The following is a 72,089-nucleotide window of genomic DNA, read 5'->3' on the forward strand; positions in this document are numbered from 1 at the left end:
GGTACATTGGTTCCCAAATAAGAAATATTCTAAAGCAAAAGAACGACTAAAGGTTCTATTTTCACAAAATTCTAATAAGTGGGGACACTGGAAAATGAGGCAGACTTGTCATAGAAGGCAGGGCTTTTCCCACCTTTAATGCTGGTCTGTCCAGGTGGCTATACCACCAACCGGGTGGCTGACACAGGAGACGTTGATTTCTCACAGTCCTGGAGGCTGGGTGGCCCGAGGACGCAGTACCAGCCGATTCGGTTCCTGAGGAGGGCTCTCCATCTGGCTTGCAGATGGTCACCTTCGGGTGTGTCCTCACATGGCCCTTCCTTGGTGTTTGCACACAGGCACGTGCACTCTGGCGTCCCTTCTTCTAAGAACAGCAATCCCAGCAGCAGGGTCCCAACCTCAGCTTCTCTCCTGCACCTAATTATTTCTCTAAGTCTCCATCTGCAAGCACCATCACCCTGGGCTGAGGACCTCACATATGAGTTTTAGACAAAGGGCACCATTCAGACCACAGCACCTTCCATAGCTCAGAAAATATTTTAACTTTAGATGTAATTTATTTTACAATTGTCATCATATGCCTGAGCTCTGGGAGGTAGTGATACAGCCTCAAGGCGCTGAATCCAAAAGAAAGCATTACCATGACGATGCACCTAGATTTTCAGGGAAAATCTGTGGAATGCTTTGACAGAAGTCACTCGAATCTGATAGAAGCTGCTCCGTCGGCCTCAGAACCCAGGTTCTCCTGATCTGAGTGGCCTCCTTGAGGACTCAGTGTAATTCTCTATTGCAAGTTGAGTTGAGAAGGAAGAGAACCTATTGTTTGCCTCTGTGAGGAGTGTCACTCTAGCCCCTTTCAGCAGTCCCCAAAACAGGGGCTGCTCAAGTCTGACCGTTGCTGGAAGCTGTGGGACCAGATCCTGCAGGAAGCGCTGGGGAGGGTGGAAGGGAAGGAGAATTCCCGGCAGAGTCCATGAGGGGTAACTGGAGTCAAGGGGCCAAGAGCAGGGCACCAAATGCTGACGTCAAGTCTGGAGGATCAGGGCTGACTTGGGTGGGGTGACAGAATCACAAATCTGGGTAAGTGGGGCAACGTGGCAATGAGAACTGGTCCAAGACCCAACAGCGCTTAGACAGCCGCGGCTTGACTTAGCACTGCTGGGCTCCAGACGGAGAGAAACGTGTGCATCTGGACTAAAGGGGCAGAGGCAGAGTGGACTCTACAGCCCCCAGAGGGGTAAGGCAGCACGCGCCCTGGCCGCCGCGACACGGTGGCTCCGGAAGCCTCCGCTGCTGAGGTTCAGCATACGACCCGTGCTGGCTTCATCCTCGCCTCCCGCAGCGTTGTAAGCTCGTCCTCCTCTTCTTGCTCTGGTTCCCCACACAGTACGTGTTGGTGAACGATAAAGATTCGAGGTGTGCTGTGCCTTCTTGCACAGTCACGTACACCTGTGAACCTCACTAAAAGAGAGAGCTTTTTATCTTACTCTCAAGCTCTCATATCAAGGATCTAATGAGCTCTAGGTCCTTTCTGTACAAGAGGTTTTGATTTGATGAGGGAAGTAAGCTAATTTGACTTAGCCCCAGGCTCCTAAGGGAGGGGCACTGAATGGAAAGGGGTGCACAGGTGGTCCCCAAAATTAAAAACAAATGATGCAAAGACAGCAGAAGCTGATGAAAGATCTTTCTGATTGTCCAGGTTTTGACAAGTTTCAAATGACGTTTTATTAGCAACCCAGCCTCCGATTCTTGTTTTGGGAGATTTTGTTTGGTGATGATAATGAGCTTTGCCAAAATTTTGTCATCAACCTACTATCACAAGTACTCCTATCAGAATAATTAGAATAAAGAAGAATTGAGGGCACATGAAATTAACAAGCATTGTGGAGAAAAGGCAATTTCTGAGCAGTGCTGCGGATTCTATGCAGATCTCCAGGGTTGGATGAACCAGGCACCCTGGCCTGACAGTGACCAATATAGGATGTTTCTCTTCCAATAGGTTGGTGGGTACCAGTGTGCTCCCCCTCTGAGACAGCTGCCAAATTGTGACGAGGAAAGGACGGATCAACGCTATTGAGTTTCAGAAACAAGCCTGCTTGGAAGTCCTGGTGGTTAAGAGGGGTCAGTTGATTCCGAGAGTCTGAGATAAGCCATTTCTCTAATTTGTCCACCTTTTAGGAGCCAAAGGTCACCAGCTACCCACCAGCCACATCGGAACCATTGGGTTTCCATCCCAGAGCCACTGAGTAAGTGTCACCAGGATGGACCTGGGGATGTGTATTTACCAGGATAACCAGGAGGGTCTAGTGCACTCCCAGGTTTAGAGAAAACCATTCTAGAACCTTCCTTGAAACTTTCAGAGCTATGATTCTCGAACTTCGCTTCCTATCAGAATTATCTGGGGAGTTTTTAAAGAGCCTGACACCCAGCCTACACTCTGTACCAATTAAATGTGAATCTAAGAGGTTGGGATCAAGGAGTCGCTGTCTTTACCTCCTAGCAGGTGTTTCCAATGCACAGCAAGCGTGAGAACCACCTTTCACTTGGAGTGAAATGCGCAAGGGAAGGGTCCTTCCTGGCTGCACTTCGCGGGGCTGGGGTAAGGAGGGTGACATCACAGCTCTGCCTGGCAGGGACGTCCCTGGGGATGGCTTTGCAACAGCAAGTCTTGTTCATGCCAATCAAACTGGCAAAAGACCACCTTGCACCAAATGGAAATTATTAGTCTGTGAAGAATATTGGCGAAGCAGCAGGGAATGCTTTGAAGTGTGGCAGACTCAGGGTCTCAAGATCTGGGTCTGTTGTTTGTCACCGGAAATAGTCCTCAGCAAGTCATTGGATTACTCTGACCTGCAGGTTTCTCACCTGCGAGGCGGACGTGGCAGTCCTCGCCGTGTGCTTACTTGCATGTCCTATCAAAGGAGCTGACGTCTTCAGATGCGCAGAGAGCTTTGGACTGGAATCAAGAGAGCTGCTTGGAATCCCCTGCTGAAATCTGGAGTCAAGTCTTCACTGATTAACATTTATGATTTTTCTTACTTGTTTCTGTTATTAAACACTTTCACAGCCCTGTGTAAGGCTGGTGCTGCTAAATGTGCTGCTCTTTTGTCTTAGAATGATTTTGCGTCGCGTGTTCATGCCTGGCCCACAGATGCTGCAGTGTGGATGCTTAGCCACTGCTGCCGGGTATGAGGGAAGATGAGGAGGACCTTTGTTGCCTGCGTTTCTGATAAAGTCCAGACCCATCTGGAAGCCATTTGGAGTTCATGGGCAACTCAAATAGGTCATAAAATACTAAGAACTCAAGAGAAGAAGAAGAAAAAAAAAAAAAGACCAAGGTTGAATTAGAAGTGAAGGTCTTGGCTCTTATCTTAATAGCGCCCCCCTGCTTGTCACAGCCGCCACCTGTGAGGTGAGTCTCTGCGGCAAAGGGAGGGGACTGCACGTGGGGGACGGCGGCCGTGAAACTCCGCGGGCGGCGAAGGCATCTGTGTGACTTGTCAAACCTTGGAAACGAACGTCCTTGTGTGATCGCTGGTGTGAATCCGCAGGTGTCCCCGTCCACTCAGGTTCCGTGAGGCACGTTACCCTTCACCGTCTTCTCCTCAGTGCAGAGCTCGGAAGGCTTTGGGGGTCTTGAAAGGTGGGTCCTGGTGTTAGTGAGTATAGAAGTGCTTAATCCTGGGACCTTGCCCATGGAAGACATTCTGTCTGCATTTGTGAAATACGAATCACTTGCATGAATAGCATGTTTGTGTCAAGCTTTGAGCACACACACTGTCAGCAGAAAAACACGGCTTCAAAAACAAGCAAGGATGAAAAGCTCGCTTGATCAATAGAGGATTAGAGCCACTGGAGTCAGATCATTTCCCTCGTATGTGTTCTCAGTCTCTGAGATGCTTATAAATACAAGGGTGACCGTCTGTAGGGGCTGAGACTAAATTTTATTTTTTTTAATTGACAAAGAGTTGAAATTCTAGGACTCGAAGAGACTAGAGACCGATCAAAGGGCTCTTCCCCCGACCATGGGTCCTTGCTTGAAACCACATGGAGCCGCGTTTAGCTTTTCTCGCATGGATTTCAGCTTTCAGATTGTGTGAGTGCAGCCCCACCTTCAGAGAGTAGGATGAATTCTCTGGAAATCTAGACAACCTGCGTGCTCCACGTCCTTCACTGGGGAGGGACGGTGGACCCAGGACTTCTTTCAGCCCTGGACGGTTTTCATGAAGAGGAGGGAGGTACGTTTAACCCATTTTCAGTTGCTCCGAGGGCTGAAATTGTAGGCGGTGATGAAGTCCTGCTGGACTGGGGGAACTCCAGTTTGATGTCCCCGTTTGTCACCTACCACGAGTCGCTCCGTTTCATTACAGTGGACATTCATCCGCAAACTGACCCAGGTAAGGCAGGAGGTTCTCACAGAAGCTTGGCAAGTGGTAGACTGTCTGCTTCCTGCAGTCTGTGACGTCGCCTGCCAGTAAATGTGCCCCTGGTCTCAGTGCCGGTCTCGGTAGTTCAGCAGACGAATCATCACTCGTCATCACCTTGAAAGGCAGGAATTACCCTAAGTGTGTTCGGGGAGGTCAGGGGACGCTGAGCCTACAGAGAACAATGTGGCCATGAGTCTCCCGCAAGGGTCTTAAGAAAATACCAGATTGCACTCAGCTGCTGTTTCCTGGGTTCCGTCACCCGAGTCTTCCTTCCCGAGGTTCAGTCGCCTGAGTACTTCAGCCAGTCTCAGGGCGGGAGGAGACTGGGGGTTTCAGCCCCCCCGGCCAGAGGGCTTGAGGTTAGGTTGTCTTCACAGCCATCCCGGTGTCTCCGTGAGGAGGGTGAGCCCCGGGCGCTGTGTGGACCCTCGGTCTTACTGACTTCGTCCCCAATCTTGGCCTCAGGCTTTCTTTGTTTCTGACCTTCTGCCTGGGGCCACTCAATCTAGCATTTTTTTTTTTTCTTTCTGGATTTCTATGTCTAGATTCTATTTTGCTGCGAATGGATTTATGGACCACGCCTACACGAGCTTGAAGGAGCTCGCCTCCTCCGTGTGCACCCTCCGTCCTAGCCCACCAGCTGGGATGGAGCCGACTGGGCTTGCAGACATGTCGGCCTTCCCCCCACCTGTGGTGCCCGTGGTGACTGTGGTCCCGCAGCCATCCTCGGCTCCCCGCCCCTGTGGGGTCCACCTCAGCTGAGGATGGTCCTTCCCGGGGCGACCTGCAGCTGGTGGTTGAACCCGGTCACGTGTAAGGGCCCAGGCCCGTCAGCATGATGGGAGCTGCTGTGCAGAGCGCCCCGAGGGGCTGCAGAGCGGCGGCCCGCCCCCCACCCAGCCTGGCTGTGACTCCCCCTCCCCGGCCGGGGCCTGCCCCGGCCTCTTCTTTTCACGGCCCTGGTCCCTGATGACTACCATGTCCTCCAGACTGTGGGCTGGCCTCCGAGAGCCCCGCCTGGGATTGTGTTTCTAATTTTTTTTTGAATTGCTCACTTTATTTTTTATAGTGTAGATTTTTCCTATTTGACATTTTTAACACCTTCATTGTGGTCTGGTTCCTGTGCAGTGAACTGCACATAGTTCAGACGTACAACTTGATGAGCGGGGGCAGACGTGGACGCCCATGAAGCCCCCGCCACGGCCAAGGTGGCCAACATCTCCGTCGCGCCCCAGGAGGTGCGATTTTTGAGTTGCCAGTTTATCCCTTCCCACCTCCTTTACTCCTCGACTGTGTCTCTAATATACATTCTTTGTCTGAGTCAGGCCTGCTTGCTCCTAGGAGGGCATTAGAAACAGGACTGCAGCTGCCTCTCAGGGACATATCAGGTCCTGAGCTGCAGTGTCCAAATCTATCTGAGCTGAAGGCGCGAGCCCCCCCCCCCAACGACCTCCCACCCATATGACTCGGACGGCCTCCAGGTAGCCCCAAGGGCCTTGCCCAGGCTTCCTTCGCTCTTACCTTCTGTGATAACATGCACCTGCCTTTTGATGAAACTACCAAAAAGAGAGGTTCACCTTTTATGAACAAAGAAAATTCCACCTTTTCCTTGTTGCTAAAACATTACTTTTTGAATAAACTTTATCAGCGTTTGACTGGAGTCCTGGATCAAACACTTACCACTTGAGTAGCATTTCTGTCTCGGGTCCTTTATCTGTAAAATTAACTAATGCCCCCTGACTTACCTCTCTGCAGGGCTGACGTGATCAACAACATTTAAACGAGAACGAAGAAATAAGGACACAAATATTTTAAAAACGGAGATGTAACTGGGAGGAAGTACGATGACCAGAGTTTTATTTTATAATGATTTGGTAGCTGCAGGTTAGAAATTGTTTGGAACCGCCCTCGGTTTCGTTTCTAGTTCCATTTGTGGCCGGTGTCTGACGTTTACAAGATGCTATGACAGGGTGCAGCTTTCGCTGGGGGACAGAGTTGTGTTCCAGCCCCGGCTTTAGTGGCTCATATGGTGAGTGATCTCCTGACCTTGGACTCATTAACTTCATCCTCTGGCGAAAGGGACACACCAGCTATAAGGCACTCTTTGTTAGCACATTTTCCTCTGTATTTCTGGGGGTCAGAGACACTGGTGCCCAGCCTGAGTGTGTAATCAGAAGTCTAATCTCTTTGCTAGACCGTTTTGGGGATCCACAAAATTCACTGAAATCAAGCGACGGTGTGATGGAAAAATGTAGAAAGCTTTGTAATACTTCTTGGATGATAAGAGCAGGTAATAAAAATAAGAACCATGATACTTTTGAAATCTCAAAGCAGCAGAACCGTGATTCCACATCTAATCCCAGAACAAAATCGGGGGATCACACCAATCCCTGGGGCCCGGCTGACCTCCGTTGCAAATAGTAACCCTCCTGCAAGTCTTCATCAAGGTCAGATTTTACAAACTTTCCTAGTTTCATCTGGCGACAGAACCCTACCTCTGTTTTTTGCTGAGCCATCATGCAGTGTGAGGGAAACAAGGAGGTGACGCTGAGAGAGGTTTTGTGTTGTGTTTTGTTTTTATAAAAACATAAGATTCTTTTTAACAAACAAGCAGGAAGCACCTACCCTGTCGGCACTCCCCAGGGGCACAAACACGAAAATCAAAATCGTTCATGCATTTTCTTCCAGACTGCATCCGGCCTCGCTTTCCCGGGGGGCAGGGTGTGTGCTGGGAGCTGAGAGGGTAACCCGATCTCCCCGCACATCTGGGCACTCGCTTCCCTCCCACAACCCGGGCAGAGAGGGACTTCAGAAAGGCTTCAGTCGGAAGAGCCAGGGAAAGAAAGACTCCTTTGGTTGCGGGTGGATTTTTATTCTGAATGGACTTGTCTGTGTTTGCTCTAGTCTTTTGTTACTTTATTCATTTAGAGTTTCTATTTTCCAATCTGGGTGGACGGATACTGTCTGTAGAATACGATCAAACTAAAACATACTGAGAATTAGGACGGAAATACAGGGCAAAGCACAAGCTCCACCTTCATCCTCACCGTCACTATTGTTAGATTTAAGAGACAAATTCAACTGTCCGTTCTGTTTCCTTACTTTCTTTGTTGAGAAGCCCGCATCCGCAGACGTGGGCCCTGCTCCGGGCAGTGATGCTGCTGGCCTGAACCAGAGGGTAAGATTTCCTCCATTAACCGTTACCCCTTCCACCCGAAACTTTAGTCTGTAAGGAGTTTGCTCAGCAGAGGAGGAGGGGAGGCAGGCGAGGCAGGAAAGGGCAGAGGGACCCTTCAGCTTGAGTGAGGCTCAAATGTCATGTACTTGCCCTGGGAGTGGAGGCTCCAGAGCAAATGCTAAAGGTCTGAGAGAAACGCGAGGGGACACACTGTGAAAGCTCCAAATGTCAGGGTGACGTTCTCTTTCCTCTGAATTTGGAAGCATTGATGAGTTTAAACTTTGTTTTCCTGACTCTGAGTTGATTATGTACTATTATTATTAATGTGGAAAAATCCAGACAAGGGTAAAGGAAAACCCTTGGTAAGAACTCCGTCAAGGGACATAAAATACTTGGAGAATTTCCCTTTAGGTCTTTTATGCCATCAGGTTTTTCAATACTTAATGTCACACATAATACATATTATTTTTCATATAAAGCGGTAAAATGGTCAAATCTCTGTATTATTACTTTGTTTTTACGTTTTTGATAGGTAAATACAGTTGCATTCATCTATGAATCAGAAGGAACCATTACATCTTTTTGGTGACATTTACATGATTTCCAATTTATTTGCCAATACAAATAGCAATGAAGTCGAAGTTTTTTGTGCTCATAGATTTTTATAAAGTTCATGTGTTTACTGGTTATTTGTATCTCTCCTGTTGTTAATTACCTATTCAAGTAGCTGTGTTTTCATTTACCTGATAGAAAACCAGTACTTCCCATGTCGATGTGTGCAAATTCCTTTTCTGCACGCCATTGGTTGGTCATACTATTTTCTATGTTTTCTTTCAATGTTAGTGTCCACATTTAAATTTATTGTTACCTTATGTTGTTCTTTCTCACCTCTAAGCTGGGGTAGCTGCTCTGCATCATGGAAAGAGTATCAATGAGAGAAAGAACGAGGCTCCGAGCCCTGGTCTGACTCCCCTGATTGGCGGGGACAGTTTATCTAACCTCGCTGAGACACGTGACCTCATCCTCTCTCCTCTGGAGTACTGCTTTGGACCAGGACCCTCCTCTCTGGGCTTCCTTTGGCTTTCTTGTTGGTTTGCCAGGCTCAACCCCCGATTTCTACTTCGTGGTCCAAGATGACGGACGGCTCAGCATTCCCCAGCATGTCCATACTGCAGTGGAACGGGCTGGTAAGTGCTAAGACGAAGGCAAGTTCTTGAAGTCATGTGTGATTCTTCAGCACATGCTCTGCTGGTCATACATTAATCATGAAGCCACATTTGGTTGTGAAAGGAATCTGTTATTGAGGACACTAGGAGACAACTGGGAGGGTCCACCACAGTCCACCCCTCCAGCCGCCCAATGCCTAAGCTCAATTTTCTTCCATGTGGGACCTGCTTATAAGACCCTCTCTCCCTTAAAGGACACCCAGCTACTCCATTACTTCATCTAGATTGAATTCCAGGATCTCTGGGTGATGGACAGTTCTGTCCACCAGGTTTGAATGTGGCTTTGAACAATTCGGCCAGCTATGAACTAAACTATAAGTTATCTACCATTTACACCCCAAATTCCATGACATATAAAGGGAGAGCCACAACATAAAATACCATTTATGGGGATTGTCATTCTAAGGGAAATAAGCCAGAAAGAGAAAGAAAAATACCATATGATATCACTCATATGTGGAATCTTAAAAAAAGAAAGAAAGAAAAAAAAAAGGACACTAGTGAACTCATCTACAGAAGAGAGACAGTAAACAATCTTATGGTTACCAGGGGAAAAGGGGTGGGAAGGGATAAATCTGGGAATTTGAGATTTGAAAATGATAACCACTATATATAAAATAGATTATAAAAAACAAATTTCCTTTGTATAGCACAGGGAATGATATTCAGTATCTTGTAAGAACCTCTAATGAAAAAGAATATGAAAATAAATATATGTATGTGTACGCAGGATGGGGACACTGTGCTGTGCACCAGACATTGACACACTGTAACTGACTACATTTCCATAAAAAAAATACCACTTATAAAAGAAAAAAAACGAGAAACCCGCATAGCAGTCACTTTCCATAGTGATAATCAAATGGGGAGTCAGAACATTCTTGTCAATGATTCTCTGACCTGGCAGAGAAGTGGAGGTCTCTGGTAAACCCATCCGACAGAAGCCAGTGCTTCCCTGGAGGAACTAGTGTCTCCATCCTCCTCTGCTGCCCCAGCTTAGCCCTCAGCGAGGTTCTCATTCTTCGTTTCCCAGCTCTCATGGGAGACGGTGCTCTTCCGAGGGGCCGCACGGTCCTCCCGCCGACAGGTGCAGCTGGGCAGCTCAGAGGTTCTTAGCACCAAAGACTCTCTGATTTGTAGAAGCTGGGTTTGTCTTTTTTTGGAGATTTTTTTTTGTATTTAATTTTTTTTTATATTTTACTTATTTATTTATTATTATATTATTTAATTATTGTATTCTAGGGGGGTAATTAGGTTTATTTATTTTAGAGGAGGTACTAGGTGTTGAACCCAGGACCTCACGCATGCTAAGCATGCACTCTGCCACTTGAGCTATACCCTCCCCTGGAGATATTATTTTCTCAAATATTTCTTAGGTATATTAGTTTTCTAGAACTGCCATAATGAAATATCACAAACTGAGTGGCTGAAAAGAACAGAAATTCATTATTTCACGTACCTGGAGGGCAGCAGTCCGAGACCAGGTTGCCTGCAGAAGCACGCTCACTCTGAGGACTCAAGGGAAGGATGCATTTTTCTAGCTTCTAATAGTTTGGTTTGTGGCAACACAGCTCCAGTCTGATACACATCTGTGTCCAAATTTCCCCTTTTTATGAGGATGCAGATCATACTGGATTAAGGGTTCATCTACTTCAGTATGACCTCATATTAACTAATTGTCCCTGCAGTCACCTTATTTCCAAATAAGATTTCACTCGGAGGTTCCGAGGGTCAGGACTTAGATATATGAATATTTTGTAGGGGGACACCCACAACGGGAGGCTTTGGGACTATTTCCTTCTGGTAATTTCCATGTGTCAGTGATCATAGTCAAAACATTGATAGATATGAATGCAGTTTCTGAGCCTGAAGACGATGTGTTTTATTTACTGGTCTCTGAGCTCCACTGATCCGTTGTCTCATAGCTAAACAGTCATTGCCTTGGGGCCATCTGAAGCAGCAGATTTTGTAGGAAAACCTTCCATTTTTTTCTTCAGTGTATTCCATTTCTGGATGCAGATTAGCTAGATTTAACATAAATTTCTCTCTCTCTCTCCTATTCAGTTTTGCTGAAAGTCATCCAGAATTAGCCAATACACAGAACTGTTAGGACACAGGCTTTTTGCTTTTTATTGCTTTGTGTTCCCTGCACATGTTCCACTTTTGGATTCAGCCGTTACCAATAGATCCTCATTCCAGGAGGCATTCGGAAGAAAAAGAAAACGGGGAAACATACTCTTTCCCTTGAAGGAAGTGACTCTAAAGTCAGGCAGGTTGCTTTCATTCTCATTGGATGGGTTACAACTGAGTCATATGATCACACCTGATAGTAAGATGGTGGGGAAATGTGGCCCTTCCCAAGGGGACTAAGAGCCCAAATAAAAATCACTCCACCAGGCGAGAAAGAGAGAATAGATTTTAGGGTATAATTAGCAGCCTGTGTCACAAATATACGTTATAAATTAAGACCTTCAAATCTTTGTTAAAATAAAACAAATTAAAGGAAAAGGGGGCTGATGGAGCAATGGAATGCCTACTCAGTGGATAATCTGGGCTTAAATCTGAACTCTGTCCCCAAGTGCATCACCTTGGATGAGTATTTCCCTTTTTTGATGTTTCCTCATCTGAATTATAAAAATTTGGACTAGAATAGCATTTTCCAAATATGGTTCTATCGTATAGAAAATCTTAGCGAGAGTAATGGCTATACTGTGACAAACAATTTTTATACACGAAGTTAGAAAGGGACTCACAGTGTGTTCAGTGATCCACAATAATAATAATACAATAATAACACTATATCAGTGATTCACAATACGGATTCTGATAATCTTTCTGTAAATAACTTTTAGCCCATTGTGTCTTTATGTGTGAGTGTGTCACAGAATAATTCTATTTTCAGTCGTCTACTAACCTCATGTGAAATTCAGTGTGGGGGACATCACACTAAATGGCTTGTAAAGTTTCTTCCTGCTCTAAGCGTCTGCGATATTGAAGAACAACGCGAAGCTTTTACCACCTTCAACATCTATTCAATTATTTACTTGATCTATTTATAGCGTCTCATACTTGAAACTGAGTTAAGGAAACTCACAACAAAAGACTGATAATCTGTGTATCAACAATAGACACTGAAATAGAAAAGCAAGACTAATTTCTATGTTTAAATATTTTTATTGCCGTATAGTTGACTTACAATGCTGTGTTAGTTTCACGTGCACGGCAAAGTGACTCAGTTATACATACATATATATACATACTTGCATATTGTATATTCTTTTTCATATTATTTTCCATTACTTGTTAGTAGAAGATATTGCATATAGTTCCCTGTGCTACACAGTAGGACCTTGTTGTTTATTTTATATACAGTAGTGTATATACTACACGTGTTAATCTCAAAAGGAGAAAGCTAATCTATATCTTAACATGAATTAAAATGTCAAATTTGTTAGCCGGTTGGCTAGTTAAGTACTTAAGCCCTGGGGAAATTGAGCTATTTGAGTTTGGAGGGAAAGGCTTAAGTCACGTGGGACCTGTCACTAGGGGCGGAGGTGGGGGGAGGGTGGTTAGAGGGAATTGGTGTAGGACCCCCAGGCAGACAGACAGGGAGCATGCAGCCCTGCAGGGCAGGCCAGGCAGGAGGGACAGCCGACTTACAGACTTCCAGCCTCCTCGACAGTTTTGCTTAGGGCTGGCTTTGTGTGTGTGTGTAAATCATTCAGATAATTGCTGTAATTCTGTGCTTAGCTTGGCTGCTACGGCCCTTGGTTCATGAATATTCATAAGATCTACCCACACTCCACTCTTACTTAGATTTTCCTAGACAGCTTTCATGCTGAGGGTGCCAGCATGTTTGTGCTGGGGATGGCGATGGTAGTAAGTTCTTGCCTGGGTGGAAACTTCCCTGTGCCCACCCATCCATGTGATGATTAAAAAAAAAAAAAAACACTCTTGCAGAAGCTGGCTTTGCTTCCTGGTAGGTTTTGGTCTAACAAATTGATTCTTTCATTCCTAGTTCACCAAGCGCTGTACGGGGTGCTGGGGCTCAGGCACAGAAGAAGAGTGAGTACCAGTCCCAAAATGGGTGCGTGATCTGACCACCAGGATACACTCACGAAGAAACCATCACAGAATAATGGCAGCTGCTAAAAGAGACTGAGCTCAAAATGCTGTGACTCTGAGTTGTTTAGAGAAAGTACACAAAGTCAAAATTGGGCATGGGTGAAATCAAGATTAATGAGGCATTGCTTCTCACAGGATTCAAATCCCAGAGTTGAGGCTTAAAATTACATCCCATAACCAATATATGCTCATTGCTGAAAATAAAGGTAATAAAATGGAGAAAAAAGTCACTTGGAAATTTTCACCCAGTTTGTTGTATGTACTTGAAGACTTTCCCTGTGTGTATTTCTCTTTAGCAAGAACAACAAACAGCATGAGCTATGTAGAGGTTTATAACCTAGTTTTTTCAACTCAGCAAGTATTTGAACTAAATTTTGAAGAATGAGTAGCAAGTCCCCAGGTAAATGAGGTTGAGGAAGGCGGTTTAGGCCAAGAAAGTACCAGGAACGGGTGGCACTTTCCACGGAAGGGTGCGCCTTGTAGGTCTTAGGTCTGAACGAAGCCCAGAGCTTTAGATGAGGATGACCCTGGGCAGGAGCTGGGGCCAGACAGTGCAGTGCTGTGCATCTCAAGGTCTGAGGAGCTGAGGCTTCATCCTGAAAGCAGAGGAAGTCACTGCAGAATGGCAAAGAGAGGCACAGCAATTTGGAAAATCCCTCAAAGGATGGACAGAAGCAGCAGAAGCAACAGAAGGCTGTTCACTGACCACAGCCAGGCTGGATGGGAGCCAGTCACATACAGAAACAAAGCATGTGTAATAACGTTACAGTTGAGATACAAGGACATTCTAGGTATGGCTTCTCCTCCATCTTCCCCAATAGATGAGACCCTAAAAGTTTTAGCATCCCATGATCCAGCACAGAGGTTCATTTCATTTGGTGCTTCAATCCCAGGACTGGAGAGCAAATGAGTTAAAATTTGTTCATCCATCCAAGCCACAACTCAACTCATTCTAAAAGGACCGTGTTGACCACAGGACCTCATTTTTGTTGGAACACTCCAGTGCTATTGCTCCTACATTTACTGGGAGAACTGCATTCAATTAAAAAATACATTTAGAACAATCTAGTAAATATGTAGGTACAACTGAACTGGTTGCTGGAGATGGTTTTTATATAAATATATGAGGATATACATTTGGACTACAATGAACTTTTATGAAAAGATACAGCAAACTTGGGATTATCTCTGGGGTCAGAGTGGTTGTAGGGAGGAGCTGAGATCATTTCTGCGTTATTTTATATATTCTCTACTGTTGGATAAAGAATATATATGTAATTTTATAATAGAATAGTAACATCTTCAAGTTTTCTTTTTTACCTGGAAAAGATGCATTTGTAATGAAAGGAATTTAGAAGGAAAAGTGTATAGGACGGAGTACCTGATCGGGCATGTCAGGGAGGAAAGGAAGCAGCACACGGGTGATTCTATGGTTTCTGGCCCCCATTAGGGCACCATTTACAGTGGGGAGCACGAAAACAGGACAAGGAAACAGCGAGAACCCAAGACACACTTGAAGTGTCTTCCGATACTTGAGTTTAAGATGCTAAGAAGCTAGAGAGTCTCTTCAGTTGGATTTCAGAGGAAAAATTACATTGGGAATTCCAATTTCAGAGTCATCTGACCATATATGCTTATTGCTGCCCTGGGGAAGGAAATAATCATTTCAAGAGTAGGGAGCAGGAAGTAGAGAGAACCCAGGATTGCGCCTTGGGAACACTAATATTTACAGGGAAAATAAAGAGCAATCACTGGTCAAAGGGAAAGAAAAAAAAGGGTTGAGACCAAGGAGCCACAAATTCGACAAGGGAGTGCTTCTCAGAGATGAGTGATTGGTTCAGCTGAATCTTGGAATCTGTCTTTCCTTAGGAAGGCACTGTGCACACACTTGTCAGGGAGCTGAGTGGACTTGCAGGTGAGGAGACTTCCTGAGAAAAGCAACTGCTGAGCATGCCAGCTCGAGCACGACTTGCAAAGAGTTAGTCAGAAAACGAGAGACCACCCGAAGTCTCTAAGTAGTTTTTGTCTTGGTTCTAAAATACACTTGTCTGGGTTTGGGTTCCACAGGGAAAGAGAATGAGCACTTTGGATGAAAACACAAGAGGTGCTTCTTTAAAAACTGTTGGTATTGTCTAGACACAATTCAGGGGCTCTCAGAACACCTTTAGAGCAGACTGTAACATAGACACAAAGAGAACCATCTTCTCACTTCACCTCGGACTCTTCCTCCTGAGCCAGACCAGGGTGGCAATGGAGAGCCTCAAGAAAGGGAAACTCACTCTCAGGGAAGTGTAGTTATCAAGCAGGAGTGGGAATTCCCAACAGAATTGAATCCAGGGCCCAGAAGAGTGGGTCACGTCCATGTGCAGCAAAGGAATAAAAAAGAATTTGCAGTGATCAGCACATGGCGCCCGGGGCATGAACCACAGAGCAGAAGGGCCAGGAAGATGCTAATGCTGCTTAGTGGGAGGTTGGACACGTGCATGAGAAATACACCTTCATTCGGAAAAGCCTAAGGCTAGAGGGCTGTGGAAGGGGTCCTGCATGAAAAGTTTGGGGAAACGGTAGTAAAATTGCTAAATTTTCACATACAGAACAATTTTTTGTGTGTATTAAGTTGATTTAAACTAAAGGACTTAAGCTAATTATTTTTGAACAAAATCCACTTACGAAGATGTTCATGTAGCCCGAGGCACTACAGGCTCCAATTTGTAACATCAGTAACACACACCACTCTTTCTAAGAAAAGATGAGACCATAAGGCTCAAAATTTTTGCTAAGCACACAAACGACCACAACAGGCCATGAAAGCTGAAGGCATTAAGGCTATAAATTCAGGGTTATCAAACTGGACCCCACAGGTCAAGTTGGCCCAGTGTCTGCTTTTGTAAATAAAGTTTTATTGCAATGAAGACACCTTTGTTAATTCATGTGTTGTCTACGACTGATTTCCAGCAACAAATGACCAGTTGTAACATGGATCATGTAGCCTCAAAGACTAAAAAATACACTTTCTGGCCCATGACAGACTTCTTTATTGTAAAGATAAGAAGCACCCTTTAAACCGGCTGTTAGGTGTTTATTTACAATTTAGTAGCCGCATTTTGCTAGAAAGACCAGGCTAACCTCCAAAGTCCCAGAAGCTGCTGCCTCCCCAAGCTTTACACGTGCTGAACTCCATACTCACAGCATCTCTATGGCACAGATTTTGCCCGTGTGACGAAGAGTGTATTCTAATTTACAGGGCATCCCCACCCCCATTCCGCATGCTGACAAAGCATGAATATCCAGGCAGTTGTTCCCTTTAGAGCCACTCATTGCCAAGGTGAATGTCGATGACTCTTTGGGAAACCTTTTAGTACAATACAACGGCCCCGGTCTTTAATCGATTTCATGCAGTGAGCTTTTCCGAGGTCTGTTTCCCTCACTGTGAATGGACTTCCCCACTGGGCATCGAATTTCACAGAACTACCATACGAGAGAAGTGTATCAGTGAAAAAAAAAAAAAAAAGAAAAAGAAGTGCTTGTTAAAAATTCATATCTCTGGGACCTACCCCAGATCTGTTAAACTTTTTGGAGGAAGCCAGAAAATCTGACAGAGGGGTCCCCCCAAAACCTTGCGATTCTGGTGTAGATCTGTAATCCATATTTTGAGAAACACTGATCCACAGAATTATTTTCAGCCATAATGCTTCACAGCTCTGTGAACATTTGGCTTGCTTTACTTCCCATTTCTCAAATCATTCTCTGTGTGTCTATTTCTCTGTCTTTCAAAGCTGGAGAGTATTCAAGCCATGTGAGATTCAGTGTTGAAAAGGGTTTGCACCAGTTGAAATTTGTGTTATTATATTTGTTTCATGCATTTAATTCCTGTTGAGACTTTAAGCACGGGCAGCTGGATCCCTATTCCAGGTGCTATGCTTCACAAACTGCTGACATCTTTCCTCTCTGTTAGACACCAGAGCCCAGCTGCACCAGCGCTGACAAACCTGCCACCTACATTAGCCTCCCGTTTGCCTGGGTGACCACCACTGAAGATGTGAAAGCATGAATTTGGAGTGGAATTTGCTGTCCGAGGCTCCTGGCAAGCACTTTGTAGCCTGGCTAGCTGAAGTATACGAGTAGTGGTTTCTTCTAGATTAGACAGATTTAATTATTCGAACTACTTCCTAGGAGAGAGAAGAGGCAACATAAAAGCTTAATGATTCATAAAAATTCCTGTCAGGAAAGCATTGAGGCTTTGTATAAGCATGGATTCTCCACCCCCACATAGCTTTGCTAACAGGGCTCTCACACGATGTCTAATGCCCACCTCAGCAACTGCTGGCCCTAGAAAATGTCCTATAGCATCTGCCCTACTACTGAGGTGCCACAACTTTAAATTCTTTTGCTTTAGTACCTTAACGTTAATATAACCAATATCATTTAACTGTATTTTAGTATATGGGATATCCGAGTCAGCAGACAGGGACTTTGGAAATTAAGACATAATCCTTGTTTTCCAGGAGTTTGGGAGTATAAACAAACACTTAAAGAGGGAAGAACTGATTATACTGTGTCCTGAGGGCAGGGCATACATTATAATCTTCCAACTGGATTGCAAGTCAGAGGTGAGGAAGCACCTGTGTCTTGGTATTTTTGTCTCCACCGTGGCCCTTGTCATCTCCCTCGTCAAGAACACGTACACAGCACACACCCTCTTGAATTGAATTAACTCTGCCCTTTTCCCCTAAGGGATCAGATAAGAGCCATAAAGTTTGTTTCCCCATTAGGAAATTAGCTGTTTTAGGTGAGTCTTGTTTTTTGTTTGTTTGTTTGTTTTTTTAATGATTTTTAGTGTTGAAAGTGTGTTTTGCCACCTTGGAACTCAAGCTCAGCTCCAGGTAAAGGCAGGAAGGCATGCTGGCTGGTTCCCTTCACCACAGCGATATTCTCAGCTATCACGCCACCTGTTAGGAACACCTACATCCCAGAATGTTCTACCCTCATGGATATATTTTTTTTCCTCTCTCTAATTTCCTCTTCTATAATCACTTGTCTTCTGACTAGTTTTTTTCAGAGCTCATTCAGTGAATAATAAGGGAATATTAGAAATTGGTGGTAAAAAAATCGAATGAGAAAAGTATAGTGTTTTCACAATATAGATTTGCATTTTTATAGGAACTTTTGAAAACAAAAGATCTTTAGCAAACAATGTGAAAAAAATTTTAAAAAAGACAAATGTCAGGAAAGTAAGAAAGACATTTTCAGATAGTTATGTTTTTGATGCTGACTTTCATACCAGTCTCCCTGATCTTACTTGAGATTAGAATGCCTTACCACCTAGTTTTGAAGGTAAAAGTCAGAATTTTTAAAATCAGTTTAGTTTTTAAAAAAATGCCCATAGCTTTTTTTATCCTGAGGACCTGGCTTATCCACAGTATAGTATCTTATCCTCTAACAAAAATAAAGTAGTCTTGAAAGAGTTTAAATCTAACTTTTATAAATCAGATCATGTTTTTTTCCTTATTTGTTATTCAATTTCTGAAGTAAGTTTCCTCAGAAATTACTCATGCTCCAAATACCCAATATTTTAAAATGTACTAAACATCACACAGTATGTGATTTCTATAAATAATACATAGTACACTTTTGATATGCAGTAGATCCAATAAAAAGCATCTCATTCTCCTTTTTTCCACATCCTTATCTGGTGCCATTGAATGCTTTCAATTTTAGAACTGGAAGAGCCTCATTGAATTCCAGACGGCATCAAATTTTTATAGGTGAACAGCCCTGCATACTTAGATGTGAACAGGTTTCCAAAGGAATACCTGGGGTAGACTCTAGGTTTCCTGGCTCAGGGTCTAACTTTCTAGCTCGCAGAAGGGCAAGAAAACGATTTGAGTTGCCAGAGTCAGGCCTGAGCAAGGAGACAGTACCGGACAATGTGCAAATTCAGGCGTGGGAAACGGACTTCCCAGACGCCAGGTGTGGGCTGGCGTTTATTAGCTTTATCACCTTAGAAGTGCCTTAGACCCTCTCCTCCTCAGTTTCCTCCTCTGCACAGGAAAGCACTGCCAGGTTTGCAGTTGGGAGCTAACCCTATTACTGCCCTTACTATTCTCTGTATGAATTGGTAGTTGCTGGACCCAGTGGACATTGTTGCAGATCCTCTCCGAGGAGGCAAGGCTCTCGGCAGATGGCGTCCCGCTCATGCACACACATCCTGTTCAGGAGTAATGGTGGCAAGAGATGATCAGTCTCATTCTACAGATGGAGAAACCAGAGCTGTGCCTTTCCTCATGGCCGTGCTGACTCAGCAGATTGTTAATGCCTGGGTCACTGCCTCCTGCCTTAAATCACACAGAGAGAGACAGAAGGAGAGAGCCCCGAACGGATCATGCCATTTCTTTAAAATCATCATGGAATTGCACGTTCCTGGAAGTTCTGCAGACGAGATGCTTAATTCAATATTGGGTGAGAAATTCATATTCCTATATCGTACACCAAATCAAAACTAATTTTTGGAGGAATGATACCCCAGATCCTGGTAAAGACAGAGGAACCTCATTAAACACAAATTCAGTGCACTAGGGAACAGATAATGACATGTTCTTTAAATAGCAAGGCAGTTGGTTCAGAGAGCAAGAGAATCTTATCAAGAGCAAGCTTGTCTTTACCTAGAAGTAGATTCAAACCAAGTGTTGAATTGATCAAGCATATATAATTTTTCATTTAAAAAAGGATGTTTGTTTTTACTGCCTTTTCTATGCTTCCTGTGTGTTTGCATCGATTCTCTCCATGAGCATCATGAGGCAGGTGGGCAGCGAGCGTCCTGCTCACTTGATGGATGAGAGGCTGGAGGAGCAGGGCGATCGGGGCTTGCTGCAAGGTCGTGAGCCTCGTTAGTGTCGGGGCAAGACAACCTGCACGCCCCCCCTCCGTGCTTTCGGTTTTCCCACAGACTGCAGCTCGAACCCTGACCTGCTCCCGAGGGAGGACCCGGCAGGGCTCCTGAGCGTGTCTGACACCTTGTGTCACTTGACAGGACTCTGCAGTGGTGGTCTGGCCCGTAGCATCACGGGCTGTCCGTGTCTGTGTTAGATTTCCCGCTCCACGTGCTCGTCAGGAGATCAGAGCGATGGGGGTGCCATCTCACTTCTTCATACTGCATTTTGAACTCTTGGTCCTCAAGATTTGAATGAGATGCAAGGGGCTTTGGCGGGGCCCTGATGGGATGCTTTCCGCATCATCAATCCCCAGCATATCCTTCAGCAAAACCTCGGTGCTGCTCTCCAGAAGGGATGCCCACGTGAGCCATTCAGGGGACTGAATAGTCACGGGTTCATTAGTGCAAGTGGTCCCTGCCCCCGTCAGGAGCAAGTCTCCTGTTTAGCCTGTAAGGGGGCCACTGGCTTTGTATCGCTTTATAGCGCAGCTGGTCTGAAAGCACCGTAGCTTAATTTCAGAGCTTTCCTCGTTGCCTCCATTTACACAGACCTCAGCTGCCCAGATGGGAGCGTTACCCAAAAGAGAATGTGAACGTGAACATCCTCTGGGTTCTGGCTACAGGACTCTTTCTGTTAGATGTACGCTTTGAGCGCTATCTTCATTTGTTTTTACTTCCTTATTTCCAAGGAATAATCAGTTTGAGACTCGTCAACACAATAAAACTCAAAGAGACAGCCAGAGGCAGATCCAATTCTGGGGAAGTATAGAAAAGACCGATTATCATGAAAACCCTCAATTTGCATTTTGCTCTCCTTGTAAGTCATCATACCAGGAAGCTAATGCAATCCCCTGAAAGAAGCTTTTTATATCTAATGACAAGACTTCGTGCCTCCAGGGTGGAGAGATTCTGTATTTTTCATCACTCATCTGAAATGCTCTCTCTCCTCTTCGCTGCTCTGCAGGCTCACGAGGAGGGGAGAATCATTTCCAGGGGAAGTGACCCGGTCATGCCGTCGGCCCGGCAGAGACATCCACCCGGGCTGTTCCCTGATTTCTCGTGGCCGGAAATACGCTTGGCCACGTGTCCGGGATGTGAGCCCAGGTGATGGAGAGTGCCCTCGAGGATGCCCTCGACCCTGCTCCTGGACCCTGGAACGGCCGCCTCCCCAGGACCCCGGGACGCGGGGCTGCACACCAGCATGTGTGCGCCACGCCTTCCCAGCTGGCTCCTTAATCATCTTGATATTAAAAATGGGTTCTGAGAAGCATCCCTGAAGTACTCGGGGCTGCACACAGCGCTCTCCCTGCTTTGAAGACAGTCGCATTATTTCTGTCTCCAGTCTCCCCACACAGCCCAGCAAACAGGCGGGGACCGCGGCAGCTCCAGACGCGGGCAGACGACTCACAGCTGCGTGGTTAATTATGGCTCTCCCCCTCTTTCTCCTTCTCTCTTTCAGACCTCAGCTTTAGAAATAAAAGATAAGAAATTCTTTAGAGTAATTAGAGCCCTCTGAGCGCTTACGGTCTAACGAAGGGAAACATTCTGACTGATTTACAGCAGGAGGAGGCAGCGGGAGAAGCTTTGCCAGGGGAAAAAATAATAATTAACATCAGCTTTGCCGCTATCTTGACTGAGCTGCCAGTCAGCCTCAGAGAGAAAGGAAATGCTAATGAAATATTAATATGCTGCCTTGGAGTTTACGGAACAGCCTTTGTTCCCAGGTACTGTTCCGGTCAGTCAAAAGGGTCAGGTGTGAGGGATACAGGAGCCCGGGGGCCCCACGAAGGGCTGACGGGCGTCAGGCTGGACAAGATGGAGAGTCCCTCCCGACACCCCTCAGCCCCCCCCGAGAGGAGCAGCGCCGCCCCTTCCCTTCTTAGCCTTTTCCCCCTCGGCTGACAGACGCCGAACGTCAGCAACCGTCACGACACGATCAGAGCTGGCTCTTCAATACCTGTAAGAAGTTTCAAAGGTGGCAGCTGCCAGACAGCTTCAGTCTCAAGGAGATCCTGTCTCGTAGGTCGCCTTCAGACAAGACGGAGCCCCCCCACCCCCATGCTCTCTGGTTCATCTACTCAGAGATGGCACGGGAGCCCCATGTGTGTGTGTGCACACGTGCGAGCTGTGTGGGCGTGTGTGTGTGCACCATGTGTGTTGCGTGTGTGCACGCATGGGTTGTGTGAGCTGTGTGTGTGCTCTACATGAGCTTTGTGTGTGAGGGCATGTTTGTATGCACGTGTGAGCTCTGTGTGTGCACATGTGTGTGGATGTGCTGGTGAATTGTATTTATGCACTGTATGTGTTGTGGTGTGAGTGCACCAGTGTGTGTGGGTGAGTTCTGTGTGTGTGTGCGTGCACTGTGTGAGCTGTGTGAGTGCACACTTATCTGCGTGCACACTGAATTATGTGTGTTCTATATGAGTTGTGTGTGTGAGGGCAAGTGTGTGTGCATGTGTGAGCTGCGTGTGTGCAGTATTTGAGCTGTGTGTGTGCCTGTGTGTGCTGCGTGTGTGAGGCAAGTGCGTGTGTGTGCTCGTGTGAACCATGCATGCCTGTGGTCATTTGGGTAGCCATACCTGAAACCACCAAGTATTGAACGGCCCCCAAGCAGCCCTCACCGCACCATGGACAGAATGCGCGGGGATCCACTTCAGTGCCGAGAGCCCCGGCCTGGTTGTCCCAGTAAACACAGAAGAGACGAAAGAAAGGCATGAATGAAGACATGGCGGACAGATGCCTGCGGGAGCCACTCGCAGAGGACGGACACAAAGCCAGGCAGCATCCTTAAGCGGAGCTCTTTCCACGTGGACTCTTGGAAGTCTGGCGTCTCAGGATGGGCGGGTGGGACAGAACACCAGGTAAGCGAAGCCAGGGTCAGGACTGAGGCAGAGGAGACGGGTGAGAGGCAGGGAGGAGCGGCCTCTGGGGGAAAGGTCCCGGGATCTGGGTTCAGTCCTGACACTGATGTGAACTCGCTGAGTGACTTTGGGTAAGAAATATAAACCCTCTGACCTCATTTCCTGTAACTAAGAAATGAGGAATGGCTGGGGCCCCCAGGTCCCCTTTGGGCCTCTGATTTGAACAGAAGGCCTTAAGGAAGGGACATGGGATAAGAGCTGCAGCCCTTTCTGTCTGGGATATGGTTTCCGGCTTTCCTAAGACACCTGGCTTGTCTTCCAGGACCCAATCACAGCTGGAGCAAAATCATACCTTCCCCCAAAAAGTAAAATAGAGTAGGAGCTATTTCACTTTTCAGAGATCGATGTTAAAAAACTTACACTATATTGGATTATCTTAAAGTTCCTAAGGGCTAGACATTACCATCCCTTAGTGACGCAGAAAGCAAGAAAGATTGAGTTTCCAAATGAGTGGAGAGCAGAGCGCTAGGGTCCCGCCCCAGTCCCTGACTCCGCAGTTAGCGTTTTCTCTCTTCTACAGGGCGGCACTGCTGTTGTGTAGTAAATTACCACATACAACCATCCCTGTTGTTTTTGTTGCTGTTGTTTGTTTGTTTGTTTGTCTGTTTTTAAATCCTGAAATCAACCCGGCGCAGGTCGGGGAGATTTGGAACTCTCTCCGGGAGCCCGCCCAGCAAGTGGGAGAGTCCGGTCCCTCTCCCGCCAAACTCCTCAGTTCTCCGCATGGCAGGCACCTCCCGCCGGGCTCCCTCTGGGTGAGGACAAGACCCGGGAGAACCGGGCCTGTGCAGCCGACACGCAGGGTGGGGAATGAGGCGGAGGAGGCAGAGAGGGGAGGCCCCTGCAGGAGGAGTCCCCGGATCTGGGTTTAGTCCTGACACGGATGCAAACTGGCTGCGTGACTCTGGGCGTGAAAAACAAGCCCTACTCTTCAATTAATCCCTGCTCGCCAATTCTAGAGAGTAGAGGCTGCCTGACCAAGCAAACCCCACTCTCTCCCTGGACCTCGGTGTCTGGGCCTGAAAGGGCAGAGCACGGCATGATCTTGCGTGACCACTGTGAGGGTGACGTGAGACTGACATCACCGTGTGCTCAGCGCAGGGCCTCTCGCATCAGAACGAAACGACAGCTGACGGGTGTCGAGCACCTTGCACTTGCCTTGGGGGGACCCAGCTCTCTCCCCTTGGAGGCGACGCAGGGCTCACAGTGTCGGTGAGCGACCTCGGGACTCAGCTGCCGCTGCGCCTCTTTGAATCCCACCCGCGAGACTGGTGCCAGGCACTTGAATCCGCAGCCTCCGGACTTTTCGGATCACACAGCTCAGACAGTATAAAAAAAGAGCATGCTCCCATTCCTCACGTGTAAACGTGCTCACCCTTCCTTCTCTGCGTGTGCTCTGTCAGGCTGCCCACGAACATCGGCGCAGCTCCATCTGTGTTTCAGTGCATCCAGGAAAGCAAACAGCGCGCAGGCCCTGTTCTTTCCGGCCGCACCACACGTGGACAGCTCGCGCGTGTCATCCTGAAATCCACCCGGCGGCCAGTGAGGAGACCCACCTGACCACCAACGTGTGCACCTCAGCCTCGTGTTGCTTCTGCCCATCTTCACCTTTAAATGTGATATAAAAGGTCATTTTTTCCTGTTAAATGACTATAAGGAAACTAACCAGAGATGCTAATGGGGAGAAAAATCAGAGTAAATGTAAAGAGGTGTGAAAAGTCATAACTCTTAACTCGCCTTCAAAACTGAGTCATTGCTAAGCCCGCACTGACCGAAGGCGCTGAGCTACACGCGGAATGAGTGCTCAGAGCAAGCATCTGTTAGGTGTCTGTGGTATCTGGGTCCTGTGCTCAGCTGTTTTCATACTGTCATTCACTTAATTCTCACGACAACCGTGGGAAGTAGGTGCTCCTACCCTGTGAGGCAGGTGCACTGAGCCCACTTTACAGATGAGAGAACTGAGGCACAGGGAGACATGGTTAAGCAAGGAAGAGGAAGGCATCGTTCTGGATAATAACCTTGACTGAGGCGAGGACGTGGATGAATGACAAATACTCTCCTCAAATTCTGCAAAGAGAATGAACACATTGTAAATAACCTGCAACTATGCTGAGTTATAATTGGCCTCAGAAACGCAGCCACATGGCTTTCTACATGGAGGCCGACAGGAAAGCCGCGTCTGCGGCTGTTGGGTCAACGTGTGGCGCCTCCTGACCCCTCAGGGTCTCAGCCGTGAGAAGCAGAGAGAGTAACCCTTCTTTTTAGTCGGTCTTTCATAGATGCTTGACTTTCAGATCGCATGCCTTAAGGGCAGCGAAAGTCCTCTTCACCTCCCACAGGAAGCCATTTAAAATCCTGAGTGGTGAATAATTATCTACTGAGGCCTGTGCTGTAGCCAGGACGTGGACAAGGACAGAATCCAAGAAAAATATTCAATCTCGAGGATACCTGTTTAAACGCATCATCTCACTGAGGAGAAAAGACTTAAACACATGTAATAATTAGAGAGTGGGCCCTTAACCAAGCTTTAAAATCAGTGCTCAGAGGGAAATCACTGCGGGAATCCCAGCCGCGTGGCCCTTCCTGGTCTTGGCCACCCTGCGCTTTGGTGTTGGGTGCAAGCTGTCCGAACCTCACCTCGGCCCTTACTGTATGTGATGCTGGGAGACTCAGCTCGCCTTGTGCGGCCTCCGTTTCCTGTCTCTGAATTGAGGTAATGAGTGTGCTTCCATCGAAGGGATGTTGTAAGGACTGAGGAAGAGGAAATACCAAAGCACGGTGCTTTGTCCACAAGTGGTTTCCTGCCACTGGCCCGGCCCCCCTTTCTCTGCTCATGTCTAGCTACCCGCTTGCTCCAACACCTGGCGCACAGGCGCAAGGCCACGGGAGCGAGCGAGGCCTTCCGACGCCCAGCTGGCACCAGCTGGAGCAGAGATGCGACCCTTCGCTCAGCCCTGTCCCCATCATCAGTGTGTGAGCAGGACACATGGCCACTATTTAAGCCAGGGTAGTCTATGGAGCTTTCTGCTCTTACCGACCTCTCGGAATTAGACTATTCAGTGAGACGGTGGGAAAGATATTTGCGAAAGGGCGAGCGACACTTAATAGGGCACCAGTATCCGAGCATCTGGAGGGTCAGGTGAAGTGACCCACACGAGCCCTCGCAGCGTGGAGGCTGTGCACAGGGTTAGCGAGCGTGAGCAGAGTTGCTAAGGCTGGTTCCGAGGAGGCAGTGACCGTGGCAGGCCACGCAGCTCCAAACCTCAAAGGACGTTCACCTGCTTCTGGGATCACATGTGACATCTTTCCATGCTGGTGACATAGGAGGTCTGAGAATTAAGGTCAGAGGAAGATCAGCTCTCAGAATGCGTGGCCCGCCCTCCCCAGTTCTCAGAGGGTTTTCTTTTTAACCAGTTTACTGGAAACTCACAAAAAATGTTACAAGAAAAATGGTACATGGTTATAATTTTAAAAATTGGTAACTACAGCAGAGAAACATGAAGGAAAAAACCAAACAGCCAAGAAAAAACAAGGTGGCGCCCGCTGGCAGTGACCTGAGTGGGACTTTTCTCGTGCTGGCGGGCAGGAAAGCATTTTCAAAGCCACGTTTACCACTAACCTTTCCACAGCCTGGGTCTGTCTGAGCCTGGCCTAATTTCTCTGAAAGACCCGGGGCCGAGGGGCCTGTACTAATTTCTATAGCTGCCCTACATTTTGTTTTTCCCCTTTCACATAACCATTATCTCTTTGAATACCAAACCAGACATAAACTTGAAAGAATTAAAATCATTTTATTGATAATTGGGATGCAGTCTTGTGAACATGAATAACTTTCTGTACATCTTCTGTGGGATGAGTCCCTCTTTGCATGGATTAATTGTCCACTATCATTGCTACCACTTTTGATAACCTAGAGAAGTTTAGAATTTAAATAAACTAATTAAATGAGGGGCTTGGGTTCTCTGCAAACCAACGGCAAGCCCAAACCTCTAAAAGCACTTTAAGAATCTCAGGGAGGCTGTGTCAGGAGAAGGCCTGGGAAGGCCCCTGTCAGGCACCCAGCTGGGCGTCACCGGGAGTGTGGGCGCCTCTAGCAGAGGCCACTGGGATGAGCAGGGTGTGTCACACGGGGCAGAGGAGTCCTGTCACCCTTGCGTAGTAGTCACGGAGCCCCTTGGAGTGACAGCGAAGGTCAGGATGATGTTTTGTGGTCTTGTGAACAGGAGAGCCGGGAGCCAGGAGGTTCCAACGAGTGTGACCGAGGACAGGACCCAGATAGCTCTTTGTGTCTCCAGCCCCTGGTGTGCCCAGCAGCTAACCTTCCTACTGCTGGAGCCAGTGATGCTAAGAGCAAGGGTCCCTGGACAAGAGAATGCACTTCTCCAAGGCCACAAACAAGCCACCCCTGGGAGCTTCCTAAAGCTTTCAGGAGGGAGAAGACAATTCTTGGGGACACCTCCCAGCCACAGCAGGGATGATCACAGTAGACAAGCCTCCTCCAGAGTGTTCGCTTGGTTACTAAGTCTGAACTCGGATGGGCCAAATGGTCCAAACAGGCCTCTGGACCAGAAGCTCGTGAAAATGCTTTTGGGGGATGGGTGAAGAAACCCACGCTCTTACAATCATATTATACTGGGTTTGGTGACATCTGGGGGTGATCCTCAAATGGGCTGTGGACATGGAGCTAGATGAAGGTTGGGTCAACAATGGAGCATCTATGAGGCCACCTTCTTGGCCTCCAGCCAGCAGACCATCCCTGGTTTCCAAGGCTGTCCTGCTTCAGGGGCCCTTCAGAGAGCGCCCTGCTCTCTAGCGGGAAGGCTAGAGCCATGGAGCCTCCCCACCTTGAACAAGGGCAGGGGGCACCGACGTGCCTGTCGCTGGTCACCTTCTGCGTCCTTCTCCATCACCATCTGGAATTTAGAGCTGCCAGATCTATTGGGGATGAATGTGAAGTTAAAGTTAATTATAATGAAATATGACTCATTGAAATAAAAAAAAAAAACTGGCATCTCCTGGAGTGTTGACCATGTGCTATTTGCTGAAGAGGAAAAGCACCTGTTATGACCTGTGCCCTTTGATTCTGAGTCCACATAGGGTTTTTGAAGTGTATTTCGGAAGTCCACCAATACATAATATATCTAGAGAAGCTGTGGGGGAGTTTTGTTTTCATTTTTGTTTTCTGTGTAGTCACAGAGTCACAAAGAATCAAACCAAGATGAGTGTGTGGAGCTGTATGTCAGAGGGAAGATGTTCTGGCTCCACGAAGCTGAAGACAAGAGTTGACCCACGTGTTGATCTAAAGATTCTATCAGAAGCTGCATATGATGTGATCTCTGTTCCTGAGATGGGTGCATGAGTGACAGAGGTATTATGTATCCTGTTGTCCTTGGGGCTGGGAGACAAACTCATATTCCTAAAGTAGTCACATAGGGTCGCATGGCCCATAGACTTTTATTTACTTCTCACTGCTGTCCTGTAAAGGAGGCAACTCTCTGCAAGGAAAATGCTTATAAATGAGAAAGCTGAGGTGAAGAAATGTGCACACTACTTAGGTAGAAATCAGTAGAGCTAGGATGTGATTCCAGGTCAAGTGTAGCTGAACAGTGTCCTTCTGTCTCAAACATTTTCTGGACCGACAGGTAAAATTGAGTGTGTTTTTTACCATCGTGCTTGAAATGCAGCTGCTTCTGCTATACCATGGTTTGTCTCACTGAAAAAAGCTCTTGTTTGAACTGTAAAGTAAAAATAACAGGGTTTATATGGCTGGTGGCGTCCCCACACTGCGCGCCCGTGAGACTTCAAAGTACCAAAAACCAACAAACAAACAAACAAATTAAAAAAACTATTCCAGCAAAAACACACACGCAATTATGCCTCCCCTGGGATGATCACTGGGCAGCACGGTCAGTGGGCCCTTTTCAATGCTGAGGGTTGATTGAGCGTTTTTTTGAGACGTCCATCCTTAAGCACATTGGCTCTAACACAGCCCGGCTTCAGCAAAATTAAACCCCAGTTCTCGATGTAGCCTTCTTTCTCCATCAATTTTTTTTAAAACAGTGTGTGAAATGTGTTTGCAGCTTTACTAGAGAGCTTAACAACATGGAAAATGGAGCCGTCAACCCCGTGCCGCTGTCACCAAAGGAAGACAGCTCTAGAGGATTCTGAGTCTGTTTCTCAGTCTTCACGTATTGCTAAGGCTTTTTCTCTAGCTGTCAGTCTGCCCCTCGCCGCTGCACCACCGCAAACATTTATCGTGTGTGAACCACAGGGGGTTTCCATTCATGCCGGTATCATCTGTCTCTTTACCAGTGAATTACGAGCTGACGCACAGCACGGAGACCCGCGACGTCTCCGCACAGGGTGTGTGTTGTCGCACTGATCTGCTTGCGCATTTTTCCTCTCCTACTAGCCCCGCGCTGCGCTGGACGTGGTGCCCACTCCCCATCCGGAGCACTTCGGTGTGGAGGACTCAGGTTGAGACGTGCTATTAAGTGTAAAATACACATCACATTTTAAAGATTCCGTATGAAAAAATAACGTAAAATATCTTTGATAGCTTTCACAGGGAAATCTCATCAGTGTGTGGGACCTATTAGGTTCCATAAAATGCATCGTCAAGGTTCCTGGACTTGCTTTTTAATTTTTATCGGAGGTGCTGGTGGTACACTTAAAACTGCATGTGTAGCTTGCCTCTCAGTTCTGCTGGAGGGTGCGGGGCCCGATCCCAAGTTTATGGGGAGCAGGGACTACGATTTATTGATTTCACAGCGATGCAGCCAGCACACTGCCTGGCACACGGCTGGGCCATAAACATCTGTCTTAGGCAAGAGAACGAGGTGTGTCTAACTCGAAGCTCATGTTCCTTCCACTGCTCCAGCGGCCCCAGAAGGAAAGAGCAGGCTGGGCCTGGGCCAAACAAAGCAAAGCCAGGGGCCGGCCAGAGGGCTGATTTACGCTGCCCATGCGGTCAGCCGCCCGGCGTGAGGGGCAGAGCGGACGTGGACAGGAAGTGTCCGTAAGGCAGAAGACCTCTAGCACGTGAGCCCCACCTTGAACATTTTTGGAGAGGGATTCCTCAGTCTCACACATTCCCTATTTTCAATCATTCAGCCAAAATTCGCTTACCAAGCACCTATGATGAACCCTCCATCATGTTGTCTGAACTCACCCTCGTGCTGAGGTCTCTGACGGTTCAGCAAGAGGCTCACACTAACGGACAGAAAACAACAGAAAATGTCACGGGAGGCAGCCCGTCCGTTCCCGACGGAACTGTGGGCTCAGAATTTTAGTTTCTCTGCGTAGTAGCCACGTGACTTGGGGAACCTGTCCTTTTCTTACGGAGCTGCTGTTTTCCTCTCTGTAAATTATTCTTAAAAAGCAATTTGTGCAATATTTCCCTGGGGTTAAATGAGGTTCCCATTTGCATGTGAAAGTGCCTGGCAGAGAAGAAGATAAAGCCTGACACGGGAGAAGATACTTAATCAATGAAAGTAGCATCGGATTAGAGACAGCTTGACAAAATGGGAAGAGAACAGGTCTTGTAGTCAAAGCCATTTGGCTTCAAATTCTCGCTCTGCCATTCGGCCAGCTGGTTAACCTTTCTAAACTTCAATTTCTTCCCCTGTGGTGTTGCAATCATGCCCCTTACCCTGCTATTTTTAGGAATAAATTAAATAAAGCCTGAAAACCCTTAGCACAGAGCCTGGTGTCTAGGAGAGATTCAACAAGTAGTGACTTGGAAACGTCTTTCTTTCTAATTCTCAGCGAGACATCTGGTTCCTAGTTTTAGATCTGTCACTTAGCTAAGACTCATACTTTCAGTAAGTCGCTTTACTAAAAAGACTTAACATTTCCTGGTAATAATATGGGCCTCACCTGAATTAGAAAGGGATTATAAATAAAAACTTCAGTGACTGCTCACGAAAGTCCTTTGAGAACTTCACAACGGGTAGAGATGCAGTAGCTGCTGGGATGCTGGGTTAACCTAGGTCACAATGATAGAGCATTAAATGCTGAAATTTATTTTTCCCATCATTTATGCTACTGGTTCCTAATTGGGTCATTGAACTCTTAGCACCAATGCAAAAATGTAGCAACACTAAACCTCGGAAAGATAAAAAAAAAAAAAAAAAAAAAAGACACAAACCAAATACTTTACTTAATAATGGTATTTGTTTGGTAGAAAAAACCCATTTCAAAATACAATCTCTGTGGGGTGAAGAAAGGATTCATATTTATGGAACTGCAGGTTTTGCTACTCCTCTTATTTTTAAACAGTTGCTAAAGAGAGAGAAGCTATTTGCTCAATTACACATACACGTGGCTGATACCGAGGTGGGGCAGGAGTCCGGGTCTCCCCTGCCCAGGCCACCGCCCCTCCCTCGTGCCCTGCGGAGTGCCATGCGAGGTTGTCACGGACAACTGTCCCCTTTGACTTCTGCTGCATTTGCTGACAAGACACCTTAAAGTGTCACACACACAGCTGTGATTTTATACACTTGTTACTCTGCTAACTTGACCTTGACTCTCATCAGAGTAAGAAACACCACCAAAGGGAAACTGTATACCAAAGAAGAAAGGGTGTCCTCTGTGTGCCTAGGTCATGAGGAGGCCCAGAGGGGCATTCATGAATGGGGGTGGGGAGAATGTAAGGAAAGTAAACTGAGCAGGAAATACTGGGGGAGAGGAACTGGAGGTGTATTTGTAGTATAAATTGAGCAACGATGACACAGTCCTGGTCAACAGCACAGCCTGAATTCAGTGTCGGCCTAGTGGCAACTCTGACTCTCCTGATCTGCAAACTGCGTTTAATAGTCACAAAATTAAGCACGCCTCCAGGTGAAATGGAAAATGGTATTTTATCTCCTTTGCTAATGCTTTGACTTGTGGAAAAATTTATTGAAGAAGACTGATCTCTTTCTATGTGCACCCATGGTTATTTCAACGACTGTATGGAAACACCCAACCACCATCTGTCCACCATTTTTTGTGTTAATTCAACAGACATCACCAGAACATGGCTTCTATGCAGAACTTTCTGATGAAGTCATTAAGTCATAGGACATGGAATTAGATTATCTTAATCAAACCACAATACTGTCGAGCAATATGAATATGAGCAAGTTACCTAACATTTGAATCTCATGATAATTGTCCCTACATTGGCTGAGGGCTGGGCTGCAAGGAATTTTTTTTTTTTGGCTCTGGCCATATTATGGTCAACATGAGTTATGATGCATCCTTCAAGTATAAAAACAACTAGACCTTGGATCAAACATGCTTTTAAATATATTGTTGGGCTTGAAGGAAAAAAAAGGGAATAATTTCAAAGGTTTCCCTCCACCTGGGGAAAAAAAATGAACCTAAGATAAATGTAGACCCTCTTTAGGAAGAAGCATTGAGCAAAATGGGAACAAGCTGTACTGAATGCAAATGCCAGGATCAGAACTCCGGTTGTTATCAGAACATTGAGCCAGTAGGTAGACATGTTGAACTTGGGATTCTTACATTGAGTCTGGGACCTGAGAAGCAGGTTAAACTGATTCTAGTAAGCAGAACCTAATGGTGCAAAAATTCATTTGTGGAAGAAGGCATTTTCAACTTAAGCCATTCAGATTTCTGAAGATTCCATTCCATCAAATATGAATTTATAATCAGAGATCCCCAAACAAAGAAACTAGAAACAGTAATTGAGAGTCAGCCCATACTAGTTTTAGATCACAGAGATGACAGGTGTTGAAATTATAAGATAAAGAATACAAAATATTTATGTATGAAATGTCTAAAAATAATAAAAGACAGTCATAAATGCAAACAAACAAGAGACTACTCTCAATTATGGAAAAAAAGAGCTTCAATCTCCAGCCACCATGACATAACTGTTACTTCCATGGTAAGCAGCTATAAAACTGGGCAAATATATATTTGAGGCAACTATTTTTGGATTTTGGGCAACAAGCATCACAGGAATGTGATCTTTAAGGGTGAAGAAGCACACGAAGTGAGCCTTAAACTCACACTGGCTTTTTGCCTGGAAGCACTTCCCCGATCGTGGCAGAGGAAGGAGAGCCCCCCCTGGAGCAGAACAGTGTTAATAGCTAACAAGGCAAGTCCGGGGCTAGAAGGCGAAGAGACGGGGACTGGAGAGGAAGGAGCCTTTAGGGTGGGGCGGAAGTCTTTGTGGTGTTTCTCTGTGTAAAGGAGGTGATCAAGATCAATCAAAAAAAAAAAAAAAAAAAAAAAGAGAGAGAGAGAGAGAGAGAAAATACAAATGAAATTACAAGACAGCACCAGAGACTCTACAAAATTTAAAGGACAATACGGGAATATTATAAACAAATATATAACATTAATCCAAAAATGTAGAGAAACAAATTTCCTAAAAACCATGATTTATTAAAAGTGACAAAAGAAGAAACTAAAAATCTGAGTATTCTTGTGTCTGTTACAGAAATATAACACAAAATCCAAAGCATTCAAGGCACTTGAAAACTCAGTAAGTAGATGATTTCTTTAGTAATTCTTTCAAACAGTTAAGAAGAAATAATAAATTCTGATACAAACTCATAAAATAACACAGATAAGCACTTCTTAATATGCTTTAAGATAATATTATAACAACTCAGAACCAAAATCTGTCAAAAGCTTTAAAGGAAATCTAGAGACCAATATTCTTTATGAAATACACCAGAAAACCTTTAAAATAGCAAATCAAATCCAGCATTAAAGTAAAAATATAATACATCTTAGACAAAATTATTTATTATAGGAATCAAGGTTGGTTTAATATTAGCGAACCAATTAAAGCAATTCTCCACAAAGGAGAAAAAATATGAACATATAAACAGACAAAAACATCCGACAAAATTCAACACTCATTCATTATTTAAAAAAAAAAGTCTTAGAAAACAAAGAATAGAGAGGGAATTCCTCAGTGTGATAAAGGACTTTTGCAAAAAACCTATAGCTAACATTATATTTGTATAATTATTGACATGACTTCCTTATATCTGCAACAATCCAAGTATTTTCTCTTCCGTATCTTCCACACACCATCATACAAGAGGTGCTGGCCAGCTCAAAAAGGTAAGAAAAATATATCAATATCAAAAAGTGAGAAAGAGCATAAACTCTATTTATTCACAGACAATGTGATTATTTACATAGAAAAAGCCACGGAAGCTACAAAAATCTACAGAACTAATGATTGACTTTTAAAAGCTCACGTTATACAAGGTCAATATAAAGAAATCAACTGTCTATACCAGCAAAAACCAATAGGAAAGTAAAATTTTAAAATATCATTTATAATAGCATGAAAGGGACAGAAAGTTAATTCAAAGAAATAATGGATGAAAACTTTTCTAACTTAGGGAAAAAAGCAGACATCCAGATCCAGGAAACCTAAAAAAATACCAAAAACAAAGATGAATCTAAAGAGACCTACACTGAGACACATTGTAATTTAATTGTCAGAAGGTAAAGATAAGGAGAGAATCTTAAAAGCAGCATGACAGAATCAACTTGATATGTAGAAAGGAACCTCTGTAAGACTATCAGTGGATTTTTCAGCAAAAAACTCGCAGGCCAGAAAGAAGTGGAATGATATATGAAAAGTACTGAAAGAAAGAAAGAAAAAAACCCTGCCAATCAAAAATAATGTATCCAGCAAAGTTGTCCTTCAGAAATGAAGGAGAGAGAGAGTGTTCCAGACAAAAGCTTAAGTTTATCACCTCTAGACAGATGTTACAAGAAGTGTTAACAGGAGTTCTTCAAGCTGAAAGGAAAGGGTGATAATTAGTAACATGAAAACAGGAGAGTATAAAACTCACTGGCAAAGGTAACCGTGTAGTTATACTCAGAACATTCTAATATTGTAGTGGTGGGGGTTTTTATCTGGTATAAAGCTTAGAAGAGAAAAGTTTTAAGACTATGTTAGTTGGCCTTACTGAGGAGCGATGGAATTAGCCCACCTGAGGGAGTTCAGGGTCTGTCTATGGACTTTTTCAGTTAAGGTTAAGGTTTCCTCTCTGCAGAAAATCCCATGGGGATTAGCGCGAGGAGGGTGCAGCCATTTGTGGTTTCAAAGTTGAATCAAGTTCAGATTCCCTGTCAAACACCCCAAGGATTCCATCGTGTCTACAACTCTGTTTCTTAAGTGTGCTCAATGAAACACTGGTCCCGGGACATGTTGTGCGGAAAGAGAAAGGTGCTGAAGGAGAACAAGTCTGGGTCGCTGCTTTTGCCTCTCCGGGAAGACTCCCGCTGCAGATGGCTAGTGCTTTCCCAGAGTCGGGTTACAAGCCACAAACAGCAGCTCCCCAGAGGTGAGACGCCTCAGAACCACTGGAAGCTAATGTACATGATGAACACTGAAGTAAAAGGTATTTATACATACAAAGTATTTCCCAAATTATTTTTGTTAAAACATAAATCTATGAAGATAAATATATTAATCTTACAGCCAGAGAAGATTTAGGCATTGATACTCAGAGATAACCTTTGAGTTTCAAATTTCTCTAACTGTGAGACACTCACGTAAAATTCTTACTACTGCCAGTGACACAGCATTGTAAACAGCAAGAACTAAAATGCTGTCTCCACACTAGTTGTGAGGTAGAGGAACAGGAAATAATTTACTCCTGAAACTCATGTTTAAAGGAGATAAAAATAGAAAATGCTACCCTAGGAATTATACTTCTATAGCATTTTCATTGAAGTAATTATGTAATTGCTTATCTACAATGAAACCAAATGAGAGAAAAATTTAAACTACTTTAAGAGAAGAAAAATATTGCTTTTTTCTAGATCAATAGAGATATTGCTAAATAGCAATTAGTAAAATGGTACCTTTACATCCTCTGGAGATAAAATAAGATGAAACCATTTTAATAATACATTTTCAAAATGAGCACTTATAAAAACACAAGTCTGTAATCTTATCAAGACTCCATTTGAGATACTGTATAATCATTTAAATAACAGCAATAAAATTAAACAGAAAAAATCAAAATGATTTTACAGGAAATATAAAATAAATTTTTTGCTTTGCCTCCAGATTATCTTGTGGACCTGTTAACAAGAATAAAAATACTATAACTATACTTCCTAAAAAAAGACTAAATAAATGCAAAAATTAACTCAGGAGTCACACTTACACAATCTATAGTTATAAACCACTATCTAATAACTATCATCCTGTCAAGTTTCTAAGGGCCATTGTATAATCACTTAATAGCAATAAAACTGAAAGAAAAAAATCAGATTTATTCAGTAGAGGGAAAAAAAGCTTCACCTTCGTTTTAGATCCTCAGAAGCAGGTTCCTTGGAATGAGGGACCAAACTGAAGACGATTCACCTGTCTCCAGGGTGTGACCAGTGCTTGGTGTAGAGACATTTCATCTGATCAGCGGAAGGTGTGCTGAGCCAAGCAGTTCCTCAGTGGGGGGCATACCTGGAGAGGTAAGCCCTTGCTTTATGGAATGGGGGGGGTGGGTTTGTTTTATTTCATTTCATTTCATTTATTTTACTTTGTTTTATTTTATTTTGCATTTAGAATGGACAGGGCTCTAATGGACATTGAGTAACTTCTTAGCTGAAGATGGTTTTCAAGCTGGCAGTATTCTGCCCCACTGGATACTGAGGGACCGGCCAACAGGGTGAAGAAGGGGCGTAGTGCCCGGACTCGCCAGCCTCCCTGGACAGGGCAGGAATCAGATGCTGTGAATGGTCACTGGGGGCCACTCAGGCTGGGGCAGGGCTGGCAGCACTAGGCTGGGGTCCTCCGCTCAGGAGCCGCTCCCCGGGAACCCTCTGGTACATCTGACAAGGGGATGAGGTGCAGGACCAGAGCCTGGGCCAGCAGCACACTGTTCAGGTGGGAGAGTTAAACTGGAAGACGGGCCCAATCCCACGCCATGGCCAGGTGCCCCAGCACATGCTCTCCTTCGCTCTTGTGGAAGAGTTGGTGCATCAGGATGGGGGTGACATTTTGGAGGCTGTGGATGGGTGGTGACTGGTCCACACTGGGAGCAGGACCCTGGGTGTGGAAAATACCACAGAGAGTGAGGGTCCTCCTTCCCTGGGAATCTGGTCAACCTAAGGATTCCCAGATGGTCTTCAGGGCTTCTGGTAGACACTCCACGTGTAATGTCAAGTGTACAGATATTGCTTAAAACTTTTAAATTCTTCAGTATTATCTTGCTTGATGTATTTCTTTCATTACCGTAATTTAACAGGTACCTCTGAGTCAACAGAGCTTTCAACCTATTACCGTAAGTTTTTCTTTCACGGGAAGTAAGCTGCTTTTGATAATAGGCTTGGATGCTTTCAAGTATTTCTGAGTGAATTTTGGCATGTGTTTTGTGGATATCCAGTCTTTGCATACACTGCTATTCCAACTGCTTTGGAAAACTTCTTCTTTATCTTTACAGCATAAATTCTGTCTAAATTGGATATCCAGTGAAACTTAATTTTTTCTTCTTGATGTATTTCTGTGAAGGTTTAAAGTTTCCAATGGACTGGTTGCTTCTGCTTCCCTGTTTTTTCTAACTGCAGTGACACTTTCTCGGTTTGGAGACTTTGCATGTGAACTTTAAGAGCATTGGTAATTTCATCTTCTTCAGTCAACTTAGTATACATTTGATTTCTTTCTTCTTCAAAAGTTTTAAAGTAAATATTTAATTCCGCCTCATCAGTCAGTTTCTTTGAAATTCCTTTCATTCCTCTTCCAGGAGGTCTCCGTTTGCAGGGCCGTTGGTTTTACCTACTTCCCAGTTCTCACTGAGAACCGCAACCCCAACTCTCACTTTTTCACAAGTTATCCATCCAAAGATTCAGTCTTTCTTTAGAGATTTTTTTTCCAGTCTAATAACTTCATTTGCTCCTCTTTTTCATCCTTCAGCTTCTTGTGAAAGCAGCTTCAGACTTCCCAGAACATTGGCATTTTCCTCCCAAGCATCTCTGAGTGCTGCCTGAAATTGTCCCTCACTGAGCTGATAGATTTTGAGGAATATTTCTATGGCAGCTACTTGAAATTCAGTGTGTTCTGATGCATCTTGTGAAGACTGAAACTGTCTTGTAAAGTCAGTCATCAACTCAACTTGTTTAAAACGTTGAGATCCGTCTTCTTTCAGTCCTTTATGAAAAATGTTTATGTTAAAAATAAGTAAAGAGTCAGAGGTGTCTAGCTGCTTACTGATGTTTAATGTATTTCTAATAATTTGTTCTCCAGTCTGGTTTGCACTGAGGTTGTCTCAAGGTCTCCAAATACATATTTTGTATTTAAATTAATAGACCTTGTTCCTTAGAGGAGCATTAGTTCTGTAGAAAAATTAAGCACAGGGAGCTTCCATGTCCTCCCCCTCCCTTCCACGCCACCATATTTACATGGTTTTTCCCACTATTATCTTGCACTGACATGGAACATTTATTACAATTGATAAACCAATTATTACTAACTAAAGTTCATAGGTCACATTAGGGTACACTCTTTGTGTTGTGCATTCTATTGGTTTTGCCAAATACGTAATGCATGTGCCCACCATTATAGTATCATAAAAAAGTGTTCCACTACTCTAAAAATCCCCTACATTCCACCTCTTCTTTCCCCCCATCTCCTCTCCTCCTAAAGCCCCTGGAAACCACTGATCTTTTTATTGTCTCCATAGTTTTGCCTTTTCTGGTATGTCATATGGTTGGAATCACACACTATATAGTCTTTTCAGACTGGCTTCTCTCCCTTGGCAATAAATTTGAGTTCATCCACATATTTTCTCGACTTGATAACATTATTTTTATGGCTGAGTAATATTCCATTGTCTACATGCACCACTATTTATTTATTCATTCATCTATTGAAGGTTATCTTGATTGCGTCTAAGTTTTGACAATTATAAATAAAACTGCTATAAACATTCATGTCCAGGTTTTTGCATGAACATAAGTTTTCAACTCATTTAGATACCATTTTCAATAAAAAAAAAAAAACCCATATTTTTGTTTATCTAAAAATAGGTTGTCTTTCTTCCGGGAGGCTGGAAAGCCTGTGGCTAGTTTTCTTCTTCTTGAATTAAGTCTGTGATCTTTTCATAATTAAAACTATGACTTGACTATGACCATCAACACCCCCATCTCTTGTAGAAGTCCATGGGGATACAGGCCTGATCTCAGGTCCCCTGGCAATGCTGGCCCCCTGACACAGCAGCCCCTGCAGAGGTACAGCACAGAGCCTCATGGCCACCACCAGATCCTCCCTACCGTCCAGAGACCCTGCTGAGTCACCTGAGGTGGTCAAGGCCCTGCCAGCCACAGTGGACTCTACAGAACACTGGTGAGCATCCTGCCTGAAACCAAATCGTTCCTGGCAACTTGCACTGATCTCAGGGGAGACTGAGGAGGGACAGAGCAGTAAACCCTGCTTTGAAAACATTTCTCATTGGGGGCCTGCAGCAGTTAGGCCTCATGAGAGTTGGGGGCTGTCTTGGAGGCCAGCCTAGCACAGTGCAAAGCCAGTGACAGTCCTGCCTGCAGGGGTGGGACAAGCCAACTAGCGGGCTCTTTCAAGCCAATTGTTCCTTCAGGAACTCCTGAAGAAAATGGGAGAAAGCTGGTAGGCAGCAGTGAACCAAGGCCGCACCCCCGGGCGTCTCCAAGCCAGAACGCCCCCGCGCGGGTCCCCACTGCTCCCCCGCCCCGACCCACAGGCAGGCAGGTGTCTTTAATAACTGAATTTGGTATTTAAACTGACTGTATTACTCGTGAAACTAACTTGTTGTAAAGAATTTGGGGCCTCAGTTTAATATTTCTGAAACAGCGTCCTGATTGTTGAAAGAAAAAGGGGTTGGGGGAGCACACAGAACGGAAGTTCCTTTAGCCAGGTGCCTCCTGGCTGCTGAGCGACTTGTGTTTATAAAACTTCCAAGCAGGTAAACAAAGGATACCAGCTGCTGAAATATCAAAATACATCCAGTCAAAGGGAACAAAGAAGAAAACAAACGAATCATTAAAGTGAAGGAGGATTATTGGCATGATGGAGTAAATGAGAGAGACTAGCAGTGATTTAAATCAACACCTGAAGACAAAGGCTCAAAGCCCTTAAATAACGATACTCATTAATGTGATAAACAGACCCCACCTTAGGGGGGCTAATGTTCTAACTCTCTTGGAAACGACCGCCTCCCACTTTTAAATCACCAAAAGCCTTCCATACCTGATTGCTCAATAAACAGTCTGGGTCTGGGATAAAATTCTGATTAAAAAAGAATTTTCTCTCGGAGGAGAGAGGTGAGCTTGGTTGGCTAGCAAGGCCGACTCTGGGAGTCACAGGTGGGGGAATAAAGGGGACCTAACTTTTAAAAAATGTGCCCATTCAGGCCTTTTACTAGATCGCATTTAATTCTCACAGCCGAGGGGGTAGGGAGCTCCGACCGATTCCGGAAAGAGCAAAACAGAGGTTCAGAGACATTCAACAAGGACAGAGTCAAGGGGGAAGTCGGCCAGCCAGGGGGTTTGGGTGTTTCTGGCCAAGCTCTTCACGCATTTGTTGGGTTTTCTAACATCAGAGCGGAACTGGTTCAGAAGCGGGGCGGCCTGCAGGGCGAGGGCTGTGACGGAGGGGCAGCTGTGGCTTGGAGGGCGCTGGGGAGAGGCTTCTGTGCCCGTTGCAGAACTAGATCCAGAGCTGCTCCTGCCAGATGAATTCCCTATTGTGCTTTGAATTTTCAACACTGAGACTGAAATGCTCACCCTGTAGATGGATCACGAAAAACTAGTACTGATGCCTGTCCAGGATTAGGACCTCCTGGCCGTCTGCTAAGGTCAGAAGGCCATCCCGGCCTCTGGGATGCGGCCCCGGGGGCGCCCAGGCCCACTGCCTTTGTGAGGGCTTCCTCCTCGCCGCCTCCCCACCCCACCCCAGGCCAGGCGTGTCTGGGGCTCTCGCTTCCCGCGCCCCCAGCTCCAGACCAGGGCTGCCTATGAAAATTTCATGCCTCCAGGTGCTGCATGGATTATTCATAAAGGCTGCAGCGCTGTCGCCATGGGAGCCGATTGGCTGCGGCGTTTTTAGCATATTAATTGCCTGCCCTGTGTGCGTGCAGGGCAGGGACCCACCTGGATTGTCAGTCAGCGGCGGGACCAGATTTTCCATTTGCAGAACACGTCGTTTGTTATTGCTTTCCAGACGGCCCCGGGAGTAATATTTACCTAATTGACTAATCCAAGAAAGCAGGAGGCCCCCCTGGAGCCTCAGAGGTCTCTTAGCGTCTCCCCCTCGCCCCGCTGGCCCCCTGGGGGGGTCGGCCTCAGGTCACGGCCTCCTCCCTTCCTCCGTCCCTGGCTGGGCTCCCAGGCCAGCGGGCGCCCTGGGCGGTGAGCCCTGAGTCAGGGAGGCCGAGTAACCCGGCCCAGATCGGCATGTTCGCCCAACCAGTGGAACAGATTGGAAGGTACTGTGTTAGTGCCAAGGGTGGAGGCCCCGGGGGTGGGGAGGGGGCCTTAAAAGGCTCCTGAGGGCACCCCACAAACGGGTCATGGAAAACTAGCCCGATGTACATCCGTGATTAGTAAGAAATGCGCCGGAAATCGCAGGGCCCCATCAAACCTGCTCTCAGCCCAGTGGGGGCGTCGGGGCAACGGCCAGCTAAAGCCCCTGCGGGGTAGCCGGGCGCCCACAGAGCACGGGGCGGGGCGTGGGGGCGCTGGCGGGAAAGGCGGGATTCCCATGCTTACAGAACGAAGACGACCTTAGCCCAGGTAGGAGTGATGCCGAGCGGAGGCAGGCCTTCCGGCGCGGGGAGGGGCCGCGGGGCACACGCGCGGGCCCGGGGAGCGCGCGGGGAGGGCCGCGCCCCTGGCCGGGGCAGACGCGCATCTGCCCAGGGCCCCCAGGGACGGGCGCAGGCCGCAGCGGTCTCCCAGCCGGCGGTACCTTTCGAGGAAGAAAGCGGTGTGTTTAGATTTGCCTTTCCGTAACATAAGCAGCTGGGGGATGCGGGTTACGCAGCCTGCTCCGGGGGGCTGGGCTGCCCTTGCTTTTCCACGACAGCTGAAGGCCGGGGCCTTCCCTGAGCACCGCGGGGAGGCGGGGGCGGGAGGCGGCGGCGGCCCGAGCGGCAGCGCGCAGATGCTGCAGGTGTTCCGTGACAGGCACGGCGATCGATTTCCGAATTAGCTGGGTTCCTAGACCTCAGAACACACAGAGGGGAACAAAAACTGGGCAATGTCAAAAAGGGAAGCCCCCTCCACTCGCCTGACGTGTACGAAAGAGTCCACGTTAGATGTTCCTGGGCCAACAGCAGCAGGGACCCGTGAGGGGCGGGGGCCGGGGGCGCGGGTGTTGGGCAGTGGTGGGGCTGCCGTCCGGGAGGAGGGAAATTTCTGATCATTTTGCAAGTCCGAAAGGGAGCCTTGCGTGGAGGAAGGGGACGGTGGATTGATACAGGTGATGATGAAACCGGCCTATCATTTGTCGTATTTACAGCAAACACATGGCTTTGGATAAAGGAGCTAAAGTTGCTACCATGCTGCGGATCAAGTTAAAAATAGAAGCCTTTTGGATGCTTCGGGTCACCCTGGAAGCCACACGATCAGGCCAGAGGGTGCAAAGCCAGTGACCTTTGCCTTGGGAGAATTCCAGGACCGTGCTTTTTGCATGAAAACTTGCACTGTGCATTTTACTCTTATGTCCTTGTGAAGGAAATCTTGACTGGCCTGTCGTTTCCGTAACATCCTGAGTGCCACCCCCAACAGCTAGGGACTTCACAGGGCTCTCAGGGACTCTGCAGAGCCTCACAGGTGAATATGCTTAGGCACAGTGAGGACACAAGGTGCAAATTTCAACTTGGAGAATGAGAGGCTTCCTCACCCTATTTGTCAATCTGTACATAATATGTATAAACACACTGAAATGCATAAGTGGGGTGAATGTGTTATAAAGAGATGACTTCAAGTTAGACTGGGGAGAGATGCATCAAATGTTAGAACTTTAATGTCCCTAAAAGATGCGTAAGCTTTTCTGAAACTTCTGTTTATTCTAAAAAGGAGACAAATGACATCCAGACAGGTGATGTGACTTGCTGAGATCCTACCAGGAGAATGGGATGAGAGGTCATTCCCGTGGGATCAGTGGGTCAGATCATTGGGAGAATTGATGCAGACTTTGGCACGTTTCCTCCTTGCTGGGTTCAGTCAGAGGAAATAAGGTGGAATGGAGAATGAAAGGGGAAGAAGTGAGAAAACCACTACACTTGTGCTTTTGCTTTGATAATCCTTTTCTCTATTGAAGTGTAGTTAATTTACAATGTTGTGTTAGTCTGTGGTTTACAGCATAGTGACATATGTATATATACACACACATCATATATGTATATAGTGGAACACTATTCATCCATCAAAGTAAAATGATGCCATTTGCAGCAACATGGATGGACCTAGAGATGATCATACTAAGTGAAGTCAGCCAGACAGAAAAGATAGATACCATTTGATATCACTTATATGTAGAAACTTGAAAAAAATGACACAAATGAACTTATTTACAAAACAGAAACAGACTCACAGACATAGGAAACAAACTGATGGTTACCAAAAGGGAAAGAGGGGAGGGATCAGCAGATACAAACTACTATATAGAAAACAGACAAACAGCACGGTTGTACGGTATAGCACAGGGGACTGGATTCAATAACTTGTAATAACCTATAATAACATGAAAAGGAATACACTTGTTTTTAACCCTAAATTGTTCTAGGTCTCCTGTCTACCATGCAGACTCTGAAACCAAACTCAGGCCAGTATCTTGGGTCTTTATAAGCCTCAGAATTCAGTAGGTCTAAAACATACCAGAGAATGAAAAACAACAATAACAACTAAAAAACAGAGATAGATCATCTTTTCCACAGCTGAAGATTGTTCCTGAAGTAAAGCTTTTGGAAAATAGAAAAAAAAAATTATCACGGAATGTGCCTAAAAATTGCAAGTGCCTGAATTCGGCCATTTTTGCCTGTAGCCACAGCACCAGGCTTCCTTCGAAAGCTGTCCCGAGGGTCCACTCCCCGCATCCCCGCTCTTCCCTGGAAGCTTGGGAGAACTAATCTTTACAAAATGTGGTCTCATGTATCCACTTCAGGTGGAGTGAGCTTTTGCCATCATTTGAATAAAGCAATTTGGAGCACATACAGGCACAAAGGCAGCATCTATATGGTAAATATATACGTATGTAATTAGATGGCTGCAAAATTACGTAGGATGATGTTTCAAGAGGCAAAGAGTTCAAAACTGAAATGGAAGCCTGGTAAGTAACCCATTATACCCAGAGGAGTCCTGATTGCCTATTCATAGCTGAAATTTACATGAACCCTTGTTCATTAAAGAATGAATAGCTGCTAATTTGCAGCATTACCAAAGCAAAGTTCAGATGACAGAATAAAAAATAAAAAATAAAAAACAACTCTCCAATCAGAAATGTACCAGCTGTCCCACACAAGCGCCACTGTAACTTTCTTAATATACTGGAGACCCTATTTTTAAGTTCTACTATAACTAAAACACCCCAGAGAAGGGAAAAATGATGCAGATTGCAGAAATCAAATTTAATAATGATAAAGAAAGTAAGAGGGAGAAAAGTCAATCCATCTGTTAAAGCCAATTTAAGTTGCTTTCTTTTGAGCATTTAGTTATTTCCTTACACAGAAGAAGCTACCTGGGCGTTGCTCAGGGAAACGGGCTCAGGTCCTTATTTAGATCTACCTGTTAGGAGTTTAAAGCAGAGAGAAGGAAGGTGTGACCAAGGCATCATTCTTGTCCTTAAGAAACTGACATTCCAGAGAATGAGCCAGAAACAGCAGGGAGATGGGGCCAAGCGAGGGCTGGTGAGAGTGAAATGACCTGCTCTGAATGGATGTCACTCTTCTACCCAGAGCCTAGAGTCTCTGCGCGCTGGAGTCATGGCCGAGGGGCACTGTCGGGGTTGGGGGGGATGAGCCACTGCTTCCTCCCGGCGAGGAAACGGAGAGCTGGGGGCTGCGTGACTCGGCCAAAGTTACCCAGACAGCATCAAAGCTAGACCCGGACCCACACAGCTTGTGACCCTTAGATGCTCACAGTTCACTTACGGATGATCAGCTTCTCACAGTTGATCCTTCAAAGGTTAAAAGGTAAAGACTAGACACCTTGCCCCTCCTCCACCACCGCCACCACCGCACACAACCGGCAGAAGGTCAATAATCTTAAGATAATGAGATTCCACGAATCAATTTGAGTAACATGAAAACCAGGAGGAAAACGTAATTTTGTCTCGGTGATTGTTAAGGGGCACAAATAACAAAAGATGTAAAGTGGCCATCAAATTGTGAACAAAGTTTACTAGTTCTCAGGAGAATGTAAATCAGAATTCAAGTTAAGAACTATACGTCACCTGCAATCCTGACAACAGCGAAGTCAGTTATGACAACCGGCCTGAGAGAAGCTTAGCAGGAAAAGGACAGTCTGCAGACTTGCTTGTGGGAAAGCGAATCTCACCGACTTCTCCTCGGAAGGTCAGTTTGGGAACAGAAATAAACAACCAGAAAGATATTCATTTACTCAACCAGCTCAATTTCTTATAAATTTACTGACAAAAATAGGCAAGAAAACAAAGCTAGGCGCACAAATGCTTACAGTGCATAGAAACGCATCCGAAAATGAAGCTCAATTATCTGCAGCACAGAAAGACAAAATTTATGTCCTCCAGATTAATTTATTATAATCCTGTATCATGTTGTGCTTAACAGAGTAAACTCTGGGATGTGATCCAACCTTGGCTCCACAAGTTACTTGTTGGGTGATCCGGGATAAGTTACCTAATAGTTCCCTTCCTTGGTGTCCTCGTTTGTAAGATGGGGAAAATGCTGTCACCTACTTCAGGGGATTTCCATGAGGATAAAATAGGCCAACACTTCCTCAGTGTAAAACACTTAGATTAGATTCTGCTACTTCATGTGTGTGTGGGTCAAGACTCCCCAGAAAAGTAGAACTGATAGGAGAGAGAGAGAGAGAGAGAGAAGATAGATAGATGATAGATAGATAGATAGATAGATAGATAGATAGATAGATAGATATACTTAGTATAGGATTAGGCCTCTGCTGTCTGCAAGCTGGAGAACCAGAAGCCCATTCTGAGTCAGAAGACTCAAGAACCAGGAGCACTGGCATCTCAGTGCAGGAGACAGTGAAGTCCCTACTCAAGCAAAGAACGAGTTTGCCCTTCCTGTGCCTTTTTATTCCACCCAGACCATTACAGCGTGGCTGGTGCCCACCTCAACGCCGAGGGCAATCTTCCTTCCTCAGTCTACGGATGTAAATGCTATTCTCTTCCTAAAACACCCTACAGACACACCTGGAAACCATGTCTTACCATCTCTTTGGCATCCTTTAGCCCAGTCAAGTTGACACATGAAATCAACCATCATGATATGTTCAAAAATATTATTATTTAATTACTTTACTGTCATCATGCAGTCTCAATAAATGATGTTGTCAGGGTATATTTTATTTTCAAAATGTTTTCAAGTGAAAAAAAGCATAAGGCAATAGACCAAGGGATACAAAATGTTTCTCTCTCTTTATTCTTATCTATATGTTCTGTTTGTATATAATTAATGTATTATTGTACAATAACGTAGTTTATAAAACCCTACAAAGTGTTTTCAAAAGTCTGCTATGCAAGTGAAGAGGACCCTGACACCCATAATAGAGTAATCCTGTGCTGTGTGGGAGCGAAGAGCTTGCACTGCAGTGATGAACATAAGTGTGAGTCCCTGCTCTGCTGAACACATACTTACTGTAAATCCTTGGGCAGGACAATTTAACCTCTTTAAGTCACCTCACACCAGTCAGAATGGCCATCATTCAAAAGTCCACAAATGACAAATGCTGGAGAGGCCGTGGAGAAAAGGGAACCCTCCTACACTGCTGGTGGGAATGCAGTTTGGCGCAGCCACTGTGGAAAACAGTATGGAGATTCCTCAAAAGACTAGGAATAGACTTACCATATGACCCAGCAATCCTGCTCCTGGGCATATATCCAGAAGGAACCCTACTTCAGAATGACACCTGCACCCCAATGTTCGTAGCAGCACTATTTACAATAGCCAAGAGATGGAAACAGCCTAAATGTCCATCAACAGCTGACTGGATAAAGAAGATGTGGTATATTTATACAATGGAATACTACTCAGCCATAAAAACCAGCAACATAAAGCCATTTACAGCAACATGGATGTCCCTGGAGAATGTCATTCTAAGTGAAGTGAGCCAGAAAGAGAAAGAAAAATACCATATGAGATCGCTCATATGCAGAATCTAAAACAAACAAACAAACAAAAAACAAAAATACAAAACAGAAACAGACTCATAGACATAGAATACAAACTTGTGGTTGCCAGGGGGACGGGGGTTGGGAAGGGACTGGGATTTCAAAAAGTAGAATAGATAAACAAGATTTTACTGTGTAGCACAGGGAAGTATCTACAGGATCTTGTGGTGGCTCACAGCGAAAGAGAATGTGACAACGCATGTATGTATGTTCATGTATTACTGAAAAATTGTGCTCTACACTGGAATTGGACACATTGTAAAATGACTATAACTCAATAAAAATGTTTATATATAAAAAAAACTCAGTGATATGATGGCAGTAGAGCTGCTTGTAGATCAAATGAGATAACCCATGGGAAACACAGGCTCTGATACCAAATAGAAAGTGTCAGTGGTATAAAAACATTAGCTAATATTACTACTCAACACACTCCAGCTATTGTCAAAGGTAATCATAGGAATCACACACACACACACACACACACACACACACATGGTACTGGACTGAGCTGCATGCAGTATCTAGAACACGAAAGTCGGAGGTGACAGACCAAGGAACAAACATCCAGTTGAGACCCCACCCAACTGCTAATAGGCCATAGAAATGGTTAGATCTACCCACTAAGCACAAATGTGTAGGTTTAAAAAATTAATATGTCACAGAAAAATGCTTGTATTGTTTTCAGTTCGCCACAGGAGAACAATCCCGTCAGAAACAGAAAAACGCGGACACACACACGAACGTCTCTCGCTAGCGATGCTGCAGCAGTTTGTTCGCTTAGTTTTCGCTGCGTTAAGCACAAGTAAAATCACCGGCCACCTGAACTAGCGAGTATTCTCATCCAAGCTGATTTTAAAATGCAGCAAAATGAATAAATGAGTGAATGAATACATAAATAAATTAATGAAATGGATTATGAGATGTTGAGGGAAGAGATAGAAGTTAAGGCATAGGATAAAAGCAAATGTAGTAAGAAATCGATCGTGGAGTGTAGATGGTGAGTGTGTGGCTATTTATTCTGCACGTCTTCGTTTTCATAATTCAATGTTGGGAAAAAAGCAAAAAGATGGTCCCATGAAATGCGTGCGTCGGATGCACGATGGAATCCGGGGGTCTGCAGGCTGGGAACGCCAGGCCTGGCCACTCACACACCGTGTGCCGCGGACACACCTTTTCTCTCAGCAGTGGGTGGTGGCGGGAAGCGTGGCTTGGCAAACTCTGCGGTGACTAGTCCTAAAGCAGATTTTCCTTATCAATCTGAAAGATAAAGAACATGGAACAGGTTTGGATTTTAATACAAAAAAAGACACCATTGTTTTAGGGTTTTTTCCTTCCCTGCCACCCGTAAGACTTGCCTGTATCTTTGAGCTTTACAGGGAGCATTTTACTTGGCCTTCAAAGTTTGTTTTTGGTGTTGTTTTGTTTAAATCATACCTATTTTTATTTTTTAAAGATCTGTTTATTCCTTTTTTTTTTTAAATTTTTTGAGAGGGTAGTGAGGTTTATTTATTTACTTACTTAAATGGAGCTCCTAGGGATTGAACCCAGGACCTCGTGCATGCTAGGCACACACTCTACCATTGAGCTATACATGACCCCTGTCTTTGAACTTTTACTGTTTCAAGGTAGAAAAAACTCTGGCCCTTGCTGCCAGGACCTGGTCCTGCCTACCTGGGAGAGATGGCTTCCTAGCGGGCTGGCTCCGTGCGATGCATCTTTCTTCAGAGAGATTCTTGGGGAAGTTTCCTGAGTGGGGCGGATTCCTTCTCAGGCTAACGTTGGCCCCCACCATCAGAAACCTTTCCTTTCGGAATCTTCCCCTCTGTGTGCATGCGTACACGCACACCTACTCACCCACACATACAGACAGACACACTCAGGCGCCCTCTACGGCCGTTTCAGTTGACACCAGCTCCCCCTTTGCCGGACCGCCATAGTGGGCTTGTTAAGAAGCAATGGCCCAGCTGTCTTCCCTATGTTAACAGTGCATTTTAATAGAGAGGCTGCATTAATAGATAATGTAGTGTCTGCTGTGCTAATGTAGAAACGGCCTGAATGTGATCTTTCAACCAATAAAGGACTCACTCATCTAGAAATGCAGGCAAGACGGGAGGCCGCATCCTGCTCGGTCTTTGCCACCCTCCTCTCATGTGGCGTCCGAGCTGACTTCAAAGAGCTCCCCTGCGGCTATTCTGTGGGTTTCTAGGCTGGAATGTGGACCGTGGTGCTAAGGGGCTCTCTGCTTTGATTATGATTGGTGTTATGGGTACATAAAGAAAAATCAAATGTTCATATCAAAAGGAAACAGGAGGACGTGGAATTAACGTGCGATGTCCTTCTCTCCAACCCCCAAATGTATGCTTTCTCTCGAAGACATACCTATTTGATATAAATAACATTTTATTAAGTGGCTCAATATGTGGTTGAAATGTCTCCATCACTCAAAAACGTGGCTTTTGATTCTTTCCGCAGTAAATTTGTTATGCTTAGGAAACCCTATGACAAGGAAATTATATTCCATGTTGGGAAATGAGCTAATGATTCTTATAAATGAGCACTTCCTAGGTAAACTGATAAATGGACCAATTTGCAAATACAAATTTACAGGAATATCAAAGGGTGACATTAGGTGCTGCTTAGACCTGAAACCAGACAAAATGAGCTAAAACGGGGTGGAGATAAGAGCCTTGTTTAAAATGATGCAGCAGCTGCTGTCATGGCCTCACTCAGACCCCTGCCTGTTACCATTCAGTGCCCAGCAGCCACCTTCCAACTGCCATCCCAATGGGATGTCTTCATCCTCCTCTGGGACCCAAAGGATGTAGCAACACCAATTTGGAATGTGGCTGATGATCTTAGAAGGAGCCTAGGACCAATGGACTGGCTGTTCCATCAGAGTCAGCTCAGAATGTTAAAGCATAGAGGACAGAAGTTTTAAGGTAGTTAAGAATGAGAGACAAACTGCAGAAAACAGCTCCGGTGGTGGGGCTGGAGCTCATCAGAACCGAGGTGCTTGGGGGAGTGCCTGGAGAAGCTGAGATTCAGACTTCTGGCACGCGCCAGGGTTGGGGTGCTTTCCAGTAGTTTCTGCAAGTGTGTGAAAATTCTGGAGACTGGAGCCGACTGCTGTTGGAACAAATCGCTGTTTTGCAGGTGAGGAACTTTGGTGGGGCCATGTTTACGTGAAGGATAAGCAACGAAAGAGAAGCAAATCTCTTGTCCGTCCTCATGTCCTCTGGTCTCTCAGACGTTCCCTAATGGCATCACCCAGCAGGAAGCACGCTGGGAAAATGAGCTTGTCTGCAGAGTTCCGGCATCTGCGTCGCAATAGGATACAGAAGGATCGTTTCAGAGCCAAGAAACCCTAACTCTTAAAACTGCGGATGTGAGAAAAGCATTAAGCTACCGTTTGCAAGCACAAGGATGCTGCCATAGCTAGGTTCAAAAGCATGGAGGAACCAGAGGTGGGGTAACCCGTGCCTTAGCCTTGGAGCCGTGAGCTGGCATCAGCCATCTGACTGCTCTACTCAGCCATTTGATTCAGTCATCCTGCACTTTTTTAAACCATATGTTGACAGTTTACATTTATCATTTATGCAATATTTGAAAAAAAAATGTCAGTACTTTGATTACTATTTGTGAAAATGAGACTTTTTCAGGTTATGCGCTGTGGAGGAAGACATCAGGGGAGGAAAGGAGTTCCTGACTTCAAGGAGCCTGTCCTCTAAGACAGAGAGTTTTAAGCAAGAAGATGAAGAACGTCTTGACAAGTAGCTTGGTGTAGGCGGCATGGATGAAGGGCTTGGGGGAACACAGGAAATGAGGGATTTTTTTCTCGGTGTTGTAACTCACGGACAGGAAAGGAAGATGAGAAAGACGGAAGTGGTCAGAGGGGTCAGAGCTGGACAGCAAGGCTGATTTTAGAAATCTGGGGAGCTCTGTGGGGGCTGAGTTCAGAATCTAGGGCTTTCCTTCAGTTTTTACAATTCAAAGAAATCTGGGGTCTCTCTTGGGGGTATTAATGAATAGGCCACATTATCCTTTTATACAGCTTTTACACTCTTGTAGTTTATACTCTATTCTTCCTCTACCTTGGTGTTTATAAACAGAGGTGTTAATTTTGTATAATGCCCTCCTGTGACTCCCTTAGACTTCTAAAGGGTGCTGCCCATGCCTTGGCCCTTCTTGACTCCAGTTGGTCTTTGTTGGATTGGCCAGCTAGATCCAAACCCACATAGCGAGCACAAGGGAAAATCATTCCCCGCACTGGTCCACGCGAGGTCTGAACTTTTGGAGATGAAGAGTGATAAGGCCAGTGACATATTTCTTTACTGATTTTCAGTGCCATGTTGGGGACCCATGGTCTTTTCTACAAAGGAAGGTAGGGGAAAACAAACAAATTGTCAAAAGCCAATTTATACTCAACCTTTCAATAATATTTCAAGAATATTTCTAATTTGTGGAATGAGACATGTCTGTCAGTAAGATGATTTGCCCAAGATTCCTTTCGAAAGGCTTTTGATTCACTGGAAACTCATTTTTATTTAGTATTTTAATTTTGTTGCACCTACAGCAACTTTATACTAACATTATACCAGCACATAGCTATTTTTCCATGTAAGAAGAGATGAGCCTCATGTGTTTTTCCTTGTGTGAAATTCAATGTATAATTTCATAGATAAACTTAAAAAAATAGCTTTTACGTTTTTCTTCCTGGGTGAGCCCTTAAGAATGGGGGTTATACTTTTTTCTTAATTGGTTTAACTGGAATTATACTGATGAGGAAAATATTCATAAGTGAATAGTAATTCTATTATTTTGTATTTCTAACAATCATTTATTTATTCCAATTATTCACTTGTAATTTTAATTTTTTTTTCAAGAGCCAATTGGTTATGGTTTAAGCCAAGTTATAAACTCTTTAAAGGTAGGAGAAAAATTATATACTGAATCATAAAGTGTTTGCAATAGGAGGGACTGAAAAGTAATACTGAAATGCCTTAAGAGGCCATTTGGATAATGTAAATAAATAAAGTTGATCTGATGCAAATAACAAAGAACAGGCTGGGGTAAAAAGGAAAGTTTTTTTTTTTTTTTCCTCCTCTTTGTATTTGCTGCCCAAAGAAAACACTTCTCAGCTTAGGAAAAAATCAGCTTTCCAGCTGCCTGTTGGCAGTCATAGATTCTAGTATAATTCCTCATTTTATAGGTGAAAAAAGAAACCTAGAGAGATTAAATGATTTCCTATTCAGAAAGTAATTTAATAGCAGAGATCAGGACAAAATGACCAATTCCCAAGGAGGAGGTACGTGCACAATGCATTTCAAATGCACTGATCTGATTGGGTCTTATTCGCTGTGGCAGCTATTCATACCTCACGTTGCTACCCTGTGACTTCTGATAAACAAAAAATACTTTTTAAATTGCATCTGACCTTGTATCTCACACACTTAACCTAACAGGTGCTTATCACTCAGTATACTAGTAAGAAGAACCCTCTGGTCCAATGGGACCTTTCTTATTCTGAGACTTTGGAAATAATATTGTAAGTCATTTTACAGATAATTCATAGATGTAAGAACAAAGGGATAGTAAAAGTTAACTATATTAGAAAATTTAATAAGAATTTGAACATAGCAAACCAAATGTTTTAGTCTACTTTTTCCTGGTTTTGAACATATATATTGAATATAGATACATTTCACATGAGTAACAGTAGTCTTTAAATGAAACTAAGTTCTCACCAACAGGCACAAACAAATAACATAGCCATTTTGTAAATAAATAAATCCAGATTTCAGTGCATTGTTAATCTTATTCTTGCACATGCTGTGTCAAAATGCAATATTAAAATTTTTCGACAGCCTAATAATGTAGATGAAGAGAAAAGAGAATATAAGAGAAGGATTCAATCTAATTTCCTCCAAAATTGCAAAAATATTTTCATTTTTATATTTGTAAATATGAATTTGAAAGATTGACCTAATAAATTTCCCTTTATGTTTCCTCCGATCACCAGCCTTCAGCATTTGTCAACTTATTTACATACCATATGAAGGAAATTTTGGTGCACAGACATCATAAAAGATGGAACAATTCTGTCACACATCCTTCTTGCAAAATGAGGTGATCCAGGTATCTGACACAAAATATTTTGTGCTGAAATCCTTCCTATTGGATGACAAACTGGGTGGAAACACAATATTTCCCTTTTGTTTATAGAAATGTATTTTTCGTTTATTGATTGTTGAGTTGAACAAATGCATCCAGGATATTTTTCTCCTGAGTTTTTGAGTGTGTGACCCACGTCACCATCATCATGAATGTCTTAGTGTTGCTGATGCCACGTTGCATTCGTCTTTTGCATCTTCCTTTGTAAATTTTCTTCTTTTTGCTCTTATGGGCAGGAGAGAACAATTCTGAGTTCTCAAATATATTCAATGTTAACTACAAAAAAATGATGGTGTCTCTAGACATGTTTCATACCTTCTTGTAAGATGATGCAGTATCTTGGACAACAAAATAAGAAAACTGAGATAGTGCAGAAGTGGTGTTTTATTTCAGTTCTGCATCATCTTTCTGGGTGAGTTCATTATTCTATCATGATGTAATTATTTTTGTCTTTTTAGTACAGTTGAGAATAATTGATGAGTCATAATGACATGATTCCTAGGAACTTACAAAAGCAAAATATGTAAGGTGCAGGAAAAATAAGAAAACTAATATTTCACAATTGATCACATATTTATAAAGAAAACAAATGAATTCAAGTAATAACTGCAAGCTAGAATTTGTTTCATTCCATTTTTAATAGTAACTTTTCTTTTTGTATTTTGGGAGATTCCTAAGGAAAAAATCTAAAAGTTATGACATATCTATTCTGGAAAATAGTTAGAGATATTCATAAAAGAGACTCAAATCTAAAATTGGGTCTCATGGGCTCTGATAGTATAGCAAGGGTTAATACGTACACTTTGTTCTCAACATGAATGTATATAATTAGATAACACACTTTGATTACAAGAATGAAAATAAACTTCCTCAAGAAGCAAACTGAAGTTAAGAGACATATATGTGTTTGAATCGATAACAAAGCTTCTAGGTATTAGACAGAAAAATCTGCCAGTAATTTTCTCTTAGGTTTTTTATTTTCTTCCTTAGGGTGGGGCTGGATAGAAGGCAGATGCGTGTGACATTCATTGGATGCTGGATCCAAAGTAGGAAAAAAATAATTCTTCAAATTGGTTTTACCCTGAAGCAAATTAATCTAAGATCCCATAGAATATTTCAGAGCAAGGATTTCACATAATCCATCACTAGTGTGAGCTTTATTTGGAGCACAACCAAAACTTAATAGTGCTTTAGAAGATAATCATTTATACTGCACAGGACTCCACCATAATGAGGTTTCCATGCATATGAGTGAATTACTTGGTCAAATGTTCTATAAAAAGCCAAGAAGTTTCTTTAAAAGGCAAATGTTGATACTAATTTTCAGACGTGTTTTAAAGTACGTGTGCCTGGTTTTGGTTAGAGGTTTATTGTTGAGGTAGATAACTAGCCGTTTCTTTCACTAATGATAGAGATGTTTTACTTACATGTTATTTTACTTATTTCAATTCCTCTGGAAGTAGAGCTCTTCAGATTATAACTCACTTAGATGTTTTTTTCCTATTAATATTCAAACTTTTCCTAAGCAAATGTTTAGACAATTGCTGTTTGTTAAATATATCATTTCTTATTGTTAAATACAATGCTATATATCATAGATACATGTGTATGTATGTAGTTTGCCTACATTCAAAAAATATTGAGATAGATTGTTTTAAAAGATGTGCTACAGAGCATTTTTAAAATAAGTTTTACTTAAGAGAACTGCAAGTAAAATATAATAAATCAAAAAACATGTAAGTAGAACTACTGCTTCCAAAACCCCATTAAAATGAGAATAAATACATCATTTTAGAGTCATAAATCCACAAAAACATAAAGCTTTAGAAACGAGACAGGCACAGAATTTTGGAACCTGAGAGGAGATGAGTGTGTGAGGATTAAATTTAATCCACCTGTGCAAAGTACAAAAAGTGGTGTAGAATATTAAAATAATAATACAACTAATATAAAAATTCAATAGAAAAGTTAAATAACAAAGGTAAAGAACCATCTCAGAGCGAGAAACACAAAATGATGATAAGCAAGAGAAAAAGTTCACAAAAATGAAAGGACAAAACCTGGAAGTGCAACATCCAAATGACAGAATTCTTGAAAGAGAGAAGAAAGGAAGCAAGGAGAGGACACACCACTGAAATAATCAAAGAAGTAATAAAAGACAGTTTATTAGAATGAAACGTGTTTCTAGATTGGTTTATCATATGCAAATTAAATATATGAAAATAGACTCAAATTATGTTCTTAAAGACTTGTTTCTGAACACAAAAAGAAAATTATATACATTGCTAAATGGAAAAAAAAGTCACACTTACAGAACCAGATTGGTTTTAGTCATCTCTCCACAAATGAGGAAAGTGAAAATGCTAGAAGGCAATAGAGCAGGGTTTTAAAAGCTCTGGATGAGTCTAGATGGTTTCTTTTCAAAAGATAAAATTAATGTAATATGTAATATAGGTTTTGAAAGTAGATTTAGACCGTTGGGAGACAGTTTGACTTCACATTTGTAATAAGCAAATAGAAAATTAAGCAAACAGAAGCAAGACATGATCACAGGCAGAGGGTGTGGGGGCAGGCTGTGAGCAAGTGGAAAGCAAACAGACGGTATCTCCAACCGCGGGGAGTGTCTGCACTGTCCTCATCATGCAAGCATTGAATGGTGGTCTGAGAGCAGCAGGCATTACTCCATCCAAGGATGGGAAGATGGAAAGTGTGCTGCGGCATGGTGAGTGTGGGTGAGAGCGTAAATGAGGGCTAATTCTTCATCTTTTAATCTGGGACACTAACTAATAATGTCAAAACTGGAAAATTAAGAAATAGCAACAGAATCATAAAATTTAGAGATATAGAAGTAAATGCCAGGGAATCAGCTCCAAGAGTTGAAAGTTCCGGGGCTCGCTGCTCTGCACGAGAACTTGGTTCTGTGCCTCGGAGCTGCGCTGCCTCCTGTTAGACAATTCTGTGTGTTGCATTATAACGCTACTGGTCATCCTTCACGTCATCCAACTTTCACCATAATAAGCTAATATTCTTTACAGACTGTGATTGGCATGTTTGCATAAAGGCTATTTTTTTCTCATTGAATATGGTATTTATTTTTCCTAAATTTTTCAACCTTTAGTCAATTTCAGTGGGTTGCAAACAGGAGAATGGGGTAAAAACACGGTCATTCCACCAGACTAAACTGGACATGTTTTTAGTAATTATTTTCTCTTTTGGTTCACGATACTGCAGAAGGCTGTCACTACCAACATGTAGTTAATACACAGTTCTTTCTTCCTACTTCCATCTTTTTTTCTGATTCTCATTTTTAATAGATCGGACACCAGTTAATATCACCTAATGCATGTAAACAGGTTGTGAGTAAGAGCTGATGGAATATTCTATGAATAAATGTTCCTGCTAAGGGAAATGGACTTGATGGCATTTATTTTTGGTGCTGTGAAGCCAACACTGTTTGACTCTTCCTCTTTCCTGTTTTAGGTCACATGGGGCTTTTAGATAAAGACCCTGCAGACAAATATGTTAGGACCTCATGTGCTTTCATACTTTACTGTGTCTGTAGTGGACACAGTGGAGAATGAATACACCTTGCTCCAGGCTAGTCTTACTTATGCAAACACTGGGTACTCTAGTCATTGAGCTGTTGCTATGACAATAATCTTTTAAGTACAACCAAGTTGGATGAGAAAGCTGGGAAACATTTATCTTAATCCTGTAACTGAAAATAATAAGAGATGGTATATTAGCAAAGATAAAATATAGGTACAGTTTATAACATGACAATTTTATTTAAATAACTGCTTACAAATGATGGATAATATTAGGAAGATATCCCTAACGTTATTTTGATGAGAAATGGCAAACAAACTGTCTTTTGGTAGTGTCTGAGCGGTAGCAGACACCTGGAACTAGTTTTTGAAACACACAGACTAATCACAGCTCGGGAATCAATTAGTGATGTCTGCCATGGCCATGGATTGCTTTCTTCTCTGACAGCGTACTGTTTTCACTTGCTGTATCATGTGCCTCGTACTTTTTGTTGAAGGTGGATGTGTTGTGCGGCTCAGTGAGGGTTGAGGCAAATAATTTCTGTGCCTAGGAATTGGCATGCCTCCTTTCTTTGTAGGCCTTTAGGTCCTCCCTTTCCACCTGCCCTCAAAGGTCACCCTTCATGCTCTGGACCTCTGCCAGTGTCCGCAGTAGTCTGCTGTGACTTGGTCCTCCATCTTGACTGTATTCCTATCTCAGGTTCAGTTTTAGGCCAGAGCTGTGCACCCAACTCAAGGACTGGGTCTTCTCAGTAACCCCAGTCTTTCTCCAACAATAGGAGACTTGCCATGGCTTTGGTCCAGGGCATCTTCCTACCCTTCTTCCACGGGCTGAGAGGCTTTGTCTTTTCTTACCATGTTTATTGCCAGTGTGTTTCTGGACATGATTTTAAACATCTAAAAGCTTCAAAGTAGGCATGGAAATGGGATAGGAAAAAGTGTATCAAAAAAATGTGTTCAAGATTGGCCTTTAAAGGCCTTTTCTCATTATTAATATTTAAGATTTGAGGACTAAAAAATTGAAACAACATCCTCTGTAGTGTTTCCAGTTGGGATTCTATTCATACACTTATTTAAAATTAATAAGTTCATGATGTAGAATATCACAAAACATTAATGAGCTATCAATGCACAGCACATATTTCTCCTCAGAGGTGAACTTGCTGGCTAAGCACAAACCGAGATGCACATTCTTTTCAAGCCAAGTGAACTTTATGAATAGTCTGCAAACCCCCCTCTTGAATACTTTGTGAAAGGTAGCTTCATTTTCAAAGGTGTTTCATACAATTTTATACATTATTTGAGTCCATGATTGAACACAAAACATTGACGAAACAGTAACATCCCCCAACAGTGAGCAGCTGTTGAAAGAGCCCTCACGGAGGACGGGCTTCAGATTATTTCTGTTATCAGCTTGTAGCAGCAGCACTGTCCTGTCTCTCTCATTCCGTGACTGTTGTGGAGATGACATGGAGAAAATGAGAATTATTATGTAGAGCCACATTGACTGAAATTTGAAATACCTCAAATAGCTCAACTGACCTAGAATGTACAGTATCTAAGTGCTGTATTTAATAAAGCACTTAACTCTCAAACCACTATCGTCTTCCAAAGACCCACAATCAAACAATTTCTCAACATACCCAGACCAGAACATCCACTGCGCCGGCCATGCTTTTACATTCTCTCACCGTCCTCTGGTCCGTCTTTACTTGCTGGTCACCCAGCTTAGATTCTAAAGTCCATCATTACAACCTCTTCCTTACATCCCTTTTCTTTTGATCTAATTTCCCAAGCAAAGCTCAAATCTTGGCTTAATTCCACCCTCCAAGTGCCCCCAGGCTGCGCTGTGCAGCAGAGTGATTCAGAGGAAGACGGAAGGAGGAGACTGGTCTCACTTCAGCTGCCCTTGATTTAAGAGAACTCCTGGGGCCACCACTGATCCTTGCTGTATTTCCCAACCCACTTTCTTTTCCACTCTCCTAAATGTCTGGTTCGAGTCATTCCTGGCTCAGACACTTTGTCCTCATCGTCATGCTCAGCTGAGGACTTTGTTTCCTTTATCACTGAGAAAGCACAAGTCAACAGGACGGAAGTCCCACAGGCCCCGCCCCCGCCCGCCCCACCCCGCCCCCAGTGTGCCACGCCCACCACCACGCACCTGCGTTCATCACTCCTCCTCGCCCGGGCCGTGGGGGTCTGTGCCCCGAAAGCCAGCTCTTGGTTTGCATGCCCCATCTCATTTTCCTCTCCTGCTCAACGCTGTCACTTCAGCAACACTTTCGTCCCTTTCATGCATCACCAGCTTCTCCTTCCGAAGCATACCCATGTGCATTTGCAGCTTACATCTAAAGAAAACAGAACAAAACCAGCTTCTTCAGGACCCTTTTCTTTCCCTTTTTCAAACACATTTCATGATTGAATTGTCTATGTTCAGTCTTCTCTCCTTTGCTTGGACTTATTCCAGTCAGGGTTTTATTTCAACTATTCCATCAAATCAGTCTTCCCTCTTCAACACTCCCAGTGACATCGTGGCACTAAACCAAAGAATCAATTCTCAGTCCCCATCTTAAATGGCTTTTGACACGGTTGAGTACATCTTCCTTAAAAGTATGTTACCTTTTGTCTTCTAGGACTATTCATTCTTTGTTTTTCTTCTACTTTTAAATTATTTTCCGTATTTTCTTGAATCTGGAAAATTTAAAAAAAGCAATTGCCACATAAAATTGTACACCGTCACTTTTCTTTTAACTTCCTGACTGTCCTTTCTTACTTTCTTTCATGGTGCGTCTCATATCTCCATCCTCTAAAGGCTGGAATATCACAAGGCTCGTATTCTGCCCGCTTTTTTTTTTTTATCTGCACTGAGTCTCAAGGAGATCTCAATTCATCTCTTAGAATATCACCTGTATAGGCTGACGGAACATACGTTTATACCTGCAGCCCAGACATCTCCCCTGAATTCCAGACTCATATATCTGACTGCCTGCCTAACATTCTATATGGATGTCTAATATATATTGGAAATTTCAGAGTTTAGTTTTGGGCGCATTGATTCCCTTTGCACCAACAAACAACAGGAGCAACGTCCTCCCTTCCCCAATCAAGAACAAAACAAAACAAAGAATCATGCTTCTCCCATAGTCATCCACATCTCAGTAAGTGGCAACACTACCTTGTTGTTGCTCAGGCTAGAAATACTGGAGTCACAGCTGGCTCACTGATGTCCACGCACGCACACCCATCTGTCAGCAAATGCTGTTTGTCTACCTTCAGATTTTTCACCATCTCCCTGTGTCCACCACCCATTACTCAAGTACACCTCCGTTCTGGATTTAACTCTTAACTGGCCTTTCTCTGTTTCTGCCCCTGATCCTATAAAATCTGCCGTCAGCACAAACATAGAAGAATCCTTTTAAAATATGTATTTGATCATTCCAGCTCTTTGCTCAAAGCCCTCCTATGGCCTCACTTGGAGAAAATTTGCTCTCAGAGTAAAACTGCCTGCAAGTCTTCGTTATCTGTGCCCCTCATGCATGGGTCCTCCATTCCCTTCCCACATCCTCTCCCATCACTTTGTTGTGCTTCCGCCCAGTGCCTTCCCTGCAGGTCCCAAGAAACATTAACCATGCTCCCAACTCATCGCCTGTGCAGCTGATTCCCCCCCTTCCTGAAGTGACCCTCTCTCAATACTTATGGCTTGCTTCCTTTAAGATGATGTTTAAAAGTCACATTACTCAATGCCTTTTCCTGACCCTCCTCGTTTAAAGCGAGAGTTCACGTCCACTCCAGCACTCCACATTCCCCACTTTATCCTTTGCACGTCTGCTTGCTTCTGGCCATGCCCATCTTTCCTGCATCAGATGCAGATGCTACGAAGCCAGCTACTTCATCTTCTGTTTCATTCATAAACAGTCCCTGTGTCCTGAGAATGCCTGGGTCGTAGTGGAAATGCCACAAAGATTAATATACACAGACGTCTTTATACTAGTGTGTAGTTTGGTTTCGAATTTAATTATATAACTTGTGCTGTAATCTTAATAAACCTATGACTGAACAATGTCTCAAAATACATACTATTAAAGGTTTTGAGTACCTGTTCATATTTTTGGAAATAATCATAAATTATTTTTCAGAGGGCTAATCTTTTTCATATTTAATGTCCAAATTGACCTGATTAATCTTCAAAGACGTGTTAAAATAGCGTTTGCTATCTCAGGTAGACCACATATGCAACCCTCTGCTGAAATGAAAGGCACTCTTTACTTCGTGATAGTTTACCATTGGGCTTAGAAGTGCTCTCAGTCGCTTCCCCAGAAGTCCCTTTTGAGGGTATTCTGTGTGCTAGGCACTATCCTAGACTTAGAAGAAGGGACCAGAAATCATTTAAAATATTATTTGCATTAGGAAATCACAGTCTAAGGAAAGAGACAACATATAAATGTGACTACTCACAACCCTTTGTGGTACATAGTGCAATGGAGGAGCGAAAACAGTGCTGTCATAGCACAGAGGGGTTGTCTTAAGAAATTAGGGAGGATGTCAAATGATGCTTCACAGCACCTGGGCTCAGAGACATGGAAGGGCACCCAGAAGGTCGGAGTAGCATATGCACAGTGCCTGAAGTGAGTGGTTTGGTGTGGATGCAGTCCAGGGCATGTGGACTGTGACGTAGACTCAAGTTGGAGACAAGCGAGATACTTTAGGGAAGCAGGCCTGCTTTTTCATCCCTTAGCATTTAGTATATGTATAATTAATAACTGTTCAGTCAATGAATAAGACGGCAGAGGTTTCTCGCTCCATCCAAAGGTGTACAGCACACAACAAGTATGACTGTGAAAGCATGCACGTGCCCCATGTCCCTGGGTGGGAGAGGTAGTCCCGAAAGTGAAATGCATGTGTGCGTTAAGAGCGAAAATCAAATTTAAAGAGAACATTTAGGAGCAAGATCTTGATAAAGAGTAGAGAATTTCTTAAATCAAAATTTAAAGTATAAATACTGTCAGAACTAAGACTAGATCTGGAAAAGGTATCCATTTCAGTAGTGAGGCAAATCTCCACACACCACCGTGAACTCCTAGCCACAGAATGCAAGGAAAAGAACATAGATTTTACAAAAGTGATCCGGATTGGGTGTTAATTTGTTTTAGGAGAACAAAGCAAAGCAGTGTAAGGCAGTAAAATTATTAAAGGGGAGAATCAAGCAAGACGTAATTGGTTAAAGTGCATTTTAACATTAGAAATGATTGAAGCAGCTCTTGGAGTTGTAAAGTGCTTTGAGTCTGCTTCAGTCAGTGCCTTGTCTGCTTTTAAGACTCAGTCAATTCAGCTTTGGTGGGCCTTTATCATGCCTTCCAATCCCCAAAACCGATAGGCATTAGTGTATCACCGTCTGATTTCCTTCCTTCTGCGTTTGAGTCTCTCTCAGGAGTACATCCCTCTCAGGTGATGGTGGGTGCTGGAGATATTGGAAAACAGATTCCCATGGTCAGTTTCCCCATGTCAAACAGGGGCTGTGATGGATGTCACATAGGAGTGGTACCTTTGCCTACGTTTACTTATACGTTTACTCAGCATGTGTCATGTGTGTTAGGCGTGCAGGATTCTAAGATGGAGATACACCATGTCCTACAGAAGCTTGCGGTCCAGTCGGGGGAAGTGCAGACCAGCGGCTGCAGCCCGGCGTGTTGAAGGCCAAGACGACAGCATAGGTTACCTGGCATGTTCACACCCATCAGCACTGCCTGTCCTGTGGGTTCAACACATGCATGTCCCATGTGGTCTCAACCATTGAGCCTTCTCATCTACCAAGGGGTCGGGGAGGGCTGTCTTAACCTTTTTAACTCATGGGTCCCCAGTAAATCTGGTAAAAGTGTAGATGAACTCCTAAGAATTCTGCTTGAAGGTTTCGAATAAAGGCAGCCAAGGAAAACTGATTTTGCTCTAAAACAGAAATTAGAAGATTAACCTAAGAAAACTTGGCAAAAAAGAACTAAGACCCCTCTTGATAATGAGTATATTCATGTTTAGACCCAGAGTTTGCTTATTTATAAAAGGGTACTCAAGACAGAGTAGAAGAACTGACAACATGGACAACTGTGAATTAGACTCAGGAGAGACAGCTGTGCACCCTTTCCTATGTCTGGGGAAGACAAAGGCTTTGCATCCTTCACAGGTGTCAACTCAGTGCACATTCCAGACAGCACCTGGTAAATAATAAATAATAATGTAATTAATATAGGTTATTTGCCTATATATTTAATATAAAAATATATAAGATAATATAAGAAATATAACATTTATTTAAAATATCTGGATTAATGAATTATCTGAATAAATATTTGTAATCCTTGTATTGTTGAGTTACTATACTTACCATTTTCAGATAGAGAAAGTGATTTGAGAATTTGTTTAAAGCTAGTAAATGATGAAACTGGTTTTTAACCACCCAAATGAGTCCGCAGCCTCTGCTCTGAGCAGGTGTTCTGACTGGTCTTTGTTGGGAGTTTCTTTGCACAGAGACCTCTCAGCACAGAGTGGGCAGGAGGCACATATTCTCTGGCTGGGCTGAGGACGGCTACCTGCCGAGGTGACTGTTGACCTGAGCCCTGAAGACACAGAAGAGTGGACCTTGTGGGTGTTGTTGAAGCATGGCCTCTGGACCCAGCTTACCAAATTAAGACTCAAGGACAGAGTTTAGGATGAAGTGGAAAAGGCAGCTTTATTTCTTTGCCAGGCAAAGGAGGTCACAGTGGGCTAGTGCCTCTAAGACAGTGAGTCTGGGGAGAAGAGGCAGGGGGGTATGGTAAAAATTCAGGAGTTCAAGGGACAGAGCTAGTTTCCATGGAGATGGTATACAAGGTAGCAAATTGTTGCAAAGTTGTTCTCGGTTTTGCAGATGCAATATCCCCTTCCTTCTGCTGGGTATTAAGTTCATCTCTGGCTTTGGGACTTTCTTAATATGCTTGGACCTGGAACAAAGGATGGATAGGATGGGGGTCCATGGAAAAGAGCTCTAGGGAAAAACATGTGCAGTTAAATGTCAGGTTGATACATGCTTTTAGCCTTTTAAGCAGCTGGGGCCTGGGACCTCCTGCTTCAGGCTGAGGGCTGTGCCTCAAACAATAGGACACAAGGAAACTACGAGGGGCCAAAACAATTGCAGACATGTGCAGATGGGGTGAGTTATGAACATCAAGGTGCACAAAACACCCAATTGCTGTTTCTGAGGTGTCGAGGTCAGGAGCCAGGCACTGAGTATGGTCCCTGCAGGCAGCACCATGAGGGGGTTGGGCAGATGACTCAAGCCTCCCTCCTCTCCAGCCCTGGTCAGCAACAGCATGAGCAAAACCCTTGAAACCATTCCACAGCTAAGCAGTTACAAACACCATCGCAGATGTCAGATGGTCACCAATGACGTTAGGATCCTACTCAGTTACATGGGAAGAAGGACAGTGCTCAGACTGAGTGGTCCCTGAAGGGAGGCATGGAGCAGTGCATGTAAGCCTGCCGGGGAAGTGTGTGCTGTTCCAAGGGCTGCAGCCTTCAGGTGTGTGCCGAGTGTGGGAGAGAGTGTGCATGTATCTTACCTTCATTTACAACCAAGCACCATGGTGAAAAACAGGCTGGATGGACAGATCAGGGCCACTGACTCGACTTATTTTAATGACAAGATATGGACCTCAATTTGACTTCAGATGTTTAATAGAGAGTCAGCAAAAGAGACATAACCTGAAAAAGGGGGAAAAAACATGATTTATGATTAAGAGTAGCTCTGCTTTCCTTGTAAAGGAGAGTTTAAATGGACAAATTGGAAACTTCTCCAGTGTTAAATGCAATTCTTAATGACCCTTAGATTTATAAACTGAGGCACTGCCACAAGAAAAAGTTGATTAAAAGCTTCTTGGAGTTAAAAACACATACATGAAAATCAAACATACTTTTCCTGTTTTAGGGAATTATACATTAATTTGTATAATTAATAAGGACTAAATTATTTGTTTTGCAGTTAATAGGGTAGCCATAACGATTCATCACAAACCAGTTGGCTTAGAACAACAGAAATTCATTTGCTCACAATTCTGGAAGTTGGCAGTCTGACTTTAAGGTGTCAGGAAAACCTTGCCCTCACTGAAGACTCTAGGAAAAAATCCTTCCTTGTCTCTTTCTAGCTTCCAGGGGTTGTGATCAATCCTTGGTGTTCCTCCAAGGTGTGGAGGCTGTAGACATCTCTCTCCACTCCAATGTCGTTACCTGGCTTCTGCCCTCTGTGTTTCTGTCTGCATGGCCTTCTTATAAGGACACCAGTCACTGGGCTTAAGGTTCAAATTAATTACATCCACAAGGATCCTATTTCCAAAGGAGGTTACGTTCTGAGGTTCTCGGCAGACATGAATTTTGGGGTGGACACTTACCCTGACCAGAAATTAAATCTTATTCTTAAAAACAAAGTAGAAAAGATTATTACAAACAGGTAAATGTTTAAGCTGACAGTGAAAAGCAAAGAGAATTAAATTACTGATGGTCTAAAGATTCTTCATCCTCAGACTATTTCACACCACGTGTTATGTGTGTGGGGGGTATGTGTGTGTGTGTGCACCCATGTGTGTGTATTTCCATTTTAATATCTAAGGATGTTTCCAATTCCAGTGTTGTAGTTTATGTCATAATCTGTCCCTGTAATTCACAGAGTGGATATTCACAGCCAAGTTTTCTCGGGTTTGTGAACACAATTTTCCACAGCTACATTTTATGTCTTTTTCATCATAGCCTCATAAAGTGCAGCTGCAATTACCAAGTGTATTTTTATGGAAGCCGCATTTGAGCATGTGATATGTGTGCCCTCTTATATCATCTTGTCTGGAGAAGTCAGGAGAAATTGTTGTGCAAAATTGATATGATCAACCCATGAGCTGAAAGCTCTGGGAAAAAAAAAAAAAATGCGCCCTGCGGGAAGGATGGTGAATGTTTAGGAAGCCATAATTCTCAGTTAGGAGGTTGCTTCACCTTTAAGAGGCAACAGTGAAAAATTGATGAAACAAAGGCTTTCCTGAACGAGGCATGTTGATATGAAGACTGATTCATTGAGCAAGTGCTGCCTAACAGATGCGCTAGGACCGGGGTTGGCTCTGGGGGCTGATGAGAAAGGGCTTCTGACATGTGTCCAGTCTTTTGTGGCTTTTTCTGCAGTTTTCTCTAAAGAGGAGGTTAATTTTTCTCTTGTACCCTATGTTCCTTAGTGTCTAGGAGACACATCAAAGTCCCGCGTACTTCCTGTTACATCTGGCAATAACTCTTCCTTTCTACTTCAAAAGCCATCCCTCTTGGAAGCCCCTGCTCTGCCCTCTTGCGTAAGTTCACTGGTCTAGCCATCTTCTCCTTCCTCACTGGAGACCACATGCCTCCCATGGTGTGGCTTTCCCCTCATTCCTGCCATATTTCTGGGTGACTTCGTAAGCTACATGGAGGATCCAGTCCATGTCTGAGTCCCTCCAAGCCCCTCTTCTGCAGTGGGTCCCCTTCATTCCTGCACACTCCTGATCACAGCATGAACCTTGCCAACCCCCCAAATAAACCATCATTCAAACCTGGCCATCAACGCTCCTCCTTCCAGCTCATTTTTTTACACTCTCAAATCGACACCCCAAAAAGAGCTTTATCACAGTCTTATTTATCAGGGTGAAACATTTGAAATGGTTCTATAAACTGTGATCTCTTCATTTGGAACATTAAAACCTATTACACTAAAATTTGACTGATCCAGAGATGTGCATAATCATGAAGTGTCAAGTTTTAAGAAGCTAGAAATCAGAATCATTTGCTGACGTGGAGTGATGAGTTTGCAGGAGAATATGATGCAACGGAAATGTAGCAAGACATGGGCGGTGCTCACAGCTGGATCTTGGAGTTAGCACTTCAGTTCACCAGAATTTAAAGAAGTAAATGTAATTATATAGTAAAATAAATCAAAATATTTTAATTCAACAAGCATTTACTTGGGGACCATTGTTTTTAAGCTCTCTGTTACCAGTGGTGGCACGGAGATAAATGAGTCAGCTCCCTGAAAGGGTCTCAGACAAAGAGATGAAAGTAAGTAAATGTTATTTTATGTCATAAGAGAAATCAAATTTATTGTTTGTTTTAAAGCACTTGCTTTATTTAAGAAAGAGTAACTGTTGGGAAGCTGAGGTACGCACAAACCTATGTGTTCATGTGTGTGTTATGGGTATATATTTGGATTATATATATATGTATATAATTCTCGACAATCAAAATTTGATTATCTCAGAAATCAAGCATAATGGCTTAAACTCTGACTCTTATTAAAAGCATGTAAGAAATGTGGATTTTGGAATATGTGTTAAGGCTGAGACTGGCCACTTGATCTGGTCCCAATTTATTCCTGAAGAACGTTCATTGGAAATGGAGCTGCTAATGAAGAAAGAGACCAGCAGATGTTTCCTGTCTGCGGCTCCCTGAGCATCCTCTGGCCAGCCCCATCCAGCGTCAGCTCAGCATCCGTAACTTGGTGGACAAAATAAAGTTCGATTCCTCACACATCCAGGAGGATAGGTGTCCTCCACTGTCTGGGAAACTGGGGGAGAGTTCTCAGAACTTCTTAACTATTTTAGATCCACAGGAAAAAAAAGAGAGCAAAATATTCCCATTTAGGGATAGTTTATAATTTTTATTTTACGTTTTTATTAAAACTTGTGTAATAAGCAGTCCTTTGAGGAAGTTTCCTATTATTTTGTAACAGTCATATCAATAAAGCATGTATTTCCACCAAGATAGTAATTTGGCTTAGAATGAGTAAAACAATAACCAGTAAGAAAATAAAGATACAATTAAAAAAAAAAAAGGATGGAAATGAGAATCCATGAGAAAAAAGTGAAACCAAGAGAAGCTTGGAACGTGCCTTTTTCTAGTCAGAAATTTCAGTTGCCTCATTCTGATTAAGTATTCTCTGTAAATCTCTAAATATATCTTGTTGTGAATGTGTGTGTGTTTGTGTTACTCATCCAGTCATTCATTCCACAGATACTCACTGAGCACCTTCTTGTAGTTCACATTTTAGCAGCTAGAGAAACAAGGGTGAAGGCTAGTGTCCGGCTACTGGGGAAATTTAAGAGTCTAGTAGGAGATGGAGGTACGCCCCGTGGCCTGTGGGTTCCGTGCAAGAGAGCCACACACACAAATATAATGATATTAAACGATAAAATAAAATGAAGAATAGGGGGAAGGAAAGATGATCGTTAGATCAACTAGTTAAAAATGTTGTCCCAATGGAAGAAAACTAAATATTGAGCTGAAAAGGCGTTTTCAAGGTGGAAAGGCGTGTCTGGAGGAGGCGCAGCTGTGCAGAAGGAAGGGATCCTGAGAGCCGGGTCTGCTCGGGGGAGCGCACGCAGCCAGACGCGGAGCTGAGTGAGGGCCGCGGGGCGCGGGGCTGCGGGGACCCTCTGCGTCCCTCCGCCGTGAGCTCTGCGTTTACCTAACGGTCTGTCGAAGAGGTTCCATCCAGTAGCAGTAGTGGCTATGAGAATAATCCCCTCCTCAAAGGCTTGTCGCAGGCGTTGGCTGGGCTAATACATCGGAAATGCTTGGACCCCCCCGCGCTGAGTCTCGCTGCCGTCACCCGCGTGGGGGCTCGAGGGGGGCGGCTTCCAGGGAAGCGGAAGAGAGCAAATAAATCCCCGCAGGACCGGAAACCCGTCCTGATGGCTTTGGGCATTTTCTTTTAAGGGATGTGGGCTGCTGAAGCGTGTTAAGAAGGGAAATACGAACAGTTGGGTGTTTTCGGAAGATCCGTCATGCTGTATCCTGTTACCTGGAATCGATGCCACTTTGACCAGCTTTGCCTCTTTTCATTTTCCCGTTGACGGCACATCGTGGAGACACGCGGTCGCCACTTTGACTGGCGTGGGATCGGGGTGAGGCAGCGCTCCTGGCGCCGCGCTGGGTGCCTGCCGAGCTCTGCAAACGGGGAAAGTTCTACGAGCAGAGGCAGAGCGTCTGAGGCCGGGCTGGCCCGGCGAGCTTCGCCGGCCGAACGAACGGCGTCTCTGCCGTCAGCGCTCTCGGCGCTGTAGGTGCGGCCTTGGTTATTCCGCGACGCGGTAGCCTGGCGTTTCCTAACGATGGTCTCAGGGCGGGGTGACATTCAACCCCCTGGGCTCCAGCCCTGGGCGGCTGTGGGGCTGTGAACAAGCGCCGAGGGCCCCCCACCGTCTCCATCCCAGACGCAAGGGTGGGAGTCGCGCCGGCCCCACGGGGGGGCCGCGAGGCTCCAGGGCTTAGCGCGCTTGCGTTGACCGCGGCCTCGCGTTAACCAGCCCGATGCCTGCTGCCGCGCAGTCGCCGAGTCGGGGTCCCCCCGACGCCCCGCAGCTGGTCCGTGCTGGTGCCGGGATCTGAATCCCGACCTCACGGAGCCCAGGCTCCTCCATGACTCAGTGCCCAGATGCGGGGAAGGATGTGAAGGACGTGGATGCCAGCGGGTTTTCTGCTTCCTACAACTGGATGCAAGAAGAGAGGGAAATTGTGTCGTGAGGGAGAGTCAGATAAAGGGTGGCGATGAACTTTTGACTAGAGGAGAAAACTATTTGCTGTAATAGGAATGCTCCAAGTTATTCAGTTTTCCTCGGGCTTTTTTGTTTGTTGGTTGGTTGGTTTAAAGAAATAAAAAAGGTGTAATGACAGCCTATGACTGTTTTAAGACAAGAGAGTCAGAAAAACCTGGTCCCCTGCAATGGTGGAGGGGCTGTAGGACAGGATGGTGTGACTTTGATGTGTTTTATGGTGGGGGGTGGAGGGACTATAATTCTCTAGCACACCTGCTCAATATGCTGAAGTGAGCTCCAGATAAAATTCTGGAAAGATTTTGAATAAAGGGCCAAGAAAGAATAATATTGTCTATTGATGTGGAGGGAAAAACTTTGAATGGTTTTCCCCAGGTACAAAAATCCATTATTTTCCTGAGACTAAAGATCAAAATGGCCAACAGAAAATCTTGACTATCAAAGCAGAAAACAAGAAGCCGGGGCTCAGTTTAGTTTTTCTGTGTCCACCTCCTCTACCCCCACCTCAACACAGACACACACGCACACACACACGTGCCTATGAGCCTCAAGAGTACACAATGATGAGGGACTCTTAGACTCAAGCAAATCATTATCACCAGTAAGCTAATTTTTTTTTTCTTAATTAAAGGCTTGAGGGCCAGGAGGACCAAAAACAAATGCCACACATGTGCCAGGAAGACTAAATGCTTGACAGTGCTTTTAATGTCAAAGTCCCGGAGTCTGGTTCAATGAACGTAGGGTCTTTGTGAGACAGAGGCGGATAAAGCCCTGCATTTGCCACAAAAGGAGTGTCTTCATTTTGAAAGCTTCAAAGGGGAATATTAGGTGCTTTAAAAACGTCTTTCTTCTGCTCTAAGAAAATAATTATGGCACAATTTATCCTAATTCAGGTTTTAAGCCTTGATTAGAGATGTGCAATCTTACCTTCAAATAAAATATATAATTTTCCACAGGGCATGCATTCACTCACTCATTCTTCTTTCTAAATTACAGCAAATTGCTCCAATTTGAGTTTCCTTGTAGTGTGCATTTAGGCCACTCAGAAGCCTGCCTGCCCCTCCACCTGGGTGCCGAGCAGTCACTAATAGAGAATGTCATTTTAATCAAGAGGAGTGGATTCTGTCATTCGGCAGGACTGTTTAGCACGCGCAGCGCCGCCCCAGAAGGAGGTGGGGATGCAGGTGTCTCGCGGAGCCTCCTGCCTGGCAGCTCTAGAACCTTACAATTTGCACGTGGCTTTCCAGAGACCGCCCTTGTTTTATTCCACTTTGTAACAGCTTTTGAATCCAGTAATATTCCTTGGACTTGATTTCAAGCCCACAATTGTTTGATCATTTCTGAAGAGTAGGGTACTATTTTGGGTGCCTGGACAGGAATCAGATGGAGGCGGCAGATGGGACAGGCGAGATGCTACGCTCCCCTGCTCATCAGGTGATGCTGAGGAGAGAGGTGGCAAATTAAGAGGAAACCTGTTCCCGCCCCTGTGATGAGGACGCGGCGTGCAGTAGCTCACCTGTTGTCATCACATAATCAGGTGCCAGGTACTGTTTGTATTGTGATAATCTGCCTGATGAGGAAGTGGCTTGGTTAACAGCTGGTGAGTGTCAGAACTTGGATTTGAACTCAGAGTTCCGAACTCAGAACCCATGGATATAACCACCAGACTGTACTGAAGGAAGGCTAAATAATTTGTGAAAGATTGAATAGTAATTAGTAATGGGCTCGAAACTAAACCCAGGTTTTTCTGAGTTAAAACTGGACATGTCCTCTGTTGTGCTGGCTTTCTGCAACGGACTCACATTTACACATGCTGTTATTTCTTTGTTATTATTGACATCTATACAGGTGGGAGAAGTCACTTATTTAAGGGTTGAAAAACTTACTGACTTTTACAAGTGTAATTGTCCAATGAATTCTTTTCAAAATTATAATGTTAATTAACTTACTCATTTATTTATAATGTGAATTACAAGTTAACATGGTTTAAAATTCCAAAAACACAAAATTGTGAGTAATAAAGATTTTCCCTTCCTGCCCTCCGTCCCTTTGAAGTCACCAAGTACCCTTTCCTGCAACCCATCTACTTTATCCAAGTCTTGTGTGTTCCCTGAGCTATGATATGTATATATGGACAAATAAACATATCTATATTGCCCACTTTTATACCAAGAGTAGCATAATAGATACATTATTTGGGGTTATGCTTACTTCACTTAGCAATAGATCTTGGGCTCATTCCAATAAGGACATAAATGGTTTCCGTGGTCCGTTTTTAATGGCTTTAGTTTTTCCATTTTGTAGGTTTACCATAATCTGTTTAACAAGTTCATGTTAATGGTATTTAACCTGTTCACAATCTTTTGCTATTAGAAAAATGATGCAACAACCTCTCACATACATAATTTTATATACGTGCAGATGAATTTATTTCCAAAAGTAGAACTGATGGGGTAAAATATATGTTAATATTAGTAGCAATCCTCAAATTACTCTCTATAAAGATTATGTCAACTACCTTCTCACTAAGCGACTGTGAGATTGTAGCGTTTCCCCCCGCCTAGGCAATGCCCTGCTTTACACTTACGTTCTTCACCAGCCTGGAAGATAAACTTGACATTCG

The sequence above is a fragment of the Camelus dromedarius genome, chromosome 15, assembly GCF_036321535.1.
Source record: "Camelus dromedarius isolate mCamDro1 chromosome 15, mCamDro1.pat, whole genome shotgun sequence".
NCBI lineage: Eukaryota > Metazoa > Chordata > Mammalia > Artiodactyla > Camelidae > Camelus > Camelus dromedarius.